Source organism: Barbatula barbatula, assembly GCF_947034865.1.
Source record: "Barbatula barbatula genome assembly, chromosome: 1".
Taxonomy (NCBI): Eukaryota; Metazoa; Chordata; class Actinopteri; order Cypriniformes; family Nemacheilidae; genus Barbatula; species Barbatula barbatula.
Window position 1 is genome coordinate 22,600,767 of NC_136766.1, and position 51,384 is coordinate 22,652,150.

General features: G+C 38.6%; 3 protein-coding genes and 1 pseudogene across 5 annotated transcripts; 1 reads left to right on the forward strand and 3 right to left on the reverse strand.

Moving 5' to 3' along the window:
* Positions 1-13,197: 13,197 nt before the first annotated feature.
* On the reverse strand, positions 13,198-19,931 carry nat16l (N-acetyltransferase 16, like). Of its 2 annotated transcripts, XM_079458018.1 has the most exons (5): positions 19,724-19,786; positions 19,525-19,609; positions 19,159-19,355; positions 14,372-14,596; positions 13,198-14,234 (listed from the first exon to the last, which is right to left on the reverse strand). In XM_079458018.1, the coding sequence occupies exons 3-5, from the start codon at positions 19,345-19,347 to the stop codon at positions 13,662-13,664; spliced, it is 987 nt and encodes a 328-aa protein (XP_079314144.1). In that variant the 5' UTR covers positions 19,348-19,355; positions 19,525-19,609; positions 19,724-19,786; the 3' UTR covers positions 13,198-13,661. The 2 variants fall into 2 exon arrangements, with proteins under 2 accessions (XP_079314144.1, XP_079314143.1); XM_079458017.1 differs by lacking the exon at positions 19,525-19,609 and having other exon boundaries at positions 19,724-19,931.
* A 2,041-nt stretch (positions 19,932-21,972) lies between these two features.
* Positions 21,973-24,814, reverse strand: LOC306891215 (uncharacterized protein). Its single transcript, XM_079451289.1, has 5 exons — positions 24,677-24,814; positions 23,359-23,721; positions 23,147-23,279; positions 22,914-22,962; positions 21,973-22,344 (listed from the first exon to the last, which is right to left on the reverse strand). Exons 1-5 carry the CDS (start codon positions 24,726-24,728, stop codon positions 22,099-22,101), a joined length of 843 nt encoding a protein of 280 aa, XP_079307415.1. The 5' UTR covers positions 24,729-24,814; the 3' UTR covers positions 21,973-22,098.
* Positions 24,815-34,896: 10,082 nt separating this feature from the next.
* nat16 (N-acetyltransferase 16) lies at positions 34,897-42,395 on the reverse strand. Its single transcript, XM_079458764.1, has 4 exons — positions 42,236-42,395; positions 37,384-37,607; positions 36,973-37,197; positions 34,897-36,867 (listed from the first exon to the last, which is right to left on the reverse strand). Exons 2-4 carry the CDS (start codon positions 37,597-37,599, stop codon positions 36,301-36,303), a joined length of 1,008 nt encoding a protein of 335 aa, XP_079314890.1. The 5' UTR covers positions 37,600-37,607; positions 42,236-42,395; the 3' UTR covers positions 34,897-36,300.
* Positions 42,396-46,231: 3,836 nt separating this feature from the next.
* LOC306901506 lies at positions 46,232-48,431 on the forward strand (annotated as a pseudogene). The gene is made up of 4 exons: positions 46,232-46,276; positions 47,173-47,460; positions 47,609-47,698; positions 48,182-48,431. The product of its transcript is annotated as an uncharacterized misc_RNA (transcript).
* The last annotated feature ends 2,953 nt before the right edge of the window (positions 48,432-51,384 follow it).

Sequence of the window (51,384 nt, forward strand, 5' to 3'; positions counted from 1 at the left end):
TAATACGGGCACTTGTGTCCTTCATGCAGCTCAACCAAACTAAGGCCGATGATCAGTCTGTAGGGTAAACTTTCTACCAAAAAGTTCATATTTGAAAGAGTCCAAAGCCCATTTTAAGGCTAAACATTAATTCTTCACTGTTGAGTACCTTGTCTCTCTTGGAAGTAGTTTTCTGCTAATGTAGGCGATGGGCTGCAACTCACCAGATTGACCTTGCAGAAGTACAGTTCCCAAACCACACTCTGATGCATCGGTCTGTACTGTAAATGGCTGATCGAAATTTGGACTCTGCAAAACAGGTTCTTTGCACAACACATCTTTCAAATCCTTGAAAGCACTTTCACACTCTGCAGTCCAATCAATCTTATTGGGTTTATCCTTCTTTGTAAGGTTAATGAGAACCACTGCTCTTGCAGAGAAGTGAGGGATAAAAAGTCTATACCATCCAACTAGGCCCAGTAAAGAACGTTCCTGCTGCTTTGAAGTTGGTCGCTCAGCATTGATTGCTTCCCGATTTGAGGACGAATAATTCCATGTCCTAGTTTATATCCCAGGTAAGTAATTTCCACTTTGGCTATAGCACACCTAGTCCTACTGATTTTGTTCTTTCCAGTACCTCTGTCAGATGCTCCTCCCAGGTCTAACTGTAGATAATGTCATCTAGATATGCTCCTGCAAACTCCTCAGTGCCTTTGAAATCTGGTTGATCATCCTTTTGAAAGGTAGCAGGTGCTCTATGAAGCCCAAAGAGAAGGACACGGAAATGGTAGTTTTAAAAGCTGTTAACTCCTTGGCTCAATGGTAAGTGCCAATAGCCTTTACATAAGTCCAGTGTTGTAAGAAACTTTGCGTTACCAAGTTTTCTATTTAGTCATCTACTCTGGGCGTGGGGTTCGGGTCAAATTTACTCACTGCATTGAGTTTTCTGAAGTCCAAGCAGAATCCAAGCCTCCCATCCTTCTATGGAACCAGGACGATGGGATTATTCCATTCGCTGAATGACGGTTCTATGACTTAAAGATTCAGCATTGTCTCAATCTCCTGTTTCATTGTGGGTAACAGTTTATCCAGCACTCTATAAGCATGTTGGTGAATTGGTTTACTGTCTTTAAGGTAAATGTCATGTTGCACAAGGTCTGTCTTACCAGGTGTCTCCAAGAATAGTTGGTGAGGGATGCTCTCCAGCAGTTGTCCCCTCTGCTCCGCATTCAGATGTCGCAAATCCAAAGAACAACAGTCCTGATGAACAGGCAAGGACTGCTGTTCCCATTCATCTTTCTCCTGGACCGCTCTCACCAGCAGCTCATTTTCAGCATTTGCCTTTGGTTCTGGCTGGGTAGCTAGTTCATGCCACTTTTTCAGCATGTTAATGTGAAAGAACTGCAAAGGTTGTTGTCTCGATGGAATTTCAATCTCATACATCACTGAACGAACTTTCCTTTTTACCTGGATTGGACCTTGCCATTTTGCTAGAAGTTTGTTGTCTGATGTTTGAAGTAACTACAAGACTTGCTCTCCTGGTTGAAAAGTTCTTGCTCTTGCTTGTCATACCAGGCTTTTTGCTTAAGCTGCGACTGTTGAAAGTTCTCCTGGGCCATAGTGATAACTTGTTGCAGCCTTTCTCTCATTTAAAGGAAGTATGAAAGGATGTTCTGCTTGCGCACATTGTCGTTGGCTGCCCAAATGTCCTTCAGCACATCCAATGGACCTCTAACCTGATTTTCACGGTAAGCAAATAAGAGATAGGGCAACCATTTATCCTAGTCCTTGCCAGTCTCAGATACAAAATTGTTTAGCATGCTCTTTAGGGTATGATTAAATCGCTCTACCAAACCGTCAGTCTGGGGTGGTAGGGAGTAGTACGAACTCTCTTAATACACAGTAACCTGTAGACCTGCTGCAGGGTATGACTCATGAAATTAGTGCCCTCTTCAGTTAATATTTCTTTAGGTATACCCACAATTGAGAAAAAATAAAGTGCAGTTGCAACTTGGTTTGCTGTGACCTCTCTCATGGGATATGCCTTAGGGTACCTGGTTACATAATCACCAGAATAAATCTGTTCCCTTTCTGGCTTCTTTCTACTGGTCCAACAACATCCACTACTATTCTCTCAAATGGTATATTGACTGCAGGAATTGGCACAAGTGGTGCAACAGTGGGTGTTCTGCCCACTGACAACTGACATTCAGGACAAGTTTTACAATAGTCCTTCACCTCGCTATACATGCCAGGCCAATAGAACCTCTTTTAAATTCTCATTAGGGTTTTCATAAAACCTAAATAGCCTGACCATGGAACAGAATGACAAAGTTCTACTACTTGCAATAAAGCTTTGGTACCACCAACTGTCTACCATCTTTAGACTGCAAGTAAAGGAGACCTTGCTTTATCAAAAACAGCTCACAACAAACCAACAACAGTTTCTTTACAAACTTTTCCAAAGCATTCTGCCAATGTGGCATCATCATTTTGCAGCTTTGCTAGTTCATTAGATATGGTCAAGCCTGCCTCATCAAGTTCTGGTTCTTCCAACTCAAAATGCTCTGAGGTATTTATTAAACCTAACACCCATTTTCTCCGCTTTTCTAGCCGGTCTTCCTTCCTTACTTAGCTTTGTTTCACCTACCATTTCATCAGTGAAAAAAAGCATGTCCTGTAGGGTTTTTCGTGCAAGATCTTGGGCTGTGACAACAGAGTTAACCTTTGGGCCTGTGCTCTTGTAACAATGCCACACCAAGCAGTTTCCCGCACCAAGTCTGCCAGTACAGGCATGTCTACACCTAGCAACACTGGATAAGGTAAGGATGTAGCAATCCCTACTTCCGTCAAGTAAGACTGACTGTTAATCAATTGAGCGGTTTGCAATTGATAGTACGAACTACCCCCTGACCCCCAAGACTTACCTCTGTTAGCTTGCAGGCATCCAGCATACCAAAACGTACCAGTGGAACCCTTCCTTGCTGTGATGTAGGCATCCACCAAGTTAGCTGCCTCTTCTGCAGTCAAAGGATTTGCTCCTTTACCAAAGTCATTACTCCGGGGTACAATACCCGCATGTACTGCTCTAGTACAAGCATCTATCCATTTTGTTCCTTGTTTCAAGCCGCACCCATTTGGAAAATAAATCTCTCAGCCAAACATGTATTGGGGATTCGTCAACTGGTGTGTCTAGTGAGCGAAATCTTAGTCGATATGTCTCTGGACTGATTTTATATTTCTTGAGAATCACCTCTTTGACATTACGATAGTCTAAAGACAAGGCTGGTGACATAGCGACGAATGCACTCCTTGTTTTCCCTGTGAGCAAAGAGATCAGATGAACAGCCCAATCCTCCTTTGGCCACAAGTAGACTTCAGCCATTCTCTCAAAAGTGGTTAAGTACTGCTCAATATCGTCATCCTCTTGTTGCTGAGGCAACAGAGCCAGTCCCAGTGTAGCTGATCGCTCTGCAGATGTACCTCCATACCTGGTCTGCTCCAAGTCCATCTGCATTTGCATGACCTGATGAGTAAGTACTTTGAACTGTTGTTCTCGTCACGCCAAGTCTCTTGCCTCTCATCTCTTTCCTTTCCTTTAACTACTGCAAGAAGGTCTGGAACATGCCTGCCAAAGCTGTGAGGGCTGTTTTTCGGTGGTTGTAGAGATTTCAGTACACTGTTGAACACTTCCTCCTGTAGCTCCACTTGCTGAAGTTTGTCCATCTTCACTATCCATCTGCTGTCCTCTTGTCTAAGGTGGCTAATCCATGGCAAGTGATGAGCACATGTACAACTCTGGCAGCCATTTTATAGTCTAGGCCACACCCCAGGTTGTACCAATTTACAGGTAAGTTTACTTCCTTACATATTCACTTCTGGTCCTATTATGCATATACAACATCATCTTTTCAAATATAAACTCCACAAATTACAATATAGAAATACAACATATGAATGAACAAATACAACCCTTGTTTTACAGGTCCATTGAAACACCCCCCAAGTGACGTCATACCCAACATACCCATCAGAAGGTGTGTCCACCATGCTTAAATACTTCAGGTTTAAAACAATTCAGGTTTGGTCACTGGTATATTACTATGATTTAAGTTATATTTATTATACTGTGTGACCTAATCTTAAATAAAGACTTTAAATCAAACATATGTGTATTGTGGTTATGTCACAGGTTGACTCTGTATTTTAATTCGAGACATTAGGGCCTTATTGTGTGCTGTGTCATCTGTTTACTGTGTGCATTTATACATTGGCACTCTGCACATGCACAGTAAATGGCCACTACAGGTCCGTAGCAAGCCTTTTGTAAGGGGAGGTTCTTTTTTTCAAAAAGTGGACCTTTTTTCGCAGATTTTTTCCCTCCTTTTGTATTTAATTATGAGGTTCAATTACTTCATTTTGGTGACCTTTTATGCACTAATTTGTGCTAGATTAGCTTCTCTGATGGTATCTTTTTGTCAACTTGCTTCCTCGCGGGCTTCGAACCGACCTCGGTCCGAATGGGAGACGGGTGCTCTAACGAGGAGGCTAAAGACCGCAGTCTAAAGCAGCTGTCGCTAGATCGTCTCTGTTGGTCAGGGAGTGAGGTTTACACACTGCACAGCTCTTCACTAGCTGGCCTCCGTTACACATACACAGTTAATAAGTTTAAAGACCACACTAAAAACATAATAGATTTAATGAACTTTACTGAAATATTAATAATAATTCTTCTCATGGTCATTTCTTACATTTACATTTAGTCATTTAGCAGACGCTTTTATCCAAAGTGACTTACAGATGGAGGAAACATTGGAAGCAATTATAACAACATAGGCAACAAAATACATAAGTGCATCAAACTAGTCCATTAAAGCCTAGCACAGTATACAAAGCTAAGAAAAGTGAGGTTAGTAGGGGTTTTTTTTTTTAAGAAGGAAAGGGAAGAGAATTAGGAAAAATCAATCAGCGAAGTGTTGACGGAAGAGATGCGTTTTTAGGCGTTTTTTAAAGATGGCAACCGAGTCTGCTGATCTTGTAGCAGCTGGTAGATCATTCCACCAATGTTGAACAGATCCAGAGAAGGTACAGGAAAGTGACTTTTTTCCTTTTTGGGATGGTACCACTAGTCGTTGTTCCTTTGCAGACCGCAGTTATCTGGCAGGAACATGGATCTGCATTAGCGAGAGGAGATACGATGGTGCAGACCCGGTGTTGGTCTTGTAGGCCAGGAGCATAGCTTTGAACTTTATGGGGCGGCAACAGGGAGCCAGTGTAACCTGATGAAGAGCGGAGTTACATGCGCTTTCTTCGGTTCATTGAAGACCACTCTTGCCGCCGCATTCTGGATCATCTGGAGAGGTTTGATTGTGCAAGCAGGAAGTCCAGCCAGAAGCGCATTGCAATAATCCAGTTTGGACAGGACAAGAGCCTGGACTAGGACTTGCGTAGAGTGCTCCGAAAGGAAAGGTCTAATTTTCCTAATGTTGTAGAGGATGAATCTACAGGACCGGGTGGTGCTGGCAACATGACTTGTGAGGTTAAGCCGATCATCGATTACCACTCCCAGGTTTCTGGCTGTGCTGGACGGTGTAATCGTTGATGAGCCTAGTTGAATGGCAAGGTTGTGGTGAATCTTTGGGTTGGCTGGGATCACAAGCAGTTCCGTTTTTGCAAGGTTTAGCTGCCAAAGCGAGATGTCACTCAGTCATGCCGCAATGCCAGCAGCGATCGTTGGATCGTCCGGTTGAAATGACAAGTAGAGTTGTGTGTCGTCGGCATAGCAGTGATAGGAGAAGCCATGCTTCTGAATGACCGAGCCGAGGGATGTCATGTAAATGGAGAAGAGTAGCGGTCCAAGCACTGAGCCCTGTGGCACCCCCGTGTTGAACTGTTGGGACGCAGAGACCTCATCTCTCCAGGATACTCTGAATGACCTACCCGAGAGGTAGGACTCAAACCATTGCAACGCCATTCCAGAGACACCCATAGCACTGAGAGAAGCCAGGAGGATGTGATGGTTGACAGTGTCAAAGGCAGCAGATAGATCCAATAGGATGAGCACAGATGACATGGATGATGCTTTTGCCAGTCTCAGGGCTTCGATGACTGAGAGCAGTGCAGTCTCTGTGGAATGACCGGTCTTGAAACCAGCCTGATTGCTGTCCAGGCGGTTGTTTTGCATGAGAAAGGAGGAGAGCTGGTTGAACAACTCGCTCCAGGGCTTTGGCGATGAAGGGAAGAAGGGAGACAGGCCTGTAGTTTTCTAGCAGTGTATGGTCCAGGGTGGGTTTCTTTAGAAGCAGTGTGATGCGGGCCTCTTTGAACGCTGTGGGAAATGTCCCAGTGGTGATCGAAGAGTTGATGATGTGGGTCAGAGCAGGCACAACCGTTGGAGAGATGGCCTGGAGGAGATGGGTGGGGATGGGATCCAGTGGGCGGGTGGTAGGGTGGTTGGAACCAATGACCTTGGAGACATCAGCTTCAGACAGAGGAGAAAAGACGGGGAGCACACAAGTGTCAGGGATGTGGGCGGGTTCGACAGGTGGTGGCGTGGAGAACTGGCTGCTGATGGCAGTAGTTTTCTATACGAAGAACGATGCAAAATCAGCAGCTGTTAACTCCGATGAAGGTGGAGGAGCAGGCGGACAGAGGAGAGCAGAGAAGGTTTTGAAGAGCGTTCGAGAGTCCGGAGAGTTGCAGATCCTCGAGTGGTAGTAATCTGTTTTTGCAGAGGTGACGTCTACAGAGAAAGAAGGGAGAAGAGATTGGTAGAGAGAGAGGTCTGCAGGGTCTTTTGTCTTGCGCCATTTTCTCTCAGCTGACCGGAGGCTGGCGCGATGCTCACGCAGTACATCCGATAACCAGGGAGCCGACGGGGATGCACGGGCTGGTCCAGATGCAAGAGGGCATAGGTTGTCCCAGCAGGATGAAAGCGTGGAACACAGAGTGTCTGTGGCATTGTCTGTATTCAAAAGAGAGAGAGCTCATCAGAGGGGGGGAGTGCAGAGAAGACAGCAGAGGAAAAACAGGAGGGAGGGAGAGACCGCAGGTTGCGCCGGAAGGTGACCATCGGTAAGACATCTGCGATATCCGGAGCAGTGAGGTCGAGGGTGACGAAGAAGTGATCAGACGTGTGCAGCGGGGTGACCTGAGAGTAATGAGTGGAGCAGTACCTTGTGAAGATCAGATCTAGATGGTTTCCAGACTTGTGGGTTGCTGATGTGGAAACCTGCTCAAGGAGAAATGATGCGGTCAGGTTGACGAAGTCAGCAGCCTGTGGTTTTCCAATGTGGATGTTGAAGTCACCTAGTACCACCAGGGGAGTACCATCCTCAGGGAAGGATGAAAGAAGCACATCCAGCTCCTCCAAGAAATATCCAAGCTGACCTGGGGGACGATATATAACTACAAAATGACTTTTAACAGGGTGGGTGATAGTAACAGCATGAAACTCGAAGGAGCTGCTGTCACACATTGTTGTTAGCTGATTGAATTTCCAGTCTTTGGGGATGAGTAGACCGGTGCCTCCACCCCTTCCTGTGATGCGAGGGCTGTGGGAGAAAGTGTGGTTATAGGAGAGGGCAGCGGGAGTGGCAGAGTCCTCTGGTTTGATCCATGTTTCTGTAAGTGCTACGATGGAAAGACCAGAATGTTTAACAAAAGCTGTAATTAAATCAGCTTTGTTCACAGCAGATTGGCAGTTCCACAATCCTATTGGGAAAGTAGAAGGGGCAGTTGCTAGCAGTGATACATTGTGAAGATTTTTAGCATTGCGTCGCCTTCGGCATGCGGCAGATGATTTACGTGTTGTGATAACAGAAAGGATTTTAAAACAAATTTTTAAGAGAAGCAGAAAGAAAATAGGGAGAAACATTAAAGATAACAATAAAGGATTAAGTATTAGTGCAAACAAGTAAGACAAAAAGTGCAAGTGATGACACAAAACAAAATAGGTACAAAAGAAGTGCAATACTCAAGTGCCCTGTCAGTGTCTTGACTCTCTGTCAATGCCTCTTTGCTATGTTTTATTATTATGTTACGTTTTTATGGCTATTATATTGTAGACTATTGAGTGAATAAATCCTTTTAATAAAAAAAGGTATATATAACCCCTCCCCCCATCATTCAGAGGCGATGCTTCTTCACCGTTGCTTTGAAAAGTGTATTGCGAAAAACTCTCTCTGTCTGCGAGTACGCACGCACGCACACACACGTCCAGCAACAATAATCATATTAATTTGAAACAGCAACCCAGAAATTTGTCACAATTGATTAAAACAATGATGATAATAATCACATGAAAAAAATGACTTAAATTCTGGACCTTTGGCAGCTGAGGGGGGGTTCGTTCGAACCACCCGAACCCCCCCCTGCCTACAGGCTTGCCTTGGGAATCAAGTGCCAAGTTGAGACTGCCCTCTTTTCCTTCAAACATTGATGACTGCATCAGTGCCACTAGGAGTATCCGTAAAAAATCTCGCCTAGGACCACCCAGATCAATGGCTTCTTCAAACTTCCCTTTCTCATCAGAAAACCTGATGACCATTCTGTTGTTTGGATTGTATGAGAGTCTTGTAAATCCACGGATTGCACCATCCAGCACAGCTGCGCGGTTGATGTTGAACTTGCAGTTTTGATTTGTATTTATTTTTGTTGACAGTTCTTCCAGTATTTGTTTAATAGACACTTCAACTGTTAGGGGAATTCTGAAAAAGAGTAAGCTTCATTCATATTGTATTAAAATATAAATTATTGATGAAATTTAATTGCTATAAGTGAAGTTACAATGACTAAATTCTCTGTTTGGCAACAATGTAACTGCCTGAATTAATCAGTAAACAAGGTAAACTAAGCAGTATCAAATAAGTAATATGAAATATAATTAACAAAGGAAAATACACCAAAAAGTTACTTGTGAAATGCATATTGTAATGTGTGATACAGGTCAAAAATGTTTAGCTATACACCGTCTGTGATCTTTAAAAAGCCTGTGCAATGATGTTTCATGCATTCTGAATTGCGGTCTTCTCATGCTTGACATGTCCACTTGTCAAAAATGAGTTGGTCGTATGACGTAGTATTTCTGTACTCGATTCAGTCCCCCAGTGTTTGTATAGGTTTCATAAAAATTTTTCTTGGACAATTCTCCCGGCAAAGGCACGCCCACGCATCAAGCCTTTGCAGCGAGAAGAGCACGTGAAGGAGCATGCGCACATAGTCAACCACTTGGAGCAAAAGAGAATGAGCATGTGCATTGGCGAAGTTCAAATATGTTTGTTTGTTCAATGCATTTGGGTGATAAATGATATATAAACGGTGGATATACCGCTGGATAAGGAGATAGTTTGAAACTGATAGACGGAGAGGTCCCAACTCTAAAAGATGCCGGACATGAATAGCACATGGTAGGTCAAACAAAATCCAATGTCTGTATTTTGTTGGCAATCACGTGTGTGTGCATAATGTTAACAAAACGAACGTTAAGTGAATCAACAGTTATGCAGGGATAATGCGATTATGGCTTGTGTGCTTTAGTTCCGCCCAATGCATGCCTGCAGCAGCTTGACTGATCTCGGAAATAATTGTACATCTGTATCTGTCTTTTATAAATTGTGATGAAACTAAAGACTACGGATATTTGAAGGGTGTGATACTATTCTGCAAGTACTCAATAATTAATATGAGATATGCAGAACCTGTTTAAGTTAAGGCCGCTTTAACTAGAATTTTAGACAACTGAATAATACTCACGCATGGTCCTCAATGCTTGCCATTATGGCATTGCAAAGATCTTCATCATCTTCCTCATCCTCAGACACTGCCCAAATGAGAGAAATGTAGGTGTCATAATCACCCTCCCAGGAAGCAGATCTGGAGAACTGCTCACTGTCCCAACAATCGGGTGCTGAGTGAGGTCTTGTGCAAGGCCGGCCACTGGTGGAGGGCTGGGCACCGAAGGAACTGGTGGAGGGCTGCGCACCCACGGTACTCCTGGAGGCCTGAGCGCTTATGGGGGACTGAGCTCTGGTGCAGGACTGAAAAGAGATGCTTTGAATCGAAGACTGAGAAGAGAAACACATTAGAAACAGCTTCAGTGCTTGGGAAGTTTAAACAACTAACAGTGGGCACTCACAGAGTCTTGTGTCGTGGACGGGCCATTCAAGTCATTGGTCATATTCTCTCCATTTTCAGAAACAGAATCTAATGACTGGCGCACACTATCGTCACAAGGCATGTCAACCTCAAAACAGCTGTCATCGGAGCTGTCAGATTCAGCCTTGGAAAAAAATATCTTGTAAAGAACAATAATAGCATAATATTTCGATGACTTCACATGAGTTAATATAAAAGCTTCCTTCTAAACAACAGTCTTGCCTAAAATAACCCCAAATGTTAAAAAACATTCATGAAAAGTAAAGAAATAAAAGTTTATTATTAATCATTCAACAAACACAACAGTCTTACCAATAGTAGTGTTCTTGAGGGTCTCACATATAAGGCCTTTAATCTGAACACTTTTAGAATCAAGCTGCCATCTAGATCCTGGCCTTCACTTATCTTTGGTGTCATGAGCTTGTTGCCACATCCCATTAGTATTTCTAAACTGCACACAATAAAAAGAGCAGTACAAATACACCATGTACTAAAACATCGGAAAGAACATTTACATTATGATAAATACAACTTATTTTAATAAAAAAATACTTTTACCTTACATCAGATGGCACTTTTTCTTTGAAGCCTTGTTTTATTTTTTCGAGTACCGTTGTACTGTCCCACGCCTTATTGAATTCAAAGGCATTTAATATGTGTCCAATTTCATGTAAGTGTTGCTTTTTCTTTTGTTTTACGATGACATTATCGTGTGGGGTCGTCAACAATATAATATCCTTATTAAAGGTCCGATGGTATTGTGTCCTGGGTCTGTAAAAATAAACACAGCTTAACACACTTAACGAAAAGTAAGCAGAATTTATCATAAACTAATTGTACAAAGAATCGGGATAGAGGAAAGGGCATTCCTAGATGCATTTCTTACCTTTTCCTAGAGCGAGACTGCCAGTTACCATAGGCTACTGCTGCCGAGCGTGAAATCGTGGCCCGTTAACTGCCCCGGCGGATGATGATGGCATCATTAGTCCGTTATTCGTGGTTGGTACAACAGGCGTCGAAGGCCGGAACAAAGCGCGCAATTCAGCTTCTGATTCTGTTTGCCGCTGAGCACTATGCGACACGTTTGATTCCACGGAATCAGCAATTGATTTGATTATTGATGGCGAAGCAAGAACATTTCGCAAAATGCTAATCGCTTCGGTTCACGAGTTCGCCCTCGCCAATAAACAGCTCCTTGTTGGGATAGATGGTAAAGCATGGGAATGCAGGTTATGCGTATTTGCCGTGTTGTACAGGGAGTGGGCTCCGAGCTCGCCGGATCTATCCGAACCCGGAGCACTCTACCCTGCTCAGGGCAAGTGCTCCGGGCTCGGAACCCAGAATCGTGCTGATTTATATGCTTAGGTTCCTCCCGAACTTTGTTAATAAAACATCATTTGTTGCACGATCCCTGTCCATTGCAATTACCAACCTCGTGGAGTCGCCAGGTTACTTCCGTTTACACTGAAATGCCTTCCGTTTACACTGAAAAGTTCACGCACAAATGAAATCACTAGATGCCAGTCATTATATTTCTTATAAGTTTGCATTATAGTTTGTATGTATGTGCGAGTGTTATATATATATATATATATTTGTGTGTTAGGAGAGTTTGTATGTATGTGCGAGTGTTTTATAGATGTGTGTGTGTGTACCCAGAGTTTGTATGTATGTGCGAGTGTTGTACAGGTGTGTTTGCACGCATCGAGTTTGTATGTATGTGCGAGTGTTTTATAGATGTGTGTGGGTGTGCAGAGTTTGTATGTATGTGCGGGTGTTTTATAGATGTGTTTACACGCATCGAGTTTATATGTATGCGTGAAAAAGTGTACATGCATGCATTACTAACATTATATGTATTGGTATGGATTTCACATTAGTGCGCACATGTTTTAAATATGTGTTTGCTTGAACATCCAATACTATACATGTATATGTGAGCAATGTATATGTGTGTATGCACGCTTTTATATATGTAGGCCTATTCATACGCGCAATTTGATTTACACCCTATACGGCGCCTCATACTTTTTTGCCTCAGAAATACCTATCCTGTGGTTCCAGTAGTTGTTGTCCTGAAGATGTTGGCTATCCTCGAATCTCCATGAAAGTCTTTTTTTTGTCCATGACTTTTAGTTTTAGATTTAATAGATTTAATTTGTATCTGGTAATTAGCTTGAAAATATGAAATATTTCTTATTAAAGCATCGGACATAGTTTATGGTTATATAGTTAATTTGAGTAAATCTGATTAAAATCACATTATTTATATGTATATGAAAAGAGTGTGATCTATAAGAATATGAACTACAATACCCAATTAAGTGACACTAAAATGAAATTGTTACCTTAGTTTGACATTAAAAAATCTGGTTGAAAAAGCACCAAACATCATTCATGAAGTACAGTATGCATGTCGAATGCAACATAAGATTTTGTAAAATATATCCACTCTTTACATCAATAAATGTTGATAACTCTAATCTGGTGTGCATCTGTGTGGGTAGATTCATTCTTGCTAGTGAAGAGCAAGAAAGTAATTTTTTGTGCCGTGACTCATGAGATGCTCTGTAATAAGGTTTGGTAGAGGAACAGACGGACAACATTTTAGAGACAGAATCACAACTAAATAAATGTAATGCAGGCCAAGTGCTTCGGCAGAACAAGAGTGATGTGAAACTGATGGAGGAGAAATGAAAAAAAATGGAGGCGTAGTGAGAAAAGTGGAAGGGGTGAGCGTGATAAATCATGGTTGGAAAGTACAGACAGAGGACTAAGAAACAGAAGAGCAACAGGAGAAAATGTAATGGAGAAAGACAGAGAGAAAAGATAATAATTTGCCGATGGATAGTTTCTTAGAACATCTATTCCACTGCTGCCTGTTTCTTAGACATCACATATTTTCTCCAAGGACTTCTCATATGCTTTTCCATCACGAAAGGCAATTACAAAACACCTTGTGGGGAAAAGAGGCGGATTTACAATGTTAAACTCCTTTATTTTCTACTCACCTGATTTACCAGTTGCCTACAACTGATGTATTAACTATACAAACACTGTGAATAAATGATATAAAAAGAAATTTATTATGCAAACAAATCATAGATCACAGACACTAACTTTACTTGATTCTTAAAAAGAAAACAAAGAAAAGCAAAGCACTTTCCATGTGAAGAGCCATAATATAATGTTTAATTGATGTGCTACAGTATATGTGGAATGTATAATCAAATTAAAATTTTCATTTAATTCATATTTAGGAAAGCTGTTAAAGTAATGAGCTCACTTAAGTTAGTGTGTTTTGTTTTTCTCAAACAGACATGACAAACGCACAATACAATACCTTCACCTGATTCAATTAGCTGAATACTGCTTTTTAATTAAAGCCAAACCTCACACCCTGAGATTTGCTTTGGCAGTACGCCAAACTAACAACATCATTATGACCAATAAAACCTAGATCAGCACAGAATTAAATGAGTCTTTCTTTACGCTCTTTTCATTCCAGCATCTAACTTTTGTTAATACTACCACACTAACTTCCTTTCCAAAAAGTGCTGCTCCCAGTAATTCCTCCACTGCTTCACCCTGTCATGGCCCTCACAAAACTGCCTCATAACTTCCCATAGACTCGGATGCATGTAGATATGGATCAGGACTGTGCTCTGAATCTCACCTTTCACAGTATTTAGGTGAGCTATCAGTGCTCTCTTTGCTATGGATGCATCTGTTCCGAACATGTCGATATTTAGGCGTAAAGACCCTCCGTTGAACGGAACAGGATATAGAGGTGTGTGGAAGCTCATAAACAAGGGTTTCTCATTCAAATCATCCACAAACCATGACAAATTTCGCCTGGCCAAGATTTCAAGGTTACTCTCTAGGAGATCCAAGGGCTGCCAATCTTGAATGATAGCGCTGCCTGGAAGCTGAAGTCTGGAGGACACGTCTGGATTCAGGAGAAGGCCTTTTAAAACAGCTTGGTCGATGTGTTTTGTCACTAGTGAATCCATGGATCCATCTGACACATCGAGTTTTGCCTTCAAATATGATACAAAGCCACCAAAGGTCTCAGAATCCCCACACAGAGACAAGATAGCCTGATACAAAACACAGTAATTTAGAATAAAACATTTATGTAGTATTCGCATCAACTAACATGTTTAATGTTTAAAAAAAAATTCTCATTAGTTAGTTCATGTAAGCTAATGCATGAAGTGTAAATAATTGTACCCACCCTTTTGTCCAGATATGTGAACTTGCTCAGTTTTTCAGGACCTGGGTTATCTGCTCTGGTGAGGCGCTTATTCTTCACCGTGGGGTAAACCTTTTTTACATACTCATCAGCAAATATCTGGATAACTCCAGCTAGCCCGCGGCCTCTTTCAGTTGGACACACCCTTAATCCCTCAACTATCACTGTTTTACCACCATCAACCACAAGGCTTGACTCCAACGCCACCTAGAAGTACACAAAAATGAGTACTGCAGAGGTCAAAATGCTGTACAGCCACACATCAACATATATCGAAATTTGTTGTTACTTTCAGAAATGCTGCATGGAAATCCATTATTTTATGCAATCATAAATTGTTTTGTTCTCATTTTATGCAGACCTAAAAAACATGATTACATGAATAATGTAAATGTAAGAGTAGTAGATTTGAAAAAAAAGGATTTGACCCCAAAGCTATGACTAACAGTACATAGATACAGTACATAGGATTTCTTTTTATCTAAATGTTTATATGTTGTCTGTAATGAGCAAGGCGGGACGAGAGCCGTGAGAGAACGGCCGAGGCTGGTGACGCAAGTGAAAATGAGTGGTCGAGCATAAAAGGACGAGCAACAGGAGGGTATGACAAGAGACGACCAGGCCTGGACTTCTTGTTGTGTTTTATTAGGTTTGTGTGGTCGGCAGTCGACCATGAGGGAGCTTTTAAGTTTGTTTTTTTGTTTGTTTATTATATTAAAAGATTGTTCCTTTTCTGTCTGTCTCTCGACGTTGTGTCGAACCGACAGATGGGGTTCGCCCCTGAGAACCTATCATCTTCTGACTATTTTGAAAAGGCCAATGAAATTGGCGAATTAAATTTGCATGCCGGGCTCCGCCCCCGGATCCGCCCCTCGGACACGAGCCGTGGAGATGAGGTGTCTCTTGCAACATCGGAGCGCGACCTGCTAGCATCAGACTCTGGCGATTCCCTGAAGCTCCCTCCCTCGGGAGGTCGAGCACAGGTGAGAGCAGACATCAAGATGTCAGCCATGCTCGCTCGGACCGCCGTGAGTGTTGGATTGCGGTGCACCGCAGCCCTGGCGCTCGCGGCTGGGTACTTCGCACATTGGGTCCGGGCGCGACTCCAAGCCGTGCCCGGCTCAAGTGCCGAGTTTTACCGAGCTGCATAAGGAGTTCAGTAAGACCTGGAGCGCCCCCTTCGGCGCACTTCCGGCTAGCTGACTCTATCGCCCTCTCTTCCCTCGGGGCGGGGAGTTAGCTAGGGACTATGTCAATGCACCCTGGGTGGAGCATGCAGTCGCGGGTATCCGCAGACGGCGGCCACCTGGGGAACTTGACCTAGACTCACCGTCCAGGGCATGTAAGGTCTCGACATCTTCGGTGTTGAGGCTGGCAGTGCCGTGGGCCAAGCTGCCACCACTCTTACGCCATGGCCATCCTGCAGTCCAGGGCGCTAAATAGAGCCCGACGGGGTAAGACCGACCCAAGTAGTGCCTCCGCCGACTGGCCCTCCGGGGACCACGGTGGCAGCGCAGGCTGGGTCGGACGATGTCCACATCAGTGGCCCGGAAAGACGCCTCGGACTCAATCTTGCGCAGGTGGGCGATGTCGATAAAGGCCACTTTCCCGACTCCCCTCTCGCAAGGTCGGCTGATTGGTGGCGCTGTCAAGGACTTTTGACAGTGTAGAAACAGACCGGGCTGCCACCCCTCTGGCGAAGGCGATCGAACCGTCCCCTCGGCCGAGATGTCCAGTGGCTTCTACAGCCGCACTTCATCATCCCCAAAACCAGGGGTCGCTGCATACCTTGAGCAGCACCTTGCAAGGGTGCCGTTCAGGAGGTGCAGAAGCGCGTCCTGGTGTCTGTCAGACGCCAGGAGTGGTTCATGACAACTGACCGCATACTCTCATGTCCAGTCTCCCTCGGCACTGTCGAGGGGCTGCCATGTCAGTAACGGGTCAGCCGGGAAAAAGAGCAGCTCTCACTGGCGCAGAGCCCCCCTTTTCCTGGTAGAGAACTCAACACTGTCTCCATGACGGCGCTCGAGCACGCACAGTCAGTGCTGAGCTGCTTGAACTTTCAGGCAGCAGCCAGCGGTCCCCTGAAATCAGTTTCAGAGGCTCCTGGGCATGGTGTCCTGGGGGGTGGCCTGTCCCCCTCGGGTTGACGCACATGGGACCGCGACAGCACTGATTACAGAGACGAGTTCCCTGGAGAGCGTGGCGCACTGGCAGTAGGCGTATCGTCATTACGCCTGCGGCCGTCGCATCCTAACCCCGGGCAGGTCTTGAGGCCGGTCGTGGTAACGACAGACGCCTCCCTACGGGGTGCGGTGTGCAACGGGCGCGCAGTGTCGGGTCGCTGGACGGGCCCCCGCCTGCGTTGGCATATCACTGCCCTCAAATTGCTAGCTGTCCTGCTTGCACTGATGAGGCTCCGGCCCCTCGTGCAGAGCCAGCATACTTGCCCGGACAGCACGACCGGCGTAGCGTACTAAACCTCAGGGTGGCATTCGCTCGCTGCAGTCTTTGCAACTATTTCTGATGACGAGCAAAAGATACAGAGAAGAACCTTACTTGGCTAAACATGCTTGTTCAATATTTGGACTGGGATACCGAGCTCAACCTTTAGATGTCAATGTACCATACGGTTTCTTTAAATGTGACAAAACTACCGGATCCATTCAACATATTGTTAATTTGATCAAAATTAACATATAACAAAATTTGACAAATCGTTGATTTAATACAATGATTATACAATTAAAAAGTAATATAAATCAATGTTAACATAAGTTAAATAAAACATACATAGTTATAGTATTAGACACTGGGCAGACGGATTTAAACACAGACTGAAAAATTAACTGCAGTCCAGCCTCGAGTGTCCAATTGTCTAGAATTTAATGACTCACCAAGGGCGAAGCTAGCCCCTTTTTAGGGGTGCTTCAGCACCCCTAAAAAGTAGCTCAGCACCCCTAAAACTTGGAGTAAGAAATGTTGTTATTCTAAAAAGAATCGTCTTTTAGAAGGTTAAATAATTTTTGGATTAAAATGTATGTGTTAAGGAAGAAAATGAAACATCCCCGCTTAGCAAATGGTGTCATCCTCTTCTCTTCCTCCTCTGTACCTGCACCGCTCAGCGCGAGACACGTAGTGTTGTGAATCAACTAAGTTGCTCCAAAGCTGTCTCACACTTCTTTCCTTTTACATAGAGTTGTTCCGATTGCAAAACCATATCGGTGAGTACTGGAGTCAGTATCCTGAATCACCACGGTACACCTATAACAAGTGTTTATTTTCGGACTATTTTAGTCCAGCGGGTCGCCGCCGGTGTGGAGTAGCACAGGACCTGGGTGACTCGTCCATGGTCATAAACGGAGAGAAGTAGCGCCGGTTAATATGTTCTTCCGCAAGACGCATTCAGTTCTGTTTATTAACTGCTAGCGCGTGAAACAAAAACAAATAAACTGCGGACCTGTGTCTCTGTTGTTAAAGTTTATCGTTCATTTGATACTCATTTTAACAGTCTGGAGTCACGTAAACATGACGTCACGTGCGTCTTTTCTGGTCAGTCGTCATGGAAACATGAAGCCCTGGCGTTTGGACCAGAGTGTCAGAGGAAGTGATTCTTTCTGAAGCGCAAGAGTGAGGCTGGTACGGTTCAGATTCGTGTTCCCTTCACTGAAAGTCTTTTAGTGCCTTGCGTCGGATCCATACATGGCTCAGGAGGATCACAAAGCAGACTCCAGCACCTAGCTGTGATGTCTATTGAGAAGGAGTTGCTTGAAATAATTGAACCCCAAAGGGTCATTGACAGGTTTGCCAGCCTCAAAGTGCGGCGACATAGATTAACTCTCCCAAAGTAGAGCAAAAATGGGGATTCAGGGGAAGTACTTTAAAGATTTCCCTCTATTTCTTTTTTTTATATCTTTACTTTCTTAGTATTTTCAAGACCTCTGTAAATTATCTGGATATTTTGGACTTTACCTTCTTTTCTTAATTATTTTATTTATTGATGACTTACATTGGTTTATGAAAGTTCAGACTGGCGTGCGACCAGATATAGATGCCCATTTGTAAATAATTTACAGAAGGTGAATTACATTTTGTTGTCCAAGTACCTGTTACATTGTTCAATGACAATAAAGATCTAATCTAACCAATCTGACGACTGTTGATACAGAAGGAGGAATATGGAGTTAAGGGTCAGGAAAAGCTGTGTGAAGAAGGTTTTGTGTTTGTTACAGGGGGCTGTCTGTGTGAACTCTCACAATTAAGCTGGTGTCCTGAAAAGGTCTCAAACATTGTTTGTATGTGTTAGCGACCACTCATTCAGTATTTTAGGTTTAGTTAGTTAAAACGGCTCCGTTCTATCGTTCTTACTTTAAAGGGATTGCCATGCAAGGAGTTCTGTTCTGCAAAAAGAGGTGTTAAAAAAATCTGGATTTTGGAGTTAGTTGAATCAATGTTAAAATGATTAAGTTATTTTTCAATAGACACATTTTTTGTTTTTGTGTGAAAAGAGGGGGGGGGCTTTGCAGTGGGGCTCATTGGGTGCTCAGCACCCCTAAAGCTCTGACCCTAAAATCGCCCCTTTGACTCACAATACACACGTCAACAGCACAAAACGAATCCCATGGACCACCAACACTGATGTAAAAAGAAAGTGTACACGTGTCAATTGTTTAAGATAATGCATGTGTTAAGTGCATAAATGTAAAAGTATCTTCTCTGATGGTTTACAACACAGCTTTCCCGAGACAAAGCTATATGACATCACTTACCAACCTGCTGCCCCTCCTTGCTATTATAACCAATCTGTCCTGTTCAGTCATCCAGGAGTGATAGCGACATGGAAGGTAATCATTGCCCTCGTATATGTCATGCGATATGGCCATGACATCATCATAATCCTCTGGCCTGGCAAGGAAGAAGGTCAGCCCTTCACTCTCACCCAAACCATGCGACTCCATTATTATCACTGCCAAAATCACAGGAACAAATATAACATCAGATTATTGGAGACTTTTTTTCGATTAAAAATGAATAATACTTTGAAGTGCTGTAATTGTAAAGTGTAAAGTTCTGCATTCTTAGTAACGTCTAATTAATGTCGAATGCACTTGCGAATTTAACATAACGTTACTTACAATAATACTAACAAACTTGCAGTCAGAACACGGAGGCCTATACATAAATGTTCAACAAATGCAGGATCTCTTCCTAGCCCTACTCCTGCTTTAACAAAATGAAAGTAAAAAGGACGCAACAATCACGAACAACATTAAAGATCAGCAACATATACACCAAACCAGTCACTTTAAAAGTGGAAGATATAGTCACTCTTACCTCGTGACAGTCTGCGAGTCGCGTGAACTTCACCGCTCTGTTAAGGAAAAACTCATTTCGACTGAGCATGTTTGGACTTTAAACTTGTAAAACATGTGCAGAATGGTCATCTATCCGAAGCTAAATGTATTTTTAAACAGTATAAAGTCCCCACCCAGCGGATTGAACGCGATATTGCAGTCCTGCACAAGAAAGTCATAAATGTTTCGAATGATGGCAGGGTCATTTTCAAAATATGGTCACAAACTTTTCCTACACTTTACAGGCATGTAAAAAGCTTCCAAATGAGAAAATCCACCCGATTAAGCCATTAATACGCAACTCAGCGCCTTTTTATAATGATCATTGTTATAAGTCTTTATAGTTTTGTAAAATTTTTTCGAAATTAATTTGAATTAAATTTGTAATAAAAAAACATGTCCTCCTCCCTATGTTCAACTCTTTCGTATGGTGTATAAACATTTCCTTTTCATTTATTTTTAAAATAAGTTAACCAATTAAATTACCAAAAACTTTATTTATTAATACAAATACTTAAAAATATTTATATGTCCTTTGATTTTGTGTCATTGGTAACAACAACTTTTATTTTGAAATAAATAATCTATGCTAGTTAGTGGTAAGTACTTACACAGACAACGGTCAACAAAGAAGATGCTCTGTTCAAGCACAAACATGGTGAGTGTCCCTTTCCTTAATATAAATTAGACATTTTATTTATTTGGTGTGGTCGTCATTGGTGTTGCTTTGGTTTGTGTCAGCATGTAGGATTTTTATTGGAAAAAAATTTTTTATATGAGAATTTGCCTTTGACAGGAATTTGTCACTGGTGTTATTGCTGTTTCCTCCAGAGGTCTTATTTGAAGCCTGTTACGTCATGTGTTTCGTTTCTTAAAGCAGGTAGGACACTATGTAGGCACACATCTAACGCGACCTACTTTCACGAGAATTTGGAGGATACATGAGGTGTATCCTTAGTTGCTAGAGATAACCCACAATTCTTTGCGTCGGCCGACGTCTGTTAAATAAAAGTGTGTTGAATAACCGGTAGAAGCTGCACATTCAATGAAATATGTGGTGTTTAAATATAAACCAGTGCCAGTATGTCCAAGAAGGACGTCTCGTTTAATTCTAAGTTGAGAATCCTCCGTATATCGCATCCTTTAGAGCAGGGGTTCCCAAAGTAGGGGTCGCAAGGCCGCGAGGGTGGGGTCACAAGATGATTTCCAGAAATAATTTTATACTATTAGGAATAGCATATTTAATCATTAAGTGTAACAAAACATTAAAAATATTAGTGAAGTTTAAAATAAAACCATGCAAATAAAAAGCCATCAGCCTTTGGAATTTCCTCTTATTTCTGATGACGAGCAAAAGATACAGAGAAGAACCTTACTTGGCTAAACATGCTTGTTCAATATTTGGACTGGGATACCGAGCTCAACCTTTAGATGTCAATGTACCATACGGTTTCTTTAAATGTGACAAAACTACCGGATCCATTCAACATATTGTTAATTTAATCAAAATTAACATATAACAAAATTTAACAAATCGTTGATTTAATACAATGATTATACAATTAAAAAGTAATATAAATCAATGTTAACATAAGTTAAATAAAACATACATAGTTATAGTATTAGACACTGGGCAGACGGATTTAAACACAGACTGAAAAATTTTCCAGGCACTTTACAGGCATGTAAAAAGCTTCCAAATGAGAAAATCCACCCGATTAAGCCATTAATACACAACTCAGTGCCTTTTTATAATGATCTTTGTTATAAGTCTTTATAGTTTTGTACATTTTTTTCGAAATTAATTTGAATTAAATTTGTAATAAAAAACATGTCCTCCTCCCTATGTTCAACTCTTTTGTATGGTGTATAAACATTTCCTTTTCATTTATTTTTAAAATAAGTTAACCAATTAAATTATTGGTGTTATTGTCACCAGTGTTGGGAGTGAGGCATTACAAAAGTAACGAAATTACAGTAGTGTATATATATATATATATATATATATATATATATATAACGCATTACTAATCTAATTTGGGTAATATTATACCCATTACAACAACGTATTTCCCCCCTCTTAAATCAAATTTTAGTCATGAAAACCGAATTACATTTTGTGACTTTTTAAAATCAGAAAGTCACTGTTTTGGGAGTGTGAATACATTTGTAGTCCTATACCACCATACTGTACAGTAGTCTATTATAAATTTGAAACACTAAAGGAGTGTTTGTCTTCAAGTGAAAATATAAGCATTTAAATACTTTATTTATTTCCGCGCAAAAATACAAGTGCATTTTGCTTCCTGTAATTTAACATAACATATGGCAAAGATTCTCTGATTTACGCTGTAATTATGTTGTATTAGGTCTCAAGGAGTGGCTGTCCATATTTCTTTGTGGTAATGGACTCTGTCCTAGTAGGTGATAAACATGTCTTTGATCATTCGAGGAATCCTGCTGCGTCCATGCCTTGGGTTGGCCTTGGTACGACTTCCACAACCGGCCGTAGAAAAGGTCTTTTTTTATCTTTGCATAAAGTTTGGACGGGTCAAAGCCATTTGAAGAACTTTGAGAAATTAAAGATGGTTCTTCCTGTGTCTGAATTAAGAGATTAACAGTTTTATATTGCAAAATAGAATATGTAACTATGAGAATCCTCATAACATAATTTAGTGGCAAACAAGGCCTGTGAGAATTGGCCGTGCAGAGCATAATTCACACTTTAACCACAACCACGCACATTCTTTAGAAAATAACAGGAAACTGAGATACCTTTAATCACTTTATACAATTTTTACGTTTGAGATTGCAAGGAAACGGCCCAGATAAAAGTCACTGCACTGCACTTTTTAACTTTCCATGATGCATTTTCTGTGTTATTTGTGCCCAATGACATTTAGAATTTCTCATATAAGTAAGTGTACATAGGTGATTTGCATACTGTATATACCGTACATGTCCTATGGTGTTACAGCAAAAAAAAACAAGATGATTAATATTAATAATATAAATTAAATATTATGAACAATGTATTATTATTGCCATGTCACACCATAAGACGGTATTTTTGTCAATTACCCACATGAGTTTAGTGCTGTCTAGAAGAAATCTTAATTATTAACATCATTGATGTAACAACATAATGATTCATTATGTAAGTTTCTTACCTCAGCTGTTGAGTCTGTAGGTTGCATACGTATTTCAAACGACTGTCTCCTGGAAGACAAAATTACAGATCGCTTTATAAACAAATTGTTTTATAGTGTTTATAGGGACAAATGAGAAGTTTTAACATTTTTTCTTTATTGTACTATAATGTTTAAGCTCTGTTTTTTAATGTAGCATTAAAAAAATTGTAAATGGTATTTATCATTTGTTATCCTGTTTGTGATGTCTTTACCTTTTATAGTTGCACTTTCTGCATAAGAAGAATAGCATGGCCAAGGTCATAAGGGAAAGAATAGATCCAATAATCATCGCACCCAAACGTCCCAAAAATCCCATCCCCTGTTCTGGTTTCATATAGGTAAAATCTATATGACATTAAAAACTTGATTAAGAGTTTAAAAGTGGTTACGCAGAATATGACTCAATGTGTAAGTGTCACAATACCTTTAGTCATAGTGTTGATATTGGCTTTTTTCTCACGGATGTCAGTGCATTGCTCTAGTTTCCCCGAAGGAAAAGTTACAAACGCACAACAGATTTGCACACTCTCATTTAATGCTGTTTCAATGAGAAGGGAAGATAATGGATGTGGAGTTGATTTGCCCTGGATCTGAACTTCAGTCTTATATTCAGGTGGTATGTGAGTTCCCAAACTTGGATGAAACGTGCCGAGTTTGGTGCGATTTGGGCCTTTTAGCATTTCCCAGTTAATCTGAGTCATTTTTTCATCTCCTGTAAGAACGCAGGTCACATTACGACCTTCTTTGTATCGATTGTGACTGATAGAAACATCTGTGTTGGATTTGCCTGTTAAACAACAGAAAAAGGAAGATGAGAAGAATGATTAAAATTGATTGAAATCCAAAATACTGAATGCTAAGTATAAAGCTTCTAGCAATTATCATATTTAATAGATCAGATTGAAAGAAAATGCTGTAGTGTTAGTATTGTATCATACATAAAATCATTCAGTTATATACCACAAATCTTTAGGCCTTTTATCTACTGGTAAAATAACATCACTTTCTTTTCATGTCGGAAGCCACAGTGAGGTTATTTGGTAACTTTGTTTCCACTATGAATGCTTATAATGTTTTTGGTTAGGAACAAATAACAAACAAAACCCACTAATTTGCATTAGTCTAATTGTAGGTTAATCTATATTGTGAATCTATTGCAAATGGATACAACAAGTGCCTTTACAGTAAATGTAAAAGTTCAAGATCATTTGATTGACATGAGGATCACTTTTAAATCAATTGTCCAATTAATCATCCATGAATGTGAAAATTGTTACAATACTATACTGTATTTTCATCAAAACTGTGATTTTCAAAGTAAGTCACAAAATAAAAGAATTGAGAAAATGTTACAAAAGGAAAAAAGCATATGAGAAGATATAGAGCACATATTTCGTAACAAAACAAGGAAAACAATCAGCAACTTCTTACTAACGATATGAAAAGCTGTTTGTTTGACTGTCACTGCATGTGAAGCCTGGATTATTTTTTCATGCATTTGTGTGTCTCACTACATGAAAACCTTACGTTGTGGTGTTGGCCTGTATTTTGTATATCCATTTTTCAAAAAAGTTTGAAAAGATTAATATTTCTATTACTGTATATTGTGATAGAGATTCCATATATGATACAGAGCTATTAATAGATACTTTGCTCAAGCTTAAAAGTTTTTGCTGGTTTCACATGTACAAAGGTCTTAAGAAATGTTTAATAGTTATATATCCATATACGCATTTACCTACCTGATTGCAGATCAGCAAGAATGAGAAGAGCACATAGAAAGTTGTTGCCCATGGCTGCTGTGTTAAAACAACACAGCTACCTCTTCAGTCCTTTTCCTGCTTCTGTTTGATCATATGCTGTTATACTAACTTCACTCTATAGTCCTCTCTACTTGTCACGGTTGTGGCAACTCAGTCATATCTTTGATCTCTGTTAGACGGAAATGTGGTAAATGCACTTGTGGAAGTTTCCACTAAACATGTCTCTATACTTCAAAAAACACATTTACATATTTAAGTAGTGCAGTATTTCAGTTTTTAATGCCTGCGTGTTCTCGTAATCTTAAGTAAACATTTTCTCACCACATAAATCACTTAAACAAGAAAAAGACATATGTAAATGAAATGAAAGTTGGGAAATTAAATTATTTAATTGGAAACTTTAGGGGGGCGGCCAAAATAATGGAAACACCTAAAGCATATTGCAAAAGGTGTTTAAATTCATACTGAAGTGTGACATAAACATTTACCTGACAACTGAACAGAGAGGCCAGAGAGGTTTAAGAACTTCACTATATGGTGACAGTTGAACCATGAAAACTTTAGACTGGTGTTTCGACATTATAGAATAACTATTTATACAACAACTCAGTATGTTGAGAGAGAATAAAGAAACTCAATTTAGAAACACAACAGCAGTGAATGCACGTAGGCTTGTGTGGGACACTATAGGCCATATTATAAAAATAAACCCCTCCAGTATAAAAATTGTAATATGCTATGCAATACAACATTTATAGACCCACTAGAAATGCAATGGCTGTTTAAAAAAACAGGAGGAGTTGATAGTTAACATGAGCTAAATTAAAAAATGGTACTTCTGTAGCTTCAAATTGTGAATTTACTTGTATTTAGACTCTTAACTAACAACGTGGATGCAGAACTGAGCTTTCATGATGGATTTCAAATAGCATAGGGGTTATTTCCAAGAGTCAAAGATTAGCAGATGTCTTTCCTTACTGGCTATTATACTCATTGTCTTGTTGTTTCTTTAAAAGCATGTTTTTCCTCATATCCTGTCTTTTACATAACAGTTCAGGACAGCCGTGATGAGAGCTTGGGACTGTGTGCATTCTTAAAAGGAATTCCTCATCTGCAAATCGCATGGGTAAATTAAACTCTGCTATAGAAGAACAATCAGATAGTATAAGTGTGCAAATGGTCTATACTATTACCACAACTGACAGAGCAGCGGAAACATCAAAGTGGCTTGGCTAAAATGTAAAGTGTGACACAGTATGTGGTACTATTATTGAGTGTGATGAGGGGAAGTGATACTTAGCTTACAAACAGAAAGTAACAACCAGCAGGTGAATTAAATATGTTGATTTATACACTATAGGGATAGTTCACCCAAAAATTTTATAATTTACTAAATTCTCATGTCATTCTAAACCTGTTTGACTTTCTTTTTTCATTAGAACACACAATAAAATGTTACGAAGAACGGAGGGGCTTCACTGACACAAAACCACTGAGACATTTATTAAAATATTTTCTTCATACAGTGTGAATAAATTATGATTTTTCATTTTTGAATAACCTATCCTTTCAAGCGTTCTTTTATAAGAGTTCATTGGACCACGGGAAGTTGTTTATTATGGCGTATCTGTGCTTCTTCTGGTGTCATCAACCAATCAGTGTTGTCAGATTAGCACAATGTAATTTTCCTGTGATTTCAAAAGGATTTGTCACATGGCATTTACAGAATGTACACGTGTTCCCAAATGATAAAAGTAACCCATAAGGACAGGACACTTCCTTGTTATTCTAAACATTGCAAGTGTCCAGAACAATGAAATCTTTAGCTATAAATCTTTAGCCTTCAGCAGCATCTGTCTGCTGGTCTTGATTAGCTGTGGACCTCTGGGACATTATCCATCAATTGGATGTTTAAGCTGAGGAACATCCATATGCACTTCTTAGGCTTGTCTTCCTAGTTCAATTTGTAGTCCATTGCTAATACATAAGCAATTTTCAGAAATAACATCTAACTGCTGCACAGGTCTGATCAGTTACTATTGAAAGTTTTTGCTTGAGCTTACTGCCATTGAGCCTCTGTTACTAAGCAATGGTATAATCAGAATTCCAGGAAAATGAATATATGGTCATGAATCTTTATACTTACATATTTCAAAGTAAGATTTGAATGTGGGGATGGAGCTTGTAAGAAAAGGTTTGAACCTTGTAACAGTTTCAGCAACAGTGGTTATTGCAGATGTAAATATTTTATAAATAATACATGGTCATATTATAAAAGTGTTGGTCGGCATGATCATACCACCTTAAAAGGCCCTGGTCCTAATTTACCCGCATTCTCTCTCTCTCTCTCTGTGTTATGTTCTCAAACACACAGATAAATATGCCTCTACACCAAAAATGATGCCCTGGTGTGACCCTCACCCAATCCAGGTTATTTATGGGCCTTTAACATCTGCTCCACTCAATGACCATTCAGAGCTTTTGAAAAAACTATTTGAAACTCATTGTCTATCATCTATGCTACTGGAAATCCTTTACCCTCTGTCAGAATCTAACTGTGGTCTAACATTAGCATACAAAAAACCTGTTCTGATTGTAGGTAAATCTAAACCCTGCAGGAAAATAGATTCAAAAGGCTTACAGTGCCCCCTGGGGACACACATTTACACAAATAGATTTGATTCACTTTGGTTTTCCAATACCAAAACTACCAAACACCAAATCTTACAGTTTTTTGTCTGTGTTTAGTGGTATTGTGTGTTGAGTTTTGAAAAAAATGTAGAGCCATAGTTTTAAAAAGTTAAAAAAATACTCCAAATGCCTTTAAGATGAATGTTTTATGCGAATATGTCTAATATTTTATATCAACACTTAACGCTGTCAGTGTGGTTTTGTTCTTTGCTCTAAAATCCTGTCTGCACGATTATTTAAATTTCTATTTTTATATGTGACTTTTTTCTGTGTCCTCTGCTTCTTCGTGTGACCTATTTTCTCTCTCATTCGCTCTTTCTTGCCACCCCTCCCCCTGGCCCATCTGTCAGATGGACAGGTGTACGTACAGAGTTTTGAGCACATCATTGAAAATATAATATTTACACTGAAATCTCCCCACACACAATTGAAGGTATTCTTTTTAATGGCTTTTACAGCCTTTTAAACTTTAATATGATGTGAAAGCATGTGGAAGAGTCGTTTTTCCAGCTCGACTTCCTGCACTAAATTGGGCTGCATGACTGCCAGGTCTCTGCTGTCTTGTATTCCTGCTGATATGTATATTTCTATATCTGTATACAGACATATACATATGTGTGAATCAAAATATTTGTGTGTGCGCATGTTTATATTTATTTATTTGAGTAATGTATACAGTAGAGGTCTGAGGGATGGATATATTACATAATGAATTTACATGAATATCATGTAACTCCACTCCCAGCTTCCTGTGGTTTTGGAATACAATGCACCCCCCCCCCCACCTCTCCATCTTTACCACCAGCCTCATTTATAATATCCCAACAGGGTCCTTCATTAAACCCCCACCCCAGCAGACACAGGCTGACCCCAAAGTCCCCTTCACTGCATTGTGTTACACTGCAGTATACTGTGCTGTGCTGTCCCATCCCCCTCCTTCGCTCTGAATAGCAAGAACAGGAGTTTGGGGAAATTCCACTCTGACGTTGCCTAGTAACCTCTCATTATTCAACTCAGGACTTTGTGTTTTTCATTTTTATATTTATTTATATTTCATTTTTACATTATTTTTTAGAACAATTTATACTTTTTAACTGAATTGAATATTACAAGTGAAAGCTATGATTAAATTTCATTAACCTCTTATTTGTGTTTGTTCTTCACTTTTGTGGATGCTGGTCCATAAGAAACAGTTTTGTTCTGCAGTAGTAGAGCAAAGGTCAGCAGCGTGAGGCTGCAGTGACAGCTGCTACTCAAATCAGCATAGTTCAGCAAAGAAGCCTCTCACATTCTCCATTTGCTGTGGCTGGCTAGCAGATATACCACTGCATATATCTCCTTGGCATTCTATCAGTGCTCTTCAACGTGGAGGGGTATCACTTGCTCAACCAAACCAAATATTTTAGATTACCTACAGCCATTGCACTGACTACGCAATTGTTTTTATAGATAAGAGTGGGTCCAAGGATACAGCTCTTGACTTTGAAAGGGTATTCAAAGGTACTGATAAATGATATTTATTTAGGATATTTATTTAGGATTTCCTTGTTCTAATAGTCATCATTAAAGATGTATCTATGTACGTAGTGTGTAGTGTTTTAATGTATTGTATATTAGGTTACTTTAAAAGCATCTGATTGAGAATCTGCTATTTCACATATTTAAAGGGATTGTTCCCATCCTAAAATGAAAAATCTGTCATTATTCACTCACCCTCAGGTTGTTCCAACCCTGTATAAATGTATTTGTTCTTCTGAACACACAGGAAGATATTTGGAAGAATGTCAGAAACCAAACATCCCCCGTTTACTGCCATAGTAGGGAAAATAAATACTATGGGAGTCAACTGGGCATGAGATCTGTTTGGTGTGTAAATGTTGACAGAATTTGAATTCTTTGGCGAACTATCGCTTTAAAGTACACATACTGCTAGAACTAATAGTATGGATTATGTAAAAACTAAAACTCACAACAATTTCACAAATGTAACAATATCTCAAAAGTGTAACGCAATAATAAACAATCACCTCATTTATTTTGTTTCTGTATTCTTTTGTTACTCTATGCCCTTTGTTGATTATGACTTATGGGCTTTTATTTGTGTTTTTTTCTTTTTCTTTTTCTTTTTTTATTGCTAAACACCAGTACAATATACAGTTAGACAGACACACACACACACAGATATGTTCTAACCATTTCTAAGTTTTACCCATTTGTAAAAGGTTAACCATTGGAAAGTAAAGCATACTTATACTAATACATCAATTCAAAACATCACTTATCATAGAACGACACATCTAAACTGCATTTTGTTCATTCTGATACCGCATTGCTATAGGAGGCTAAAACCTCACCAGTAATTCAACAAAGCCATTTGATCAACATTTTGTTAGTCACTGGTTTTCCTCTAAAGTTTGTTATCTGCCATATTTGCGCGCTTGAAAAGCATCTATTGCCATAAAATGTAAGTGCTCATTGTTGTTACTAGTTTACAATGGTCAAGACATAAACTATGACAAAATAAACACTTTCTGTTAAACAAATTATCATGCACAAGGTAAAGGTCAAAATAAATCAGGCAAAATGAAAGTAAAACTCTGTGTTGACTCTATTTGTGATCAATAACATAGCAGTCAGGAAAGGCTTAAAAGTATGGTAGTAATGGTGTTCCTGTAGCTTATATTATTGACCATGCCATCAACAATGCCAAAGTCATGGGTTTGACTTCCAAAGAACACACAGGGAAAAGTATACCTTAACTGCATTGTAAGTCACTTTGGAAAAAAGCATTTACAAAATGCAAAACCCCAACCATTCCTCATTACAATTTAACAAACCATTGTGATTATGGTTTTCATGGGGGCGTATCGTCTAGATTTTTACTGCTTTAATATTACAGAAAACCAGTGTGGTTGTCTCCCATACAAATTAAATATACACATTTGACTGCTGCATTTTAATGTCGCCGCTGTCCGTCCGAAAACTCGATGTCCAAATTCACTGTTTTTCAATAAATGGAAAAAACACTTTATTTTTTAAATGATTAAATACTGTGCTGTCAAAGTTAACAAGCACTTTTTGATGTTTTTTTATTGGTTAGATATTTGCTAAACCCAATGACAAACATAAAGAATGACTAATAATAATGATTTATGACAATAAAAATCCCAAAATATGGAGATACAAGGTTTCAGAAGGACAGCAGCGATATGTAACAAGATGTGATTTGATGGCCATTTGGCAAATCTGATACTTTATAGTAAAGTTACCGTATACCTATTATCACACTTGCGTATGCTTTTGGATCATTCTGGATACTCATTTACTAACATTCAATGGCAAAATTTCAAGGCAGATTTAAATTTTCAGAATGAAAGAAAGGTAATTAATCCTGAAATAATCTAGTTTATCATCCATGATTTTTACAGATTAGTCCTTTCCCTTATCCGATAAAAATAAAAAACAAACAAAAAACCTACAAATTAAACAACAACAGCGACACAAACTATTAATATAAACAATAACAACTCACAAGGTCTCTAAATTCTAACAGTGCTAAACTGTATAATGTAATGTTGACTTTAAGATGTGACCATTTCTAGTTTCGGAAACATTTCCAAGTATTACTGCATAATGTTAAAATGCTGAGGATAAGTTATTTGTTAAGTACACAAAGAGAGATATATAGAGATGCATACAATCACAATACGAATATATCTCAAGCACAAAGAGAAAAAATTTCATTGCAGATTTTGAAATATTTTTATACATTTAACCAAGTACAGTCTCTAAAAATGTATCATGTATGTTTATGACGAGTTTTAAAGAAAACATTTTGTTTTACATACCCTGTCTAAACTTCCAACATTTGTTTGTCCAATACCATCGGTTCCAAATTTGACTAGCTTTAAATATTGGTCAGTGGTCAATGTGCTCAATGTAAAATAGCCACATGCTCATTACAAAGCCCAACCACTCACACAGCATGCACATTTCAAAAACCTCTCATGGATTATAAGGCTTTTAAAAAAATGACTGTATTTAAAATAGTTCAGCATCTCTCACAATCTATGAAAAAGAAACAGACAGGTAACAAAAGAATAAAATACTTTTCCATTACTTGACACATCACTGCTTGACAATAAGCAGCCGTACTGGGTAATAAAAAATATTTCCTACAAAATAAAAGTTGTTTCATATAATCCAAATGCCTTAATGGCATTTACAATGTATTCACCCTCTTGATTGACAGTTGGCCAAGAGTTTTCTGATGTATAAACCATTAAAATCCATTTCCCATTATATATCATTCTCAAATATTTGTATCGTATAAACATGCAAGACATGAAACCCAGTTTATTTGTTTTTAAGGGCTAATGGGAAGACACAAACTCAACAGCCACTGATGAATCAAGAGAATGGATGACAAGGACATTCAAACCACCAACATCTTGAGGTCTACAAAAATCATGGTCCCTGCTTTGCTGACATTGGTTTGCATGTCATCAGCATAAACCCAGTGGTTTCAGATAGGTACAGTTTGGGTAATTCAGACCACAGTCATTAAGTGGTCCATAAACTTTATAACCATTAGATATAAAGTAAGGAGCACACCAATAAAAATATCTATAAACTCGACATTATGCAGAGAGGCCGTCACTCCTATAGGAACTTTTTCAAAAAATATAGCGATCCTCTGAATAAGCATGATTGACACACTAATGTTTTACAAACATCCCCCACTGTGCTTTATATAATCTACATATCTACAGTATAAAGTGCAACACGTCAGAATAGTTAGACGAATGGTAAAATGCTAGACAATTCCAATTCGATCTAAAATGTTATGGCATAAAATACACTATGCATTGGGATCCAGTTGCATTTTGCTTCTAAATACTGCAGAACATTTGTAGATTAAATGTACTAAATAGCATTAGTGCATACAGGTGAAAAGACCTGTGCGTTTTAGCCACAGCCGCAAAGTCTGTGTGTGTGTGTAGACACAGATTTCTTTTCTATGGAAAACAACAAGAGGAGATGCAGAGTTCAAGCTCTGATAGTGCAAATCAGCAATTGAACTTATATTACCGACATAAGGCTTTCTGTTTGGATTTCCCATTGATAACGTTCAAATAGTGACTTGGAACAGAAAATCTCCCTGGTGGTTTTCCCTTCACAAAACACATCATATGTAGCCATTCTGGTAACACTTTAATAGGGGGCACAAAGTCTAATCTCACACTAATAAGCTCTGAAATCGCGGATGAAGAACAGTCACATTCATCAAATTTTTAGTTGTTAATAAAAATTAATTGATAATTTGTTAAGTTATATTTAAAAGTTGTTACAGTTACATGAATAATTGTGCCCCCATATTAAAGAGTTTTCACTGATTCTAGTACACATACAAAGCCCTTCATAAACATTACAAAGCAGTCAGTAAAATGAAAAAAAATTATATACATTAAATATAGTTAAATAAACAAAATACAAAATCAGGAATAGGTACTGAGCAGCAATGTGGCAAAATACATTAGTATGACAGGGCTTGAACGGGCTATTCTTATTTTAACCCCACCTGCTCACTCTTTCCATGTGACCCTCTACAGTGTCAAGCCGATGTGGATCAGATGGAAGGTAAAGGGTGTCTAGGGCTGAACCCTTGTTCTATGCATGACACCCTCTGTATTCGGGTTCCCTTACTTGGAGACAAGCCCTGAAATTTGAGCTGGCCCACAGTCATACAGGATAACATGACGATATATTAGCTTTCTTAAGTCTTAACACTCGTGTTACTTTAGTGCTGAATCTGACAAACTATTATGCTATCCTGCTCGGTCTTATTTGGTCTGTTATCCTCCTACGTATTAAAACACAAGATCTTGATACTAGCAAAATGTGATTTCCCTTTTTGTAACAACAAATAAGACATTGCAGATCATTCCAATGGAATTCATCTGGTCATTGTTCATCTTTACAATACAAACTGTTTACTTATTTTTATGATGGTAACATGAGCCGTATCACATGTCCTCGCCTCATCACCTATTCCTAGAATAGCCCAGGCTCCATCGCTCATCTCCCTTTGCAACCTGTCTTATTTTTCCATTCCAGAAAAAGAAAGTGAAAAGCCACTTTATAATTAAAGAAAATGGGTTTAAAGTTCCCGCTATGTGTGCCTGTGTAACAAGGGGCGATGTATCCTTTTCAACTCTTCACTATAAGACGGTCACATGCTTCTAACCTTTAACAGTCGAGCGGGCCCTGCCATTAAAACCTCTGTAATTTATAGGGCCTCACATTTCAAAATACCCAGAAAGGGAATTAGATGTTAAAAGTGCTTAAAAGCAAGGTGGAGTTTAACATTTAAAATGAAAAAGGGAAATTTTCTTCAGTGATCATTGAAATACCAAATTCACATTGATGTTGAAAAAAACAGTGACAAAAAGACACTAACATCTAAATATACAGCATAAAAACTGATCTTCTAGCACTAAGATGAACTGACAAATGTAAATCCACTGCTCTATGTACAACAAAAACTGCATTCCACATACATTTGAGCCCCCCCTCGTCTATCATGTCATGATGTGTGCTTTTAAGAGGGACATTTTTAAATCAAGGGCTGAAAAATTTGTTAAATTATACCATTATAATTGGTAATCCAGTTTGTAGCCCATTAGACACTGACTGAAGTTTCTGATGGTTTTGTAAAGTTTTGTAAAAAACTGAACATTTGATCTTGCTTGTGCTTTCCGACCGTTTGTTTAGTCAATTATATACTTGGATTTTGAAGTTTCTTCTTAAAGCACAACTTGTAGCAGACATGAAAGAGTTCGAGATTTTAGCCATGAAATAAACAAAGGTCCCCTGTTGCTTACAGCAAATAAAACAACCCCCAAACAAATAAATAAAAACAATATATATACATACACCTGAAATTACAGTGTGTGTACACATACACATATTCAGCAGTTATGCCTTTAAAATGAATGGGCCACAATTATTATGGTCCTGACTTTCAATCAGCCAGGTTGACAAAAGGCTGCCTGCTGGTCATTTATAAGTTACAAAAGTCCCACATGCAGCTGTCCAAAGGAAGGTGACGGGATCCCCATTTCATCAGGGGATGATGACAGTTCATGAGCAAAACTAAGCAAAAGCAGATACATAATTAGTAAGAATAAAGACAATCAGGGTTTTTACACCCTGCTTGGTTTGGTGGGCACAGATTATTTTTCAAACCTGTTGCCGTGGACTATGTGAAAACAGATCTCTGTGCATATATGAAGTTGCATTTGTTCATATGGGCCATGTGTCTGTTACATCAGGGATAAAGCAAACCTTGATCTGGATTTGGGAAAATAAAATAAATGTGGGCTTGGGGACTTTCAAATGCCTCATTTCTCTTCTTCCTTATTTGGGCCAGCAGAAGGATATGTGTGTCCTGTATCTTCAGTATCGTGAAACTGGGCACTGGTGATATCATCCATTCTTTTTCATTTGGTAGCTTGTCAGTGTCAACTGTAAGACGGGAAATAAACTTCACTCTCCCTGTACTATTTGATGTTTTTTTCTTTAAATTCTTGATTTCATGATTGACTCTCTAATAACGAAAGACAGCGAGGTTCCCTCTGGTTGTGAAATTACCTTAAAATTTGGAAACCAACATTTTCTCAAGATCTTGTCTTCCAGTTTATAATGATAATGAATTTTGATGTATTTACAATGAAGACTGAAGCATTTCTTAAGGTCTCAAATAAATTATTTTTATATTACTATTATTACTGTTGTTGTTCTTCTAGAATAAGATTTACAATGTGTTTAAATATATACTGTATATGCTCCTAATTATGTTTCCTGTAATTTTGGTTTAAACGTGTGTTTCTTTTTTAAATGTTATCCTTTCACTTAAACCATATGAGTCAGTTTATAATTTTGAAATAAAATATAAATAAAATAAAAAATATGCCTTGTTTCATTATTTCGTCACTAACTGAATGAACAACTAGCAATATTCCAGTGTGTAATTCAAATTGCACTTTGCACAGCAGTTAGGTACAAACACAGACACAATGTAACTTCTAGCAAATAAACTCAAGTACTTAAACAAGCTGTAATTTAAACACATAAGCTAAATTGTCTGACACATATATATTTAGATGCCGAGTTTAAAGCACTAAGTACTTTTAGAGGAAATCTTAATAACGACACAGAGTTTCTGCTATTTTTGAGGAGCATATCAGAAAAATGATCAGCAAAGATTACTTCCCCCTGAGGAAATCTAGTAATTTCAAAGACGTTCTTTAAAGTATTTAAAGATCTGGATATCTGGTAGCCAGTCATAAAGTTTCCAATTCAAATAGATTCCTCTAAATATCAACAGCTACAGTGCTACATTTAATAAAAAGTAACAGACACTAAAGTTAAATCCAATTCTTTGATCATAAAGTGCCCTAAAGATTGTGCAGTTTTCTTTGCATCTTAGCATAATAGGCGCTCGTGCCAGTGATGCTAACAGAAATGGTGGGGACTGGGACAATTTGGGTCCTCGTTTTATATTTAATGTTATTGCTCCCCTCTCCGACCGAGCCCAGGACAATATACCTGATTGTACCCGGTCAGTGTTTACAGTACTGCGAATGGAAAAATCTCTATTTTAGTGTTTGTTTGTTTTCACTTTGTTATTTTGATTAATTGTAACGTTACATTAAACGAAATCCTACTAAATTCCTTCATAGAGCTAATTAAAATAACATTATCTTCTTGTTTGGTTTATTTTGAAGGATGTTGAGATTTTTTGTCAGATACGTCTTTGAAGGAGATGTAAAAGTATTTTCTGTCAGCTTGGTGTTTAATTTTAGGGAAGGTGTTTCTGAGGCTCCTAACCCTTTGCTGTTATCCTTTCCCTAAATAACATCTGACTCAACTACACACTGCTCTGTGTATTCTTTCACCAGCTCCACTTTAAGGGTCTCCCTAAAGAAATCGGCCATAGGCTTCCACAGCGCAGGCTCCAGGAACACCTGACACATAACGTTGCCCTTCAAAGCGCCCGTGTGGCACCTCAGGTGGCACAACAGCTGTTGTACAGCCAGCTCTAGGTCTTTGCCAAACATATCGATGTTTAGGTAGTACCAGTCATCACCGATTGGCACGGGGAACGGGAAGGTGCACAGGCTGGCCATGGTTGGGTGCATGGCATCGTCGACCATCCAATCAATGTCCTTCTTCATCAGGATGGTCATGTTGCTTGGAAGAGGCTTGAAGGGCTGCCAATCTTGAACGATGGTGGCATTAGGAAGGAGGTCCTGCATTAGAACATCACTCAAGAAGAGCTGATGCACTTCTGCAGGCTCCAGACGGACCGGGATGTTTGTGGGGGGCAGACCCTGCCCAGCAATATGGATATAAGGCCCGAGATCAGCCAGGCGCAATTTTAGGTCTTCGGCACGGAAGCGCACCAGTAGGATTCCCTTTGCATATGAATTGGGTAACAGAACGAAGATAATGTGGCTTTAGCACTTTTTTTCAAGACTAAATGTTAAATTTGTACCAAAAGGTTTTTATATGGTTCCTACCTGTTTGGTGATGAGTCTGTACTTCTGGAAGTCTTTTGGCCCCAGTTGATCATCTCTGGTCAATCTGCTGACTTTAACGTCAGGGTACTTTGATTTCACCAACTGAGAGCAAAACCGCAGAAGTACCCCGGCAACACCTTTCCCCCTCTCCTGCGGGGCAACACGGAGACCTTCCACCAGCATGGTCTCCCCATCATCAATAACACATGCTGACTCCAGCGCAATCTGGAAAATGGAGTCACATGACAAGCAAACAATGAATTTGTGTTCAATCTACAGCGATGGGAGTATTTCTAAAAAGCATTATTGCTGCTTGGAAACAAAAAACTTGAAAAACAAAATTGGATTATTATAATTATTGCAATAGTGATAGAACAGAATTATCTTCATAATTTCAATAGGTCGCCTTACCACTTTGCCTTGCTTGCGAGCCAAAATGACGATGCGGTTACTCTCTTGCAGCCAGGCTTGATAGCGGGAGGGAAGATAATCCAGGCCACCGTAGATATCCTTGCTCATGGCCATGATGTCATCAAAGTCTTCCTCTGTTGCCACTGTAAACTGCAGGCCGGTCTGAGGAGGGGCCTCGGGGAGCTGAGAGCAGGGGAGGCTATTTTCAATCTTCATCCTTGGAGCTGGAGACACAGTCAGTCATGGCATAGGATTTACAATGAGATAAAAACTTAACGCCAGAAAACTGTCGTGAGACATAAAAACGTAACGTAGTGTTTTGATGTGATGATTTATGTCAAGGGTGTCTTAGAAAATAATATACATACAGTATATCATGTGAGGGTGCTTATCAGCTCAGGACAGAACAGTAATATCCAGGGCAAAGCAAGGTTTCATGCTAAATGTCGCAGTGTTTATCTTCCTGTGCCAACACACCAGCAGGTTGGCATCAATAGTGGCAACTTGTAACAGTCACCAAATGCTAGACACCCACCCCTGTGCCAACACACATACAGACATTCCCACCTCCTACTGCCAGGACCCTTAATCCTTTTTGTAAATTCTCACTGAACAGCATCGCCCAGGTTCCCAGTGGAAAATATTTTTTTTTAAAGGGACATGGGAAATAATGGCAAGAGACGTCCGGGGGAAGGTGAAGCGGATGGGTAGGCAGATGTGTGCAAGCACGCATGGGTAGTGAGTGTCCAGGGATTGAAAGGCTGCGTAGTGGGGGCAACGCTCTGATCGAGTCACAGAGTAAACATTGTTTGTACCCCTTGGGCCCATACTTGTATAGAAAGCCCTGGTACTTTTCCACTGGTGCGCTACTGTAATGGGAAAACTCTCTGCACGCTTGTTTGCATTTGGCAAACATGTATTAGGCAGCGAGCGCGTGACAAAAACAATTCATTCATGGTTCATTTGCTTATTGCTACAATATTCGATATCCAAATTTCCATGTGACTGTCTCTCTTTCATCTGTCTTTCATTCGCCCTTGCATTTGTAATGAGTTCACTTAAACTGAACTGATGTCTGAAATTTCCATCGGGTTAAATCAATGTCTTACCCTTGTTCTAACCCAACGGATGTCCAGTCGACTCTGTGTACGCCTCTTTTATTTTAAATTAGTCTTTTGAAGCTGAAAATCTTTCCTTTGATAAGGTCAAACAAATGTTGTAAGATATGCAAAATACATATATTGGGCAACCTGTACAACCTAATGTGTCAATTAAGGTTTGTGCTATGTTAGATAAATGTTATGCTGTGTTACGTAAATGCCAAGAGTCTTCTCTGGCTGTTATATCACAGTGCTTGTCACCTCCCCATGGAACAGACTCTCAAGTGTCCTTGGGCAGAGTTATTACAATTACATCACAATGAACCGATGACATCATGATTATTCATGTTCATTGAAGGAGAGTATGAATATATATATATATATATATATATATATATATATAAAGAAAAGGGAAAAGGTATTTTTGCTTGCTGTGAAACAAAGAATCAAGTCAGGAAAAGAGTGAGGAAGTCCATGTAGATTAACCAAAGGACAGAAGATCTATCTTTGTCCAAGTTATACTGTAACAGGAGCCACTTCACAAGCCAGCTACTGAAGGTCTGATAAAACTGAAAGATTGGAAACTCAAATACTACAAGAGGTGATCCATGAGCTCAAGGGCACTGTAGCGGGAAACCTGACCCCAGTAATATGTGTACTGTAATTGTGCATTGTTTTGTATTAAATAGTTAACTGACTACTAAGGATTAGTACACCCAAAATGGGTGTTGACATGGCCTTACACCTCCTACATCATAATGAAGACTTGTGGTTTCTTCAATGTCCTCTGTGTCCCCATTTAGGAAGTTGGCATGCTACTGTACACTGTATACTATACTGTTAGCCACAAACTTGGCCATTGGGTGTTTTCCCTCATTACAGACAAGAGAAGGACTGAGGGAATGCTATCCGTAGCCTTTTAACCCTGAAAGTCGGTTTAAACAAGTCAGACAATGGCTGAGAATGGACGCTCTTGACACCTGTGAAGCAATGGAAGGCTATTTCGTTTTGGGGAGTAAGGGTTTGTTATAAAAACAAACAGGGCTCTCTAGATTGCTTACATGAAGTGAGGAACATAAGGTGAAATGTTTTGCCATCTGCCCCCAGTGTATATTCACAAGCCTTCACTTTGTCCCATCGACTGTGTAGTATAAAACTTCTATAAGAACTCTATAAGAAGTCTTCGATTATTCGTATTTTTAATTTATAAATATGCTATCTGTGAAAAATTGAGGATAAGAAGAATAAGGATAAGAATGATAGTGTTATCTACCAAACAAGGTTACTTGAGCTTGTTTTTCCCCTTTCTGGCACATTTACATAACTGGTGCAAGTCCAGCTGAATGATGAATGAATTTTACACTCATCCTTTTCCCATCTCTTTTATTTCGATCAAAATCTTAAACATTAATTTGAGCTTCAAACACAAATGTAAATAAAAAAATTATTATGCTCATAAAAATAATAATAGAAGGCATGATAAACAAGCATTATATATGTTACAAGACATTGTGTTACAATAAATTAATTTCAGCAACCCAATATTCTCTTCCATCGTTTAATTCCTCTGTCCTTCTTTGTCCTTTCCTCCTTCTATCTCTCTGTCTCAATCTATCTTTATCTAGAGGACAAATTATTGCATTGCAGTACATTCCCCTCCGATCTTTCTGTTTGTATAATTTCATTAGAGCAGATTATGGGAGCTTAGAATCTAACCTTCCATTAGAGAAATATCGTCATTTTGCCCATGATGTAAACATTATACCTTAAATACAACCAAGAAAAACGTGCAATGTATCCTGTATGCTTTTGTGCATAAAATGCACTCTCCTTTCCCCTGTGTCATGTGTGGAAAGCATGATAACAAGAAGGGTCAACCTCTACAGCAAGCTCAATAGGTCACTTTATTTCTGTAAAGACAAGACAAGAAAATCTGAATTCTCTAATTGGAATAAAAACAAAATGCCCACATCATTTAAAAAACAAAGTGATTTAAAAAACAAAAAGCCCTCAGTATTTGCAGGTGACTATCCTCCCTCCTGCATATTTGAATGGACTTGTTATGTTTGCATATGACCTATGCATCAACCAGAGGCATTTTACATTACCTACCTGAGATCACTGTAAATCTTACAAACAAAAGGCATCTGTCAATGAATGACGACTAACGTCAAAAGCTATTTGTATGACTTTAAAAAGATATGAATTGCAACACACAGGTGGTATGGAGCACTTGTCTTAGAAGGTCCTTTTTTGTACATTACAGAGCCTGGCAGCCGTGGTCTCTGTGACCTGTCATGCAACAGCTGAATCATCTATCACTATTTATATGTTACGATTGGAATCACATGTACAAGTTATATAGCACACAAAACCACCCTAAACACGATTTCATTTCAATTGAGAAATTATACTGAGTGGAAAATTTATAGATTACATTTACACATTTGGCACTTGCAAAGCAACGCACAGTGCATTCCAGCTAAACATCTATTACTACGCGATTTCCTTGAGATTCAAACCCAAAACGCAGCCTTTTACCAGTCGTGCCCCAGTAACACATTTAGATAAGTGCGTATATGTCATAAATCTCAAGTTTGTTTATTAAAAGCATATATTTCTGTGATCTTAAAAGATATTGCAGTATGTGGAGCAACATCAAAACCACTAAAAGCATTACACTGCCACCCCTGCAGCAGCTTGCCTGCACAACACGTCCAGTGAACGCCATATATTTATCCTACTAAGTTCTCTAGGTTGATTTAGTCAAGTACTTGAGCTATGGCATGTCAGGATGAACGTTCACTTGACAGGGGGAAATGAAATGTTATGAGCCCATCTTCTTAACTCCCACATCTCGGCACGAACATGCAAACTCGCTAAGACATACATTCCAAGGATAAGCCGGATATTTATCTGCCAAATTTAAAACTGACATTGCGCCTTTACTATCATTACGTCAAAGATTTTAAATAATTCATAATGTTCCAAAATATATATTATATTAGATAAGAATATCTTTAATTCAGCATCTTCAAAGCTAAAGCTGTGAGGAGCTCTCAGCATCACTGCAACACGAGCCCTACATTCGCCCCGCCCCCACATGAATTAGTCCACATAGAGAGCTGAAGCGCTACGGTCCACCATCATTCCATTAAAAGCAAACACGATCTAACCCGAAACCTCGTAAATAAATCTTACTGTTTGGGTGTTATTTACGTAGCATGCGCATCCTTATAACGCTCTAGTTTAAATTAATTACTTAATCGGCTTTATAAATAAATAAAGAGCATTCGTATGTCGTGCATAATGCGGTGGCACGTCAAGCAGGGGGCAAGAGAATCAATGTGCTGCTATAAACCGGTAGGCCCACCATTTACGTCGTTCATTTAATTTATTTTCTCACCAATTTTGAAGTACCGGCATTCTGAATCAATTGGAAAACAGAAGTTCGCGATGTAAGAAGTCTACTCGACATGAATGCCAACATATGAATACAACAGGGACTCTCATGCGAATTCCTTACATTTGATTCATTGCCTTGTCGTCTAAGACGTTACGTTATTTTAATTTGGGACCTACAAAATGGCCGTGATACTCATAATATTTTTAGGAGGACAATTCAAGTGATGTTAATGACATAAGAAATACGTGAATATTTAAGCACAATGATCGTTTTACGCGTCGAGCCTTACAGTTTGCACGAGCAGAAGTCTGTCTTAACAACCGGTGAACAGTCAGATTTCACTTACCTCTGCGTCGTCGTTACCCGTGAAGGATACAGGGGTCAAATTGACAGATGCTGAATAGATGTAAGCCTCCGGTGCACTGCGGTCAGATTAAAGGCTGAATTTTTTAAAATGCCGGTTGGAGACTTACAATATATGAGGTATGAGGTTACTGTGAAGCCCCACCCAGAATTCCCATCCCCCTTTAGAAAGAAGTATGCCAGCCCCTAAACCATCGCCCAATCGTTATCAGTCCTTTCGCTCTGTGCCTGTCTCTCTCACCCCAACGTGTCTTCACACCATGGGCATATATTCTGGAAGCATATTGGTTGCAATTTTCAATTTGAAATGCTGTACGCAAAATGCAGTAAAATAACAATGCAATTGTGTATTTAAATATACATTTCAGATAACATATAAGCAGCAGGTGCAAAAGGAAAATAAAAATGGAATAATATAAATTACATTTGTCAATTCCTACACTAGTTTAAATATGTTAATCAAATACTTTAACGCTCAAGCTGCAAAGTAAAAATGTAAATGCATTCCTCCGATTGATTATATATTTAAGATAGTCAAGCAAAATTATAATTTAAAGGTTATTTTCCCTAAAGGCATCAACATTAACAGATTAAACATTTGGTATTGCATTTTCATTTGCACACACCGAAATAAATACGTGCATAAACGCAGAAATCAAATTAATACATTCACACAGAAATAAATTAATGAATAGATAAATACACGCAGAAATGTATAAATAATAAGTAAATGAATACATAAATGCGTAAATAAATAAATCTTTGTAGCATTTTTGTAATACTTCATTTATTTCTGTATTTCTACATTCATTTATGTCTACATTTCTTTTTGCGTTTTTACATTTATTTATTCCTGTATTTCTGTGTCCGTGTGTTAATAAGGTAGGCGGTCCTTCTCAATGCAGGAAAGGTTGTTTGCACATGACGTACACTGTAAAAAATAATTCAAGGGATCTGTTACCACTACATAATTAATACATCCATCCATCCATCCATTTTCTACCGCTTATCCGGGGCCGAGTCGCAGGGGCAGCAGTCTAAGCAGAGATGCCCAGACCTCCCTCACCCTAGTAACTTCCTCCAGCTCTTCCGGGGGGACACCGAGGCGTTCCCAGGCCAGCCGGGAGACATAGTCCCACCAGCGTGTCCTAGGTCTTCCCCGGGGTCTCCTCCCGGTCGGACGGGCCCGGAACACCTTCCGGGGAAGGCGTCTAGTAGGCATCCGTAACAGATGCCCAAGCCACCTCAGCTGACCCCTCTCGATGTGGAGGAGCAGCGGCTCTACTCCGAGCTCCTCCCGGGTGACTGAGCTTCTCACCCTATCTCTAAGGGATCGCCTAGCCACCCTGCGGAGGAAGCTCATTTCAGCCGCCTGTATCCGGGATCTTGTCCTTTCGGTCATGACCCAAAGCTCGTAGATTGACCGGTAAATTGAGAGCTTCGCCTTACGGCTCAGCTCTTTCTTCACCACGACGGACCGGTACATCGACCGCATTACTGCAGAAGCTGCACCGATCCGTCTGTCAATCTCCCGTTCCATCCTTCCCTCACTCGTGATGAAGACCCCGAGATACTTAAACTCCTCCACTTGAGGAAGGAACTCTCCACCAACCTAATTATGTTGGCTTGAGAGAGCCAACATACTGTTATGCTAAATAAACTTATTATTATTCTTCTTACTGAAATTTTCTGCCTGCTACTCCTCCTAGAGCTTTTAAGCTACAGCCACTAAACTTCCCACGCATCTTCAGTCTGGTCTCACTCGAGTTGCTATATCTTTTCTAAGGGATTGGACTTACGGTTTTCCTAAAAATGCCGATCAAACTCTCAAAAAAGTCCCATTGACTTACATTGACGGAATGTTCAGGGGAGATGTTTATGTTCCAAATGTCAACTGCCAACTTTCAAACAAACACACACACACACACACACACACACACACACACACACACACACACACACACACACACACTCACTCTCTATAAATCTCTGCATTCATCTCTACCTACCTATCTTACTACTATTTATCTTTTAATCTTTCTTTTTATCTCTTTAGCTCTTTATCTTTTCATCTTTTTATCTTTTTAATAACCTCTTTTCCTTTCTAGCTCTTTTCTTTAAAAATATAATAATTTTGTCTCTTTGAAATAAAAATGAATAGTCGCTTTGGATAAACGTGTCTGCTGAATGCACTAATCTCTATCTATTTATCCATCCATCCATCTTTCTTTCTTTTCATTTATTCTTTCTTTCTTTACAATTCTTATCTTTTAAACATGAACATACACTCACTCTCTATAAATCTCTGCATTCATCTCTACCTACCTATCTTACTACTATTTATCTTATTATCTTTCTTTTTATCTTTCTTTTTATCTCTTTAGCTCTTTATCTTTCTTTTTATCTTTCTTTTTATTAACCTCTTTTCCTCTCTAGCTCTTTTCTTTAAAAATATAATAATAATTTTGTCGCTTTGGATAAACGTGTCTGCTGAATGCATTAATCTCTATCTATTTATCCATCCATCCATCTTTCTTTTCATTTATTCTTTCTTTCTTTACAATTCTTATCTTTAAAACATGAACATACACTCACTCTCTATAAATCTCTGCATTCATCTCTACCTACCTATCTTACTACTATTTATCTTTTTATCTTTCTTTTTATTTCTTTAGCTCTTTATCTTTCTTTTTATCTTTCTTTTTATCTCTTTAGCTCTTTATCTTTTCATCTTTTTATCTTTTTAATAACCTCTTTTCCTTTCTAGCTCTTTTCTTTAAAAATATAATAATTTTGTCTCTTTGAAATAAAAATGAATAGTCGCTTTGGATAAACGTGTCTGCTGAATGCACTAATCTCTATATATTTATCCATCCATCCATCTTTCTTTCTTTTCATTTATTCTTTCTTTCTTTACAATTCTTATCTTTTAAACATGAACATATACTCACTCTCTATAAATCTCTGCATTCATCTCTACCTACCTATCTTACTACTATTTATCTTTTTATCTTTCTTTTTATTTCTTTAGCTCTTTATCTTTCTTTTATCTTTCTTTTTATCGCTTTAGCTCTTTATCTTTTCATCTTTTTATCTTTTTAATAACCTCTTTTCCTTTCTAGCTCTTTTCTTTAAAAATATAATAATTTTGTCTCTTTGAAATAAAAATGAATAGTCGCTTTGGATAAACGTGTCTGCTGAATGCACTAATCTCTATCTATTTATCCATCCATCCATCCATCTTTCTTTCTTTTCATTTATTCTTTCTTTCTTTACAATTCTTATCTTTTAAACATGAACATAAACTCACTCTCTATAAATCTCTGCATTCATCTCTACCTACCTATCTTACTACTATCTTTCTTTTTATCTTTCTTTTTATCTTTTTATCTTTCTTTTTATCTCTTTAGCTCTTTATCTTTCTTTTAATCTTTCTTTTTATATTTCTTTTTATCTCTTTTTTTAACTCTTTATCTATTTATCTTTCTTTTTATCTCTTTATCTTTTTATTAACCTCTTTTCTTTTCTAGCTCTTTTCTTAAAATATTTCTTTCTTTAAAATTAGACCTGCCTATCTACTTATCTTTTTATCTATAACACTAACCTCTTTTTCCTTTCTATCTCACAATTCAAACTATTTCACCAGACTTTCTCAAGCCAACATAAAGTTTGTTCACAAACTTTTCCTCATCTAGTTTAATACATTGTTGTAAATAAAAAATTCTAAATTGTTAATTTGATTAAACCTTTTAAGTTGCCAGCATTATTTTAATGAGTTGTCATGACAGAATAATGTTGATAATTTACATCAATTTAAAAATGTTTGTAATTTAAAAATAAATATATGTGTTGATTAGTTTAAAACAATATTTACTTTGTAGCAACCCAATGAAATTGGCTTGATAACTAAATTTTTCCACACCATTTGAGTTCAGGATTTCAAAGCCCCTCCCCCACTTAACGAGCAAGGAGTAAGTTCAGACATGTTTTAGGCTGACCAGAATGACACAAAGAACATTTCAAGGTGAGTTTTATTTCATTTACAAATAAACTCTCTCCATTTAACTAGAGGTTTAGATACACCTGGTAATATAGTTCATGTTAGCAGTGTAATTTGACCAGGATAGCAGTGGATAAGAATGTAAAAAACGGTTTCATTGAAAAATATGCTCAGCCAGAGAGGGAATTTCATTTGTGCTGTAAATAGGAAAATAATTTAATGCACAGCCACATTTTTAAACATCTGTCGTCATTCACACAGATAGCATTCAAGTTTTATTGTAGGCAGTTTTCTGTTTGACCAATATTAACAGACTTTTGATCTCTGTAAAAAAGATATAGAGGCAGTTTTTTTTATACAGTGTGTTTTTGTGTTAGTACAACCTGCAGAAAGAGATATTCTGGATTTTGGTCACTGTTGTTATGTAACCTAAAATTTGTATTTTATTTTCCTGCACTTAAAGGCATACAGTAAATTACGGTTAAATTATCATTTAGTGAATCTTCTGGTATCAATTACGAATTTCTACTGGTTGCTGAGATTTGCATGAACAGTTATTGCAAATGTACTATGACATTCAAGGCTGATCAGTATTTTTTTAAGTTAGCCCATATCTAAAAATGGGTTTGGGGTGTAAAATTTGTAAATTTGAAACCAAAACACAAATAGCGTTGCTAAAACATTACAGGCTATACCATGGTCATGGTGGGCAACCACTGCCATGCCTTTACTCAGGAAAGATTCAGATCTGCAGAAAGTATCTCTTTTACTTGTCCTTGTTGCAATGCCAAGACAATCTCCACAGAAAGAGAATTATTTGAACACCTGGGTCGGCATTTGAAAAAACATGAGACTGTCATCTGTGTATTTCAGAACTGCAATTTCAGCACTAATATTTATGGTACATTTGCTTCCCACAGAAGCCGAAAACATACTCCTCACTCATTGACGGACTTCAAGGAAGACATAATAAAAAGGTTTGTAAGTTCAGCCAACACAGATCAACACAGTGATGTGGAAATTCAAGATAGGGAGCTGCCTGATGATGGTCAAGATGATGATAATTTAAAAGAATAACCACGGTAAATCTTGAAGCCACCTTTATGGCCAAACTTGACAAGTGTACCCCAAAACTGATGGACCTGGCCTCATCAAAGGGAGGAGCTAAAGCAGAAAGGATCAGAAAGATCAGGGACATGCTTCTCGAAGTATTGTATATTATTTAGACCATCACACTAGAATAATTTAGATTTGTGTTTAAAATGTCAAGTTGTTGTCATTCACCTGTTCAGATTAAAGTATATTTATTTACTGTTGGCACTTTCTCTTTATTCTTTTTTCATTTTTATTTAATAGCACAATACAATTGAAGTACGGAGAGAAGTAGCTATCCGCTGCCTTGTTGTCTACCTTGGAGAGACAGAGGACCTTTTCAAGGAGTTTGCTGTGAGTATTACAACATCTTGAAAATAAAATGAAATCTTCACTTGGAAAAGTGTAAACACACAGGGCAACAACGTGCTGCCGCACTGCTCTCTTTCAGTTCAAATTTTAGGTATATTACACTGGCAACACACTGGGTCTACCCAGGTCAATGATATCATAACAATGGGCTATTTAGTTTAATAAAGAGATGTATGGAAAAAGAATTGTAAAAATGTGTATGGCTGTTGCTTTTCACTTAACCATTTGAATTATTTCATGAAACTTACTATTATTTTTATAATAAAATATTTTTGATCGTTACTTATTGATGCAACCTATTTTGGTCATTTGAGTAACTACGTGCATGGTCATTAAAAAAAAAGTTAAAATAGAACAAAGTTTCCAGTGATTAACTGAATTAAGTAAGATTAATTTAAAAATTAGCAATAATAATCCAATTCATTAGCTCTAACATGCTATCTATATTTTCTCTTGCTTTACAAGAACACACAAGAGTTTGAGGAAGACTTTGAAAGGCAAGTGATGACAATTGCCATCATCAGTGATCAACCTAGGATGTAACCACAAGACGGCAACCATTGTGGTTGAGGGCATCAAAATCCTGACTGGAATGGATATCTCAAGGTGCTGTGCTCTGCTGATGGGCATAATATATGCTCTGAATCTGAGTTACCCCAAGGATCTTAAATATACCTGTGAAGTGTTTCAGAAGTTGTTTCTTGAACTTGATTGACTGAAACCCAGTGCAAAAGTAATGCGTCTGAAGAACAGTATTTTCTGAAATCTCTACTTGTTCCAGAGGAAAGTTTGTTCACTTTTTATTTTATTTTTTTGTAATTTGAAGTCTACTGTAAGATGATCTTTGTGTTATATTTCATACTGCTTGAAAAACTGAGGTTAATATATTACCTTTTACTTCATTTATATATGCTTGTTTGTGACAGTAGCAATCTTAGATGTTTTAAAAATGGGGTTTACTGTGAAGAAATAGTTTTAAAAAGTTTTACAGATTGTTTGACACTGTGGAAAAATATGTAAATGCCAATAACTTTTGCTGTGTTGGCATAACTGAGTATGCATAATGTTTTAAAGGCAAATCTGTAGGGCCAGTTTGTTTATAATTTGTGGGGAGCACACATTTTGTGCAGTGCAAAGTGCAACATTTTGAAACTCTCAATTTTTGAAACTGCAGTTCAAAAATAAAAAAGGGTTAACTAACAAAATTGTTGTTGATTAAATTAATTTCTTACAAGCAACTAAATGAATGAACAAAAACATGAAAAAAAAGCTAAACAACTTAATTTTTTATAGGTTGTGAACTTGAAAACTTGCATTTATAATTATGGTAATTAAGTACATAACACTGAATTTATTTTAAAATGTATGTAAAAAAAATTTGTTGTAACAACTTAATTTTTTCAAGTACTCAATTTACAAAATAGAGTTTATGCTACTTAAAAATACATCTGTCTAAAGAGTAAAAGGTAATTTGTCTAACTCAATATAGTTTGTTGGCTGAACGTAACGATGTTAGAAGTTGTCATAACGCAAATATATTGATGCAAACTGTTGCGTTTACTTTTTTTGTTTGAACTACACAATATTTTTTAGAGTTATGTTACTGCGTTTGAGTATCGCCAAGTGCAGATGGTGCAGAACGAACCCTTAAAAATCGTGTCTTAAACAATAACCACGGAAAACCAATTTAAATACATTTGTTTATCACTATTATCAAATATCAACACTATGACAGAAACGTTTTATGTTTTCAGCTGCCTTCCTTCCTCGACAAGCTTAGGTGATTTAAATCCTCCTTGGAATATGCAATTGTTATATAAATAATCGCTAGTGTTTATTACGTAACTTGGCAGAAATTTGGGTTCTATGCCCTTGTTTCGGAAACTTACGTTAAGCTGTTTCCTTAGAATGGGCTAAGAGATTTTCGCCCAAGGGTTCCTTTCGTTACAGAAACTTGAGCTTACGAGTAAGGCTCTTTTATTTTCCCCCTCAGGAACGGATTATGACTTCGAAGAGGAAGCCACTTACCTCCAAAATAAAATGAAGACTGTGAGAAACAGCAGACTGAAAAGGCAAAGAAAAATAATTAGATGAAGTTTTCAGATCACTCCTTTAACCAGTCTTTTGTTTCTTTATTTTTTTTAATGGACTGATAACATTATTCATCAGCAAGTTGTAAAGCTGCATTTAGTGTTTTTATTGGCTCTTTCAAGGGAATAGACTTGCAACCTGTTGCAATGGGCCTTTTCCCTAACACTAAGGTGGCCCAAAAGTGCACATCATAACGAAATTTAAAAAGCAAACATAAGTTCACAGCACAACGGAAATGCTCCCGACCACTAGAGGGCATCAGCGCCAGCCGCCGGGGAACATTAATCAGTATGCGTGTAGAAGAGGCTGTCGAGTCTTTTGGAGGAGATTTTACAACGTAAGTACATTCAACAGGTGCTTTTAATGTTATTGTTGCTATATACGCGGATACAATTACGTATTATCCATGCATATTACCAATATTGTTACGTAAACTATTCGTCACTATCCGTTCTTGTAATTGGATTTATCATTATCTTCTAGGCTGCCATGTTTGGTCCCTTTTGTGGAAACGAAATTGGGACTCCTATTGCCTTTTGTGGCTCTTGCGTTCTACATGTACAACAATAAAATGTAATGTTTAATCCTTAACCTCCTGTCTCAAGTAGATAGTCTCTCCAATATCCAATTTTTCTGGTTTCTTCTTGTCGCCTGGTGCTACCTACTTCACTGAGCTGAGCCTTAAAGATAGCCTCCAATGATTCAGGTGTGAGTTTCTCAACACCACAGCACATATATGGTGTGAATACAATTGGATGCTGCTCCAGGGCATTGATAACATCCAATGTCGAAAGCCCATCCCTAAATCTGGAAGACAAGCATTCATCACAGAGTCTCTATGACAGTATAGATAGTGATATTAATGTCTCAAATTAAGCACAAACATACCTCTGAATTGAGTACTGATTTCTGTATATTATGTACCACTGTATGAAATCCTTTACAATGTCCTGTTTGCCTTCTACACTTAGTGGATACTCAAAAAACATCCGGCAGTCTGCAGCAGGCTGGCATACTTATCAATGAACATGTGCAATTCATCTAATGATGCAGCACCTGATATCTGGGGCAAACAGAGTTAAAGGATTATTCCACCAAAAACATTTATTTGACCCTCATGTCATTGTAAATATGTATATGACTATTTCTTTTGTGGAACACAAAATATATTTTGAGAAATGTTTTAGTTGTTTTGTGTCCATAAAATGGAAGTTAAAAGGGCCGATGTTGTTTCTTCACCAAGTCAGTCATAAAGGTTTGCAATGAAATGAGTGTGAATAAGTGATAAAAACATTTTCATTATTAAACTACACCCAAAAGAAACAATTCAATAGAAATCCATTTTTAGAAAACATACAAATTAGACACTTGTTAAACTGATAAACAGAAAATCTATTCAAATCAGAGTCAATTTACTTATTCACATTAAAGGAGCTGTATGTATGCGGTTGAGCTTGGTATCGTAGCCCAAACTCAAAATATTGGCAAGGGTTTTCCCACCCCTCCTCAGACTCGATGTTCACAGGAGTTGCCAGACACTTACAGGAGTGTAATCGAAAGCATCAACTCTTACACCA

What these genes read in the sequence shown, in the direction of transcription:
- nat16l (XM_079458017.1), bottom strand. Translation starts at nt 19,347, where the DNA reads ATGGAGTCGCATGGTTTGGGTGAGAGTGAAGGGCTGACCTTCTTCCTT. An exon ending in CAAGGAGGGGCAGCAGGTTG is followed by an intron (nt 14,597 to 19,158) that starts GTAAGTGATGTC and finishes GTGTACTTCTAG; the next exon opens with GTGGCGTTGGAGTCAAGCCT. An exon ending in TCACATATCTGGACAAAAGG is followed by an intron (nt 14,235 to 14,371) that starts GTGGGTACAATT and finishes GTTTTGTATCAG; the next exon opens with GCTATCTTGTCTCTGTGTGG.
- nat16 (XM_079458764.1), bottom strand. Translation starts at nt 37,599, where the DNA reads ATGAAGATTGAAAATAGCCTCCCCTGCTCTCAGCTCCCCGAGGCCCCT. An exon ending in CTCGCAAGCAAGGCAAAGTG is followed by an intron (nt 37,198 to 37,383) that starts GTAAGGCGACCT and finishes TCCATTTTCCAG; the next exon opens with ATTGCGCTGGAGTCAGCATG. An exon ending in ACAGACTCATCACCAAACAG is followed by an intron (nt 36,868 to 36,972) that starts GTAGGAACCATA and finishes TCATATGCAAAG; the next exon opens with GGAATCCTACTGGTGCGCTT.
- LOC306891215 (XM_079451289.1), bottom strand. Translation starts at nt 24,728, where the DNA reads ATGGGCAACAACTTTCTATGTGCTCTTCTCATTCTTGCTGATCTGCAA. An exon ending in TCTTGCTGATCTGCAATCAG is followed by an intron (nt 23,722 to 24,676) that starts GTAGGTAAATGC and finishes GTTGTTTAACAG; the next exon opens with GCAAATCCAACACAGATGTT. An exon ending in AGAAAGTGCAACTATAAAAG is followed by an intron (nt 22,963 to 23,146) that starts GTAAAGACATCA and finishes TTTGTCTTCCAG; the next exon opens with GAGACAGTCGTTTGAAATAC.